Source organism: Antennarius striatus, chromosome 16, assembly GCF_040054535.1.
Source record: "Antennarius striatus isolate MH-2024 chromosome 16, ASM4005453v1, whole genome shotgun sequence".
NCBI lineage: Eukaryota > Metazoa > Chordata > Actinopteri > Lophiiformes > Antennariidae > Antennarius > Antennarius striatus.
Window position 1 is genome coordinate 11481020 of NC_090791.1, and position 61807 is coordinate 11542826.

General features: G+C 40.6%; 1 protein-coding gene across 2 annotated transcripts; it reads left to right on the plus strand.

Annotated features, from left to right (window-relative positions):
- Positions 1-29063: 29063 nt before the first annotated feature.
- Positions 29064-59023, plus strand: fam20ca (FAM20C golgi associated secretory pathway kinase a). Of its 2 annotated transcripts, XM_068336508.1 has the most exons (10): positions 29068-30419; positions 30831-31012; positions 34360-34438; positions 53299-53391; positions 55357-55472; positions 56050-56230; positions 56420-56529; positions 56617-56698; positions 56791-56850; positions 57286-59023. In XM_068336508.1, the coding sequence occupies exons 1-10, from the start codon at positions 29869-29871 to the stop codon at positions 57542-57544; spliced, it is 1713 nt and encodes a 570-aa protein (XP_068192609.1). In that variant the 5' UTR covers positions 29068-29868; the 3' UTR covers positions 57545-59023. The 2 variants fall into 2 exon arrangements, with proteins under 2 accessions (XP_068192610.1, XP_068192609.1); XM_068336509.1 differs by lacking the exon at positions 56791-56850 and having other exon boundaries at positions 29064-30419.
- Positions 59024-61807: the final 2784 nt, after the last annotated feature.

Sequence of the window (61807 nt, forward strand, 5' to 3'; positions counted from 1 at the left end):
GTGTTTCTCTGGAGTATCTCACCATAAAAAGCAGTAAAATAATGCATCTTAGTGAGCATCTTAACAAAACCCATATTTATTCATATTTATGTTGCGGTCTCACGCTGTTATAATCATGGACAAGGATCTTTGGGGATGTTGTACAAACCTGACCATTCACGACATTCAACATGTTCGTCTTCAACAAATTTCTTTCCCAAACCAGAACAGGTCTTGTGGGTCATTTTACATAAACTAAAACACATGCTTGGATCAAGTCTTATTTTGAAATTACGAATCACTTTTGTTAATTTGTTCAGATTTTAAGGATGTCAACCACCTTGGTTCTGTAGTTAATTGTAAATTTTCTCACTCTGAGGGCACTTCACCATCTATAAGCTGGTATTTATCTCAATGAGGAAAATCCTCCACAGGCTGAGATTCTCTTTAGAATCCCTGTGATTTAATCCCCTTGAGGGTTTGTGTTACCTGTGATGGACCCTTTTGATTTACAGTTTTATGTTGAATCATCTCTTCTTCATGGCTGTCAAGAACCACTCTGCTATGACAACACATTGTCAGAGAATGTCCTATTGATTGTTTCAGGCCTCTTAAATCTTGTACCTATTCAGAAAATTCATATTAGAGGCTCTGCTGTGCGACAAACTAATTTGATTAATGCAAATGGAAATAGTGCCAGGTATCTCATCCTGGTATTATGACATGCTGACTTTTAACCATGAAGTGTGAAACACACATTTTGCGTGAAACAATAGTTTGGTTCAGTTTAGGCTATAAAATTGTGAGGTACATCCTAGAAAAAGTCCTGTTTCCCTGATTCCACAAGGAATTACCAAAGTCACTATCAAACCCGTAATGTTGATACTCTCATTTTCTAAAATGTGCTGTATCATGCAATAGCTTTATTTTTCACTTTCCGATGTGGATATCTTTTCCACTGGAGGGAAAATTAATGGTTGATATCATCCGGACGCAAAAAATACTTCCTGCAACTGAGCAATGTTCCAAATACAAAAGTATTTCATGTAGTGGGAAGGTGATTTGTTTTTGTCAATTATAAGAATCAAGTAAGAATTGGGCTTTAAACAAAAGGATAACTTATCACTAACGTGTCTTGTAACTGATAATCAGACTGGTTCTGACTAACGTATGGTGTTGGTGTGTATACCACTGGTATCTTCCCAGTGAACCTAGCTGGACAATGACCCAATAGCCTCTGTGACCTGTAGACGTAAAGATGGAGACGACTAGCAAGTTAGCATACTAGTGAACTACTGTATAATATATGCCTTACTGTAGAATGTATATGCTGCAATGTATTATATTTATAATAAATATAATTTTATATGGATTAACTGCAGCACATTTTCTACATTAACTGGAAAACTGATCTTATTTTCTAACACCGACTGTGAAGGAATGCTGTTGCACTCCACAAACCCCTGTTAAAAAGTCTGGGAAAACCAGCAATCACAATTTCTCTCTCATGTCATTAATCAGAGACCATGTGATCAATCACTTGTCAATCACACCTGAGCGGGTATAACCTCATTGGATCATCTATCACATGTAACATCTTGCTGTGTTCGTACACTGCAGTCCATGAATAATCCCAACCCCCCCCCAAAAAACTCCTCAAGATAGGAAACAGAATGACGAAACTGTTAAATCAGTATTCCTAAAAGAGGTACCGTGGGGAATGATAGACACCTTTGAAAGTAGCAATGATGACAAAAGAATTGTGTTCATGTTCTAAGCCTGCAACCTACTCCTCGAAAGGAAAATACTCAGAGGCTGAGGGCAGAAAACACAAAATACAAAGTAATCAAAAAACAGGGATGAGATACAGTGGAGGAAGTGGTGGTTTGGGTTAAACTTGTGCATATAGTCACACTGAGAGTGGGAGGACTCATTTTCTTTGTAGAGGCTCATAAAGTGTGGGATCATTAGTGTTAATCATGCCATGCTGTCACCTAAGCAGCCGTGATTATCTGACTTATATTGTTGCCACTACTGTTGTCCTGCTAGAGAGAGGTGTTGGTGTGCATGTGTGCGCACGTGTTTGTCTGTGTGTCTCCATGTGGCTCCTTGGTGCACTGGTGTCACGCCTGGAGTGTACCCTGCCTTAGCACCCCTCCCCCCAGTCGGATGGGATAGGCTCCAGCATTCTGCGACCCACGAGAAATGGGTTACAACTTGTTTGACTTATGAGCTCAGTCATGGAACAGATTAAACTCCCATGTCAAGATACTACTACTGATACTAAAGTATAAAATATAGTATAAGAATAATTTAGGACTCAACAAGAAAAAACAATAAACTGACATCTGGAAGGTGCTACAGATATTAGTATGCAATCTAATAGCCTAGATTCCCTCTGGAAAACACACCTAAATTTCAAATATCTGCTCAGCTGCAGCATCATGGTGGTTCCCTCTGTTGCTCTCCTCCAGTGTAACAATAGGTTTAATGGGATTATAAAGGGCATCAGAGGAGTTTCCATGGATCACCAAACTCACAATACATGTGGAGAGTGAGCACCAAACCAGACAGTCAACATGGTGAGATAGGCCTTTGCTTCCTGTAACAATATGCTGACTGTCAATCTCATTTGCTTGGAGTAAGCAGCCGAGGGACCTGGAGACCTGCATGGAGGGTCAGGAAGAGGGTCTGCATCGATGTTCAGGGGCCCTGAACTGAAAACCCAATTATCACAGCATTGCAGGGCTAGCTTAATTGGGCTTGTCTGATGTGCAAAGCATTCATTACATTTCTAATTAAGTCCCTATCAGCCCCAAAGTAATAATGGATTTATGATACATCAAAACCAAGCTACACTACACAGACATGATTGCAAAACTATCCTCTGGCAATCCTCCTGTGTGGGTGGTCGCACTGAGGCTGCTTCTGTTAATATTGTTAGCTACTGGAAACTAAAGCAGGTCATAAATGTCTCCATTTATAATCAAGAGAAATTGAGTGAAGACATTTTAAAACAGCCGTCTATTTTGATTTCTTTACAATGACTTAAAACACACATTATAATATGTCAGTGTGGCTTACAGTCTGTGGAGTGTACGCTATATTTCCGTCCTTGGACTCTCAGTTCAACTGAGAATCCCCTAAAAAAAATAAACATTCAACAGTAAAAAGAAGAAAACATCTGATGAAAAGAAAATAGCTTCTTTAACCAACAAGCGTTGGATTTCCCACGTGAAGAATAGACCCTCAAAAATAAATCTTTTGGCTTCTTCAAACACAAAAGGAGTCATGTTGGAAAATGTACAATTTTGCTCTTAAATCTTGATATCAAATGTGTGGCACAGGCAACACTGAATCCAAACATCCTTCAAGGCCAAAAAAATGAAGGGATTTTGACCTTGTTAAAAAAGATTTCCAACTTTTTGTTATTCAGCTCAAAACATAGTTTTATTCATGTGCATTCACACACAAATGCTCTTAAGCCACAATGGGAGCTGCAGCTTGGTAAAGATGTAAAGAAAACTGGTAAACACACACTGCAAAATATGTCATAACCACTCAGAAAAAAGCGACATAACTTGTGGGGCTTTTGGCCTTCATCTTTCTTCATGGATTCATGCGCCATTCAGGAGGTAACAAAAACAGTTCTTTGATTTTGTTGAAAGCTAAAACACAAATTCTAGATAGCTGCTAACTGATGATGATTTAAATATCTCAGAGGATGAGACTTACAGTCCAGAGAGAAGACAGGGGTGAAGTTGATTTAACATGTGGAAAACATTTGGACTGCAAACACAGGGATGCACAATTTAAGCTCACAAACATCCCATCTGAAAAGTTAAAAAATAGCAGAAGCGTCTACTGTCTAGATTAAACTACAGAGGAAGGACAACTAATTTAAAAAAATTTAATTAAAATATTAGATTAAAAAGAGCTCATGATTCCAGGTGTTGAATTTGTTTAGTGTATGTTAAAAATAAACGGCTCTTACCAAATGTAATAAAGGAGGCATCAGTGAGAGAACCGACACGTTATGGTTGCAGAGACATTTCACTGCAACTCTAAATGATAAACATTTGTTTCAGTGCCAATGCAGCTTTTCAAGTGTTTCAATGCCATGTTTTGTAATCAATGCCAAATGTGTACTGATAATGCCAAACGTTACTGTCAGGGTTCCAGCTGCATAATAATCACACGCTTCAGTTTTCTTAATGGAAAACGGCACTAGGTGTCTCACACTATCCTGCCACGCACATGCTTAGTCTTAATTACTTACTTCCATTTCTCTGTAGTTGCCAACTGAGGCATCCAATAGTCACGTTAATTATCCAATGTCACTGTGACTTCTGCTCATGTCTTTTAATGCACCATTCTTGAACTTAAAGTGCTCAATTTGGGTTGGTTCAATATAAACACATAGCTTCTCATATACCCATTGTCATATACCCATTGCTACATGGCTTCTTGGGATCGCTTTAGCAACTTAAACTTCATTTAAATTTGCTCACATTAAATGTATGTGCACACAATATTGTATGCATGTCTAACACATATATGTACTGTATGTATATGTATCGTACAGTCTGAGTGTAAAGATAATCTCCCTGTTAGGGACAATAAAGTGGAGTTTCTTCTTTCTTTCTCCTTCTAAAATTACCAGTGCCATCTGAATGAGAATCAGAATCAAGTTTGTCGTGGAGGTTGGGGACAAGACACCTGAAGACTTAAAGAAAAGTCCCTGATGTTAGTAACTCTGATCCCTTCCAATTCCAGAGTGTCAGAGAAGTCACTGGGTCAGTGCTTTAACCATAGAACTTTGTGCCGCTCATGTTGTTTCTTAAAACTCTTTCACTTTAAAAGGAAACAACAGAAGCAGATGTGACCGCCCATGACCCACATCCACTCATGGCCTGGGGTCCTGTGTTTTTTTGGGTAGATTGCTTTGGAGTCACCCAATGTGCCAAAACGAAATCAAAATCAATATGTCTCTCCAATGTTTGATAAATTGATTTTGATTTATCTCTCCAATGTTTGATAAGGCTTTTCCTTCATCAATAGGATATCAATATCACATAGTTGTGACAGAAGTCAAGTTTTTAATAAGCAGTGGATATCAAGGTATAAACCTTTCAATCATATGATTATCAATCTGATGCAAATGTATGAAATGATTTTCTTCATAGCATCAGTTTCCCATCATTAATCGTTTTATTGGCTCAGTCCTTAAATAGCTATCCGTGAGGGCTGCCAGAGGGATTGCATGCCACTGTTTATGTGACACTTAATTTATATTTATGGATGGCTACAAAAAGAGTTCCGGATAAAAATACAATCAGGCTGCAGTAAAATATTTTCAGTATGGTCTGTCATGATTGACAGGGTCTGTCACACGTAAAGGCATTAGATCATTCAAGAATCCTACTTTGCATTCTGTTAGAAAAGCCCCGCGTCTTTAATTGTAAATCCTTCTTGCAAAGCACTTAACACGTTTGATCAGTCTGTGTGAACTCTCTCTCTCTCTCTCTCTCTCTCTCTCTCTCTCTCTCTCTCTCTCTCTCTCTCTCTCTCTCTCTCTCTCTCTCTCTCTCTCTCTCTCTCTCTCTCTCTTCTCTCTCTCTCTCTCTCTCTCTCTCTCTCTCTCTCTCTGTCTATATGTGTGTGTTTATGTGTGTGTAGCTTTTGGGATTTATTTTATTGTCCAGTGGAGCAGAGATATGGGAGTCAGTTGGTGAGCAGTGGGAGACATTCCAAGGAAGTGTACTGGTTTCCTGCTGGGGGTGATAGGCAGCAAAAAGCAGGTTATTGTTTGTCACCCCTAAACTCTACTTTGTTTGCCCCATTCAGATGATGCTTGCTTCCTTTTCAGTCTAAACTAATTTTGGGCAATATGGGATGTGGTGAATTGGAACATCATGTCAACAAAAACAGCAAATATCAGGAGACTGCCCTCATGGTAAACCTGCTTAGAAGAGTGGACATCAATGTCAGAACAATGGCTTTGTGGAGTTTGTTGAGGTTGAAGCTGGAGCTTTCAATGCCACAAAGAGGGTTCTTGAGGAGGTCTCAAAATGAACTAATGCTTCATGCCTACGGTGGTCTGGAGGAGTGTTGCAGGAGAACGTGGCTATAAATAAGTTGTACTTTCACTCATTCTTTCACTGGCAATATTTACTATGAGTAAGATGGACTCCAAGCTGATGATATATATTATATCAACGATTTGGCCAACAAATAAAAAGATATCCAGTAGGTCAGGGTAAAATTTTTAATTCAGATGTGTTGCAGGATGTTGCAGTCTGTGACTGCCTTGGTTCTAGTTCCAGATTAGAATTGCTTTAATTTGATGCAAAACTCTGCATTACCCTAGAGCATAAAAAAGATCAGACAGTTTAGGAAAATTAACAAAATAATAAAGTAAAACTGTATTTACATTTTGCCTCACGTTTTCTTTATTTCAGGACATAAGCGAAAGAACTGAATGTAAATAATACAGCAAAAATGAAATGGCTATCAGTCAACCATTATCTGTAAACAAAAAGCAAAAATAAATGAAGATTTGATTCTCTTTGCAGGATGCCAAATGTCAGTGACAGAAACAGCACGAGTCTCTCCATGTAAGGACATACATTTTTAATGATCAGCTAATCCTTGTGATTTTCAGATCCTAATGATGCAATGATGCTTCTATAGCTATAAACATATATTAGATATGGAAGGCTGTAAAAAAAGAGGTTGTTAATCATTTTTAGTCACCATATACATCATCTACATCCCAAAGCTTAAAAAAAAAGGTCATGCATCATACATAAACATATGTAGCACAGCTGGTTTTAAGATTTGAGATCTCTGGGGATGGAAAAAAAACATGTTCAACAGCAGCACATGATGGTTTTTCTCCTCCCAAAGAGAAAAATGAAAGAGTATTTTTATTGCTATATCCAGGTTGAAATTTACAGTTTTACCATGGTTATGCTTCGAGGTGGAGAGCGTGGTCATTTCTTTTCAGAATGTCACCAGGCCACATTGGCAATTTGTTGCAACCTTTAACTCATGTGTAAGAAATTTCATCTCAGAAAGCATGAAGGTATTTTCTCATATTTGGTTCACAGAAACCTGTCAAGAAAGCTTCTGACATGTAGAGAAAAGAGTCACATCTTCAGGGTGACCGCCCCATATTTTGCCCAAAAATTCAACAAATGACTAATACATTGGCCTCTGAAAGTGGACTTTGCCACGTTTTGGCTTTTCTATAGGAGCAATCTCACATTTCAGCCTTGCCACACTGTTGATTCTTGCTATGTTCAGAAGGAAGAAAAAGTTTTTATTTCTTTGGAAATCCTGAAATATTGAATGACCTTCATCTTTTGGAAAGATCTCTAAGTAAATGTGCAGAGCGTTAAAAGATTCAAAAGCCTCAAAAAAAAATTTTTAAGACTAGATGCATTTCACACAGACTAACTGAAAGTGATTTAACCATTCTGTAATAAATGCACTTGCTTCAGTGCTTTCCTAATTTTATTGACAACTGAAAACACTTTGCGCCAGAAGCCAGCATGCACTCAATCATTCATACACTAATGATAGAGACAGGGTAACTCCTGGTAACAGGGAGCCATTCACACGTATGTTAACACACTGACGTAACAATCACTGTGGCGACTGAAAGTTCCGTATCTTGCCTAAAGACAGTCAGAGAGATACAGTCTGGGCCAAGGAATGAACCAACTCACATTCTTCAGCCATCTCTTGCTACGAGCTACCTTTACAAAATATTTTAAAATAAGTAAATAAATAAATAAATGTCCATTTCCTTTTACAGCTCATATACTAAGCTAAGCAGGTAATCCAGTATTGCCTGGTGGCACAGGACTAGCAGGCTTCTGAAGCCAGCCGCTTCTTGTGGTGACGTAACAAGTGATTCACACTCCAAAGGTCAGGTGCTTTCAGTGATTGAATACTAACATGTGTTGAACAAATGAAATCAATTACCTTCACGCTTGATGGAGAGAGGATGAGAATAAGGACAGGGAAAAAGGAAACAAGTAAAACCTGATGATAAGAGACAGCTGAGGAAATTTAAGTAGAGCAGCAACTCCAGCTTGAAAAATCAAAGCCTCGTCTTTTGATTTTGTTACGTCCAACGATGTCATGCTTCTACCTATTAGCTGACCTCATTACACACAAAAATAAGAGCATGAAAAGGTTACATTGTGTGTCACATTGGCCTTTTGTCTTGTGAACAAGGCTGGCATGTACCCCCCTCTCCAGCTTTCACTGTGCGGCTATTAGCAGGGGGAGGCCTTCATGGATCTCAACTTGGAGGGATCGTTTTCCACTGTTTGACTGATTGTTTTATGCACTTACATCAATCATTGTGTAGACGGCAGGAGGAGGGTTTTGTAGCTGGTCCTGCTTGAGTTGACATGCAGCTTTGTCCTCTCATCATGGCAAGTGCATTATCCTACGAGCTGTGATTGATCGCTGTGACCTGCATGTATCAAAAATGATTACTGTAACTGTAAAACTTTATATTTTGTGATTTAATTGAGCTACATCAACTGCAAACCTTCTTATTTTGACACCACTGGAAGTGAAAGAATTTCTGAATTAAGGTCTCCAATCCAGGCTCAACAGGAAATTGTATGACGATTCCGTCTGGTGTCTACATTGTTTAAGTTCCCAAGTGTTGTGCCCCTTGGCTCGTCTGGATGAAAATATTAACAAGTGTTTTTTTGGTTTTGTCATCAAGAGGAGAGCATTTGAACCTTTTACTAATAGAGGTTATAACATCACCTTCTATCAAATTTTGGTCTTAAATGAGGTTCTCTATTGATATCTGTAGCAGTATTTGTTATTGCTTCCCAAGAATAAAGAGGGAGTGTAATATGGAGATGTTTGTTATGGATGACATTCTCACTCACCAGTAACAGTTGGGTTTTTCACACTTCAGTGGAGATGTAAACAATCATTTTTATGCTCATACAATGAAACCAGAACACAAATTGGTCAGAACAAACCAACAAAATGTAATGTTTGCGACACGGCGTTCACTCATAACTATTCCATGACCTGTCAGTCACTCCAGGTCCACATGCAGCACCTGTAGACTCACATGGTGTACAGCATGTTGTCAGTCACCAGCACTAACTAGTGCTTTGAAGATCAATCCCTTTACCAATTATTTTCACAAGTAATCTTTCATTCAATTTAATTTAATCAAAATAAAGCTAAAATCAACCTGTGAAACAATAAATAATGGCAAGAGTCCGAGAAAATGTGTCAGTATACCTCTGTATACCGGTAAAAGATGTAGGTTTGTTACAAGCCTGTTTAATTTGTCCATTGCAGCCATAGTAACAGACGAATTATTGCAGTTTCAGTAGCAAAACTCTTCAGAAAATATCAGCAAATTTTCTGTATTTTCACATTTTTTCCAGTATTTCTAGTAATCCATTACGTTTTACTTTGAAATGTGAGTAACTGTTGTGAAAAACAAAAACATGTAAGTTCTAGAACACAGACACTCCAGAAACCTTTCTGACATGTGATTTATCTCCTGTTGTGAGTGATGTCTGCACTACCTTGTCATCTCCCTGAACTTCTATCAACCCAGCTTGTAATTGTGGTGTTCACTCCGTGAAGCAGAAGACATTCAAAATTTCACACACAGACAGCTCTAATGTATATGATTAGATATTTGTTTTTGTTTTGTTTTTTCAAAATGGAGCAAAGGGTGGAAAAGAACTCATGATAAACACATATTAGAGGGTGAAATGCAATTCCCTGCATTTGGTTTTATCAAGGCCCATTTATGTCATGTCTACATATGTCAATGGATTCTTCCATCGCTATATGATCTAACAGTCTGTCTGTACAATTTCCATACATTCTTTACATCAGAATCGACACAACTGCAGGAAGACAGTGACAATTCAAAACATGGTCTTGTAGGTCGTACAAGTGACACAGTGACTTGCCAGTGGTAAATGCAAAGCAGCAAAAGCAGAGGTAACCATGTCCATGAGGGTGGTCTGTGAGGCCATTTGGTGCATGGAGACATAGATTTCCTGTGAGCCTGAATGCTGAGATTGTGAGCCAAACCCAGATCGTGGATGCTGTGTGGCCAACCGAACCTGATCCAGCCCCCAGGTCTGTTGATGAAAGCCTAACTTTTAATCTGTACAAGTTATGTGTAACAGAGTGTAAAGTAAGTTAAATGATGTACCAGATGTGTTATTTACATGTTTAGGTGGTTGTACTCAGATTATTTGCTCATCAAAGAAGCTACAATGAGTTTCAGGAGAACAAAATATAGCCATCATATGAGCTACATCCCTTCCATCTCCACCTGACACTTATAAAGTCAAGGAAGACCAAAACATTCATTCACTGGATGTAATATAAAACTTGCAATTACATATAATCTGCATTAACCGAGGTAAAATTGGTTCATTGTCTCTATTTACCTGCTGGGGAAGGTGATGTGGTAAGAGCGCACAGTTTTACAGATCTCATTTGTCAAGCCATTAACCAGGGTATGTGCAGCAGTGGCTTTTCTAAGCATCTTAGCCTGTGGAAATGAACACGCATTAACCCCTATTTGCCTCAGCCCACAGTGTTTCTGTCATTTAACACATTCTGGAAGCATGTCTGCTCGAGTTGCAAAGGCGTGTTGGATGGAGGAAGAACGATTGTCGAGGGTCAGTGGTGACGAGTCATTGTCAAAGAGTACAAAACACTGGAGCTGTGATAAAACCATTGCTGTCTCCAATATAGTGGAAAGATAATATGGAAGGTGTGAGCCACAGTACGGAATGAAGAGTATTTCCATTGTAACTAATGAACTCAATCCTGTTACACTGACTCATCCATAAACTAAATAGCATAAAGTAACACATATTAGATTCAACTAATGTTTCCCCTCCTGACAACTATTTCATTTCTAAAATAATGACAAGAGTGCATCTTGCTGACATGAGTCATTGCTCTCTTTCAACTTTGAGCTCTAGTGAAACAGAAAAAAAGGGGTTAAATATAGCAGCGTTTGTTCTCCATGATTTTGATGACTGAAAAACCACAACTTATACAGTATATGATATATGTCTGCACAGCTTAGCTGTGTTAGCAAGGAAAAAACTGGTTTGAGAGAATCTAAATACTCTTGTGTGCTGAGATCCAAATAAGCATGGAAAAATTAGATAAAGAACACGATGCATTATTTTTTGTCATAATAAAAGTTTGTGCCGCGTTGCACACAAGTGACCTGTGTGCCTCATGTCTGTGTGCATGCATGCGTGAATATAACTCTGGTGCACGCGCTGGTGTTATTTAAGAGTAATGAGGGCCTTGGAAGGCAGTGTGGGTGGCAGGAGGGTGCTGTTTGTGTCGGCATGCAGTCACAAATCTGTGATGATTTGATGTGTGTTTGAGGTCCCGCTGTGGAATTCAGACAAGTGGGCGTGTGTGGTCAGCTGTGGTGAATCCTGAATTCCCCCTGTATAGTTATGGCCAAACTGGGTTGCAGAAAAACCACTGTGACTGTTTTTGGACACTTGCCACTGTAAAGAAAAGGAAGAAAATCTCTTCTAGTACACAAGAAAGTTATTGTTTCCTTTGTTTTCCTGCACTGGGTGCATGAAAATGGAATTATAAATACTACATCACATTTCCTACAGTATGTTTGAGGAGCAAGTTGTGTTTTTGTAGGTAGGTAGCCGAAAACACCACTGAGATTATGACATAGAACTTGACTGATTGCTGACATTTCCACTACACATTCAGCAACTCTTCCCACTGAGTCAGCTGGGCCCGGGATTGCAGAACATGGAGGCTTAAATGCCGCAACGCCTTCCTCTCCACAAAGGTGAGACAACAGGGCATCCTAAGTGCTGGTGAACCCACTTGCATATCCAGCATCTAATGCTTTTATCACAGAAAGTGGATGAGAAAATTATATGAATTAAAGCATTTAAAATGTGAAATTCTGAAACAGTGACATACTCCATTAAAGTATTCTATTTCAAAATTAAGCAAGTTTCTCCTGTGATAAAATGAAGCTAAGTTCATTTCAGGTGTTTTGGGACAGGTTTCTCTCAGATATATTGGCGCTTTATAATCATAGTAATAATGAGGACGGCATACTGTATATAAAACAATCAATGTAGCATAAAGAAAAGTAGAAACAGAATATTAATTGTAAACATTTTAAAAGACAGTAGGAATTCAATAATATCTGGTAGGATGATAAAGGAGATATATTTGAGAAAACAGCCACAAAGGGCTTTGAAACTAACCTGTAAAGCAAAATCTATCTGAAAGCAATGTGGGAAACAGTATAAATGGGTTGGCAAGAGAGATGCCATCATGGTCCTCAGTTAAACTCCTGGCAACTGAGTTCTTGAGTCAATCAATGGATGCTTTTGTTAAGGTAGGTAAAAAGGATGCTACAGTAACCTAATATGGAAAACGGTCTCTACTTCTTTAAAAGATAGAATGGTTTTGAAATGTTCCCTGTTCCCCATTTTTCTGCTCCAAATTACAAGACACCACTGTGGATTTTTCCATCCTCATTTTTGATCTGGTACATGTTTCAAGTGTCATGCTGAATGTCCTTCCTGAAGCAACCCTCCTCCTTTTATCTTGGCTTGAGGCCGACATCAATGCACTGGCATTTGCACCCCTAGTGTCTGGGTTATTTTCGGCATGGTAAAAGAACATTGCAAAAAAAAAGTTGTAAAAATTAACAACTACCTACAGCCAACAGTTCTGGCTACCTGACTGAAGAGATACACCAAGGAGGTAGAGGCCAGTATCTACCACAGTAAATCTGATCCAAGATGCAGGCTATGTAAAGAAGCCCCAGAGATAGTCCAGTATGTGGTAGCAGGGTGTAAGATGCTCGCTGGCATGGAAAGGTACAACTAAGTAGCTGTGATAGTGTACAGGAATATCTTTACCCAGTATGGACTAGAAGTACCCAAATCCCAATGAGACATACCACCAAAGGTGGTTGAGAACAACAAGGCTAATATCCTGTGGGACTTCAGCTTCCAGACCAACAAACAGCTGCTGGCTAACAAACCGGACATAGTGGTGATGGACAAAGAGCAGACGAGAGCAGTGGTGATAGATGTGGCGATTCCAGCTGACGCCAACATCAGGAAGAAGGAACATGAAAAGTATCAAGGGTTGAAATAACAGCTGGAACATATGTGGAAGGTCAAAGCTAACGTGGTCCTTTTGGTAGTAGGAGCACTTGGAGCAGTGATCGTCAGACTGGAAGAGTGGCTCCAGCAGATTCCTGGAACAACATCTGAAGCCTCAGTCCAGAAGAGCACAGTCTAAGGAACAGCTAAGATACTGCGCAGAACCCTCAGACTCCCAGGCCTCTGGTAGAGGACCCGAGCTTGAGGATGACACACAGATACCACCCCACAAGGGTGAGTGGTTTCATTATTTTGGTATAGCCTCTTAACAATGACTGTTTGGATTACATCCTTCCAACACTTAAAAACACACAATCTAGTAAACAACTAAACCTTTTCATCAATCCCAGCCTGTCTTGGAGAGAATTACAGATGTATTTATTGGTGTTCCTGTGTGTGAGAGATGGAACAAATAAAGGCTGGACAGTGGAGGGAATCTGTCAGTCAATTGAAAACCACAAATGAGACAGAGGAAATTGTTGGGTTAATGCTAACAAAGAGGGTGTGGAAAATGAGAGTGAGGGAGCTGATGAGCCAGATAGAGAAAATAAAACACCGTCCATAGAGAAGAGACAGACCGAGTGGTATAGGAGAGCAGATGGTAGGGTAATACTGCTCTACTCTCATTACTTCTCTTTCCTCGACATTATTGTTTGGGAAATGGATATTACAGCGGACATAATAGCCTTTATTGTCCATTTTCCATGTATAATTCCCTTGGTTGTGCTTCTTCAGAGACAGATGAAAAGCTTATCGGATGAGGGTAGCGTCAGTGGTGTAAAGGAGAGGCATTCTCCAATAGCACGAATAGCACGCAGTTTATTTCAGCTAGCTGTGGTGCAATGCATACAAAATCAATAAAGCAGTCTAAAAATCCATGAGGGGTAAAACGCCTCCAATAAGCTCCCATCTGGCTGTATTCTTTACCAGGCTATTCAGTGTCATAAATATAAATCCTTCAGCACTCCAGAAGCCATCAGTCATGGCAGTGTTTTTCATTTAGGAGCAAAGGAAGCAATATCTTCATTCTGTACCTGGCTCACAGAACTCTTTCTTAAATGCATCGTGGATCATCTGTAACCCATTTATAGTTGTCTTTACGCACACAGGTGGATGGATGCTGTGAAAAGTATAGTGGCCACTGAAGGTTGCTCTATAAACAATTATTCTATTGACAAAAGACCTTCTCATACTCATTTGTACAATGACAAACTAGACTTCTCCCTAAACAATCCAATGAATATGTATAATGTACAACTGCAATGGGTTTATGAGGCAGGATGATAGACTTGATAAGTTCTTTCATCAGCAGATTGGTAAAACCAGAATGGTGCTGCAGGCCTAGTTGGAATAATTTAACTTCTTACTTTGAAGTGTAAAATACATGTGCGAAAATGGGGTGCTTAAAAGGTCAATGCTGGAGGCAGTATGCTGTGCTGCTTTGAGCTGCAGATTGGCATGTAGAGATGATATCATTGTTTGGATTTCACTTTGATTACCAATGCAGGAAAAATGTTGTCCGTTTGACCTCTATGGACTGAGCTGAGAAACAAATCTGTGAGGTTTATAAAGCAAGAATACATGATGCTTTTATACTCTAGAGCTCAGTACAAATCTTAGAGTCTAACACTCTATGTAACATTAACAGAACTGAGCTAACTCAAGACAATTTTACAATATTAGCACCCATTTACTGCCATAGGTATTTTTCATCACTGGTTATCACACTATTTTCTATTTCCATTCCATTGACAGAGAAACTTCCCACAGCAGTGTGGAATTTAAATTAGCTACAGAATATTTTGGAACCACAATTTTTTTTACCACCCTGTTGAGTTACTCAGGTAGCCATCACTGTCACAGGAGGCTACCCACAGTAACGCTGACAGTCCAAGGGATCAATTGATCAGGAAAAGTTTGTGAGTTTCCAAATGTTTTTAATGGCTGCTCATTCTTTGTTTCTTTGTGGGATGAAGGGAATGTAAGCATCAGTTGTGTGAAAATGGGGAAGATTATTTATTCATGATTCATGAGTTATGTTGGAGAGAACCATCCTGATATGAGCTATTATGTGCACAAATTACTTTAGTGATGAAGAACTTGAAAAACAAGACTGAGTCACATTTTCTACCAATGCAGGAAACAATAATAATGATGATACTTAATAAGTCATTGAACCATAAAAAAGTTAATTTACACATATGCTCAGAAATGCATTCATTTATCTACAAATGAATGGTCTCATTTAGAAAGTGATTTGTTCATCTTAATGAGGAATAAGAGGAATTACAGAAAAATGTGCAAGTGTAATGTAAATCCATCAGTAAAATGGAGAAAATACTTAAAGGTTTTTCCAAAAGCCATCAGATATCTACATATTCATCATTAAAACATAAATAAACAATGACGTTTAGAAATGCATTTTAAAAGGGGAATGATTGACTGCATTCACAAGTTTATACATTCATAAAATTGTATATTTCGATCACAAACTTTCCTTTATCTTTTACATATGTAGTAAAAGCTGCTTTTCGTTTTCAAATTAGCTTTTCAATTTGCTTTTCCGTTCAGCCTCTCCATTTAGCCTTCCATGACACTTTGGGTGATGAATGAATGGCTTCATTACAAGGTCTTTCCACACCTGTGATCCCCCACAATGCCTATTTACTGAATGTGACAAAAATAAATTAACATTATCAGAACATAAATTTGCCAGTTAATGATGAAACACAGGTTATAAACCCCCTGTTTGCATCTTGCTCTTGACTGTCCTGTATTGTTTCTTGTTTTGATAAACCTTTTTACTGCTCAGACAATGACAAAACTTGTTTTTAGCTTGATTAAACAAAGTAATGTGTTGTCTTAGAATAATACATTCTGCAAAATATTCAATTCGTTCTTTACAGCACATTTAGATTCCAAATTTTAGTTGCGCTTGCCACTCCTCCGGCTTGTTTGTAAGAGGGGGATATTGTCAGGCATGTCAGCAGATACTTTCTCATTTGTATTCTTGCAAAGTTCTCTACTGCAGCCTTGAGATGTTGGAATTACACAAGATTTCAGCAGAACACGATTGAGCGTATCAAAAATGTTGTGTGAGAAATAAATGATATCCCAAATATATAATGTAGAAATCTTAAAAGTGAGGTTGTAAATCAATTTACCATACACATTGTGCTTCACTGCAGTAAAGATATACAGAACATACATCTTCCACTTATGATGCGTTGAAAATATTGTCCTGTTGACATCTGATTTAAATAAAATATATGGTACATCTGGGATTCAGCTTCAGGCAGCACACAGACTGACCGTACAGAAGCAGACAAGAGTCATAAAACCAAATTCCAGTATTTAGCCTCATCCCACTGTCTGTCTTCCTTCAGATGCCAGCTGTTTTATCTATCTGGCATTTGTGATGACTTTTAGCTTGAAATGTCGTCTGATGCTTAATGGCTGAAAAATAACTGCAGATTTTACTGAAATTAGCTCGTCTGTAAATGTTTATCATTCAAGGAATCTGTCTGCATTGAGTAATGACTAGTTTCTTCTCTTTTAAGGCCAAATTTGTCTTCTAAGACCAGCAAAGGCAAAAACCAATTATCTCTATTGTGAAACAGATATCATGAACCAGATTGTAAGTTATGAAGGTAAGACTACCACTGATGTATTCTTAGAATATCTTTGCAAGCTTTAACAAAGGGAAAAATAGAATACAGGAGAGCAATTTCATTAATTTGTCCATCCACCATGACCTCAGGGTCCATATTTTGTGTCTGTATCGACCCTCACAAAAAGTTATCTTTGACATCAGTCTTTGCTACACCAATTTGCTTCCTTTTTTTCTTTCTTTGCTTCCCCCTCAGTTTCATCAGCAGGTCTGTCAGTCATGTATCTGTTCAATAATTCAGAACAATATTTTCTTCATCTGATAGAGAATCCACAGCCTATTGCAGAAACCGCGTGGACATGAGACTGGGCTGTGAAATTGGAGTGCCAGGTGTGCATTAACGTAGCTGAGTATGTACATATTAATATGCTCATTATCTGCAGTGAGGAGGGACAACGTGGTCCGTGGCACGCCGGTGACATTCAAGACGATGCAACACACAAAGTGGTTTGTGTTTTGATTGGAGAAATGTGCATGTACAATCACACAACGGGAATCTGCACAAACCTCTTCATCTTTAACAAAAAGCACACATGACCTAGTCTGTGCTCATTTCCATAGTTTTTCTGTTAATTCCCTAAACAGAAGGTGTAGGACAGCATTATTAATCATGTGCAGCTTCAACACACACACACACACACACACACACACACACACACAAACAAACAAAAGAGTCAGCCAAAACAACCCCAGGAAGGAAACTGCAACTTGTTTACTCAGAAAATTAATTTTTTGTCATGCACATCTTGTTCAAGAATTAAAGAAATTAGCCTGGGGTGAAGACATATTCATGGTGCGTGCATGACCTTGTTCTCCGGCTGGCTGTACAGGCCTTTATTGGGCCGTCAACAAAATGAGTGTTTAGTTTCACCAAAGCATGGGGGATTTCTTTTTACACAGTGCTGAGTGTAGAGGGTTACATGAGACAATAACGAACAATGAACACAACAGCTGCTTTATTCATCTTTATTTAAGAAGCTGCTTTTAATCAGCTTGTGTTTTTTCTACTGCCTGAAACATGAATTTATATTTGCTTAGTAGGATTACCTTATCTTGCTTATGCATAACACCTGACTCATCAGAAATGACCACAACCAGTTGCGCGTTACCTGTTGTTTGGAACCCCATATAATGAATCAGGTGAGATTTATAATTAAAGAGCATTTAGATTGCTTGTGTTTTATTCCTCTATCTTGAAACGCCATTTATTGTGTGACACCATTATATAAGGACACACTAAAGGCTCTTAGATTAGCATAAAGACCAGCTGCAGATTCTAAAAGCTGTAATCAAGTTCGTAAAATGAAACTATAAATGCTAATTAGACTCATCGAAGGATGTATTTAGTAAAGAAAAACAAGTTTTAATGTGCCTTCCAGCTCACTTTAAGTGTACAGTGAGCTGAACAAATGAATTCAAGAAGGCCAAACACTTAATTATATTGCATTCACATCTTTATCAAGAAAACCATTACTCTGCAAAATGCTCTTCCACTGCTTTGGAGCAGACCAGTCTCTTTTACACTTCTGGGGCAGTCCATAATTCAGAGCAGACATAAAAACATTTTCTTACAGCTGACTCACTGTACTGTCTATGGACTTCAGCCCCAACGGACTAGAGAAACATTGGTGCAGCTCACTTATCTTTGAACCAGATACTGACAGAATGGGATGGATGGCACACAAAGCATATGCACAGACTGGTAAATGGATTTTTAGGTATTTCTTTCTTCATACTTTTTATTTCAAGATAAACACATTAAGGCTATTTTCATGCAGGACACTTGGAGGTGGGTGGAGGGCATTTTCCACTTCGTCTGTAAGTCACATAAAGCTAATTTTAAGGTACTCCACATTATGCTGCATTAGTAAATGTACATGAAATATTAATGATGCACAGTAATGGATGCAGTATTAAATATGCACATTATGAATAGCTTATATATCATGTCAAAATAATATGGTGCAGTGGGTGATGGCATTGTTTGCTGCACTGTTGGCTTTGAGCCACTGCTACAATCATAGTTTGGCCTTTAGTTACACAGACAACAGGCTGGAATACATACAGTACATTTTATATCCCCCTTAGGAGGTCAGTCTGGTGTGTATGTCTGTGTTTCTGTCTGTCAACAGGAGTAGACAAAAGCTCAGGCTTTCATGAAACTTGTGAGGTGCAGGCCTGTCAATCCAGATCCAAGTTTGTTTGTTATTCTTTTAAACATGTTCCTCCATTGCACATTAAATACCTGATTGATTTTGATGAAACCTAAAGCTGGAGAATGTAGCAAGAGAGATCCCAGCATATTTTTGAGTGGATCCAGATAAAGGGGAAGAAAATTTTAGGATTTTGTTTACCACTTTTTACATATACCATTATTACCATTATTATACATATAAATGATATAGAGATGGATAAACGCTAAAAAAAATAAAAAAAAGTCCCATTCTAGTCTGTTTCTAAAACCCAAAAGACAGAAAGGTGGCAGTTAAAGAATGATAGAGATCTCATTAACTAAGAACATAAGTAAAACATTAGTAAAAAAAATAAAATACTGTAAAATAAAGTAAAACAAAGGAGACAACAAGGAAGTTGAGCTAATTACATATTTATCAGTGAGGTCATTCAGTCATAGTAGCGTAATGCATGTAGTTAGTTGTATATGTTGAAAAAAACTGTTTTACACTTACTACTACAGCCACAAACTGTCCTTATGTGCTAAGTAGGAACTTTTTTAATTTTTTTGAAATAATCTATAAAAAGAAGTTTTTAATAAGGTTAAATGTTCATTTTCTGAAAATGCCATCTATGTAATTTTAACTGGTTCATTACAAATGAGTTGCAGAAATGAGCTACAAAAAGTCCATCGTTTGTGCCAGTTAGCTCCAGGAACATAAAATGGGATGGAACCTCACCTCAGTGGATTGTCACATATACTGACAATTACAGTCAGATAGATTAGTTAAGTGAATATTATCATCAATCGAAAATATTAGAGGAAAAGAAAGAAAGAAAACTAAAAGTTTGGACACGTCACTCCTCATCATCTTCATTTAGTTATATAAGTGTATCTTTAAAAGTATATGTCGTAATTTTGTCATGTTTTAAACAGATTTTATATTATCTGAAATAATTGCATCTGTCTGAGGACACCCATTATGCAAATAAGCTTGTCCTATTATAAGTCGTTCAGTTGGCAGTGTCACACTTAAGCTGATTATATCAAAATCATTCTGTCTGTTTGCATTTCGTTTTACTTTAGTGGCCCAAGCGCTGTCACCATTGTGATACTCCAGCATGAATATGCAAGCAGCAGGTTTAATGCAGTAATTTCTTCTGACGTTGAGCTAATGCATGTCATTGAAGATGTTTGGAAATGATATTGATGAAATGTGTTTAAACAGCCCTTGTACCTCCAGCACACACAGGCCTGAAGATTACATCCAGTAATGAACATCCCATCCCAGCACACAACAGTCACATTCATCCCCAGCTTAGACAGGAAGCAGTCAACATTCTTCTAAAATGCTTCAGGAGACAGCATGCTAAGGGCCCATCCATAGTTGGCACAGCACGCACACACACACGCACACAAGCCTGTTCAAACATTCGTCCTTGTGTTAGCTGCCCTGAGTCGCTCACTGACTAAAACCATTTGTTGACTCAGTGATCCCATGTTGGCTTGAAGAACACAGTGACCTAGGAGTGGGGTAACTTCCTGTGACCTTGCCTGCTTCGTAGCCACAGTCTCTGGCTGAAGATCAAGGTTGTCTGGGTTCGCTTGAAACACATCCAACAAGAGACGATGGCCCAGATGCTGTGGCAGGACGGCAGTGAAACTAAATATGAGTGAACGCACAAATCATATTTAAATGCGTTCTGATCTGAAAGCTCCTAGAAAATGTCAATGCATCAGTCTACTTTTGAGCAATTATATTCTATTGTTATTTACCAGTGCTCCATAATATTATCTTTGAAGAGATATCATGTGTAGTTTTTTCCTGTGTCCAACTTCTATTGTGTTTTATTTTATTACGCTTGAGGTAAGTGGGGGGGTGATTCAGGTGTTCAGTGCAAAACTGATTAGATGTGGGATGATAAATATTGCTAGCAACACCAGCGTCAGCACAACACATAAATAGTATGAGTTAGCACAAGGTTTTGTTTGTGTTTCAGGGGAGGAAGGTGGAAGATCGATGGACTGATGGTGGAAGGGCAACTGCAGCGCTCGCCCTGACATCACAGCCTCAAATACCTATTGACAGTTGCCAAAGGTAACCCAAAAGGTCACCAGGATACCTATTGATCATACTGAAACTTAAGTCTAATTGGTTGGTACTGAAAAACCTGGAAGAGGTTTACATCAGGCATGGAAAGGAATTGTAGGGGGCAGCTGGAAAATTGCTATGCAAGAAGGATTTATTCTGTTAGTCAGTGAGGAGCAGGCTTCCAATATCCACAGATACAAAATGACTGTATTCAGTCACACGGACAATCTGCAGATAAATTCGAGGAAATTCAGTTTTTGTGAAAATGAAGTTGTTATGATGTTGTACTATTAAATGTCACACATCTGAGAACATTGCAGTGTTAATAGGTTTCATACATGACCAACTGTGGCTTTTCCATCAGACACAGGGTTCACCTCCGCCATCAATAGACAATTATTCTAATGCAATTAAACATGACTCGTCTCCTCCTCTTGGAATCAATACCAATCATTTCCTTTAATCACAGGAAATGTGCCATTGAGGTCCTCTGAGTGTGTCACTCCATCATGCCTGTGAGACCCACGGCACAAACAGGCAGCTCGCTCCCACTCTTTAACCTCATCCTTCCTTGGCAGCATCTAGTTTCCGTCTAATTATGGGCTTCCTGGATGAAAAGTTAAAGCCAAACACAACATATACAAGCAGGACAGTCTTTCTCTCCCTCACACACACACACACAAACACACACACATAAACGCGCACACACACACACACACACACACACACACACACACACACACACACACACACACACAAACACACACACACAGGCATTGTAATGAGAAGATAAATGTCTGTCTGTTGCTTATTTGAGAAGTCAAGCCCAGCTTGTGTGCGTTCGTGTCTGCTATGGCTTTTCTTTTTTTGTCTGGATGTTTGGAAGCTTGGCCGACGCCCTGCAATGACCTATGTGTCAACAAGTCAGTGGGAGCAGAGCGCTAACAGGATGTGGCCCTCGAGGGACGCAGCAGCAGGACTGGGGTAACAAACAACCTGTTCAATAAGCCGGAACCAAGAGGAGGAATCATTGACCTGCAGCTACTGTGTCGCAAAAGTGTTTCATGTACAGTCAAATCAATACAGAGGATTGCCTCATCATCATAGCAGTAGATTTTAAGCATGGCCTTCATGGTGTCAAAAAACATGTCATGGTAACTTCCACTGCAGGTTAAGTCATCGACGGATTATCCCATCCTGACAGACACTGGACCACAGACTATTGTACGTGTTTTAGTTTTCACAACAGAGGAAGGTGCTCATTGGTTTATCATGATGTGATAAGAACCCAAAGACATGCCATGGAAACACTTGTAAAAAGTTTTGTTAAATTTAATCACCAATTTTACTAAATAATGGAGTCATAATTATATGAACATGCCAAAGATGACTTGAAACAAGAAACTGGGACCAGGAACTGAAAGTATTGTAGACCTGTTGAAGTTTAAAATCCAGTTAGAAGTCAAGTTACAGTCTTGTCTCCTTGCAATCAAGGGATTCAATTTTCTTTCACTGTCTACATTTAATAGATTTGAATTATACAAATTTTAGACTTCAATACAAGAAAATGAGGATCATAACATTTAGAGGAACAGACTGAAACAATTGAGTACTGGCAAGACATTCCTTTACAAAATACTTTTTTTTTAAATTAAAAATTAAATCAACTTTTATGCTGCGATAATGCTAAAACTTATCTAAGGCCACAATAAGAACATTTTACTTGGATATGTTTATGGAATGAATGTGGTCATGGATAAAAGAAATTCATGCTCACTGTTGAAAGAAGTATTCAACTGCAGTCAGCCGTGTGAAAGTCCAACATTTTTAACCCATCCATCCGTCTTCATCTCCTCTTCGAACAGACTTGTCACTCTACAATATTGGACAAACACAACATTTATAGGGTTGTGACACTTAAATGAAAACTGTAGCAATTTGGGACAGTCCCTGAATCAGCATGGAGTAGAGTTTCCTGGAGACAGCAGCAAAATATACAAAGAACTGCAGTATGTCAGTCCTTCTGACCCAATGCCATGAAATGAGACAGCCACCTTATGTATATGACCTCGTTGATTAGACTATACCCACATTCCCTGGAATTGCACACTGCATACCACATTGATCCATTAATTACGGCTATCCCAAACTCATTCAGCAATAATTTGCTTATTGGCCATTCTACAAGATTTTATATCTGTGGATTCTAAAACCAAGGCAGAAATACTGACACTGATACTTTTGTATAGCAAGCTAGAGGCAGTTTCCAAAACATGTATTATTGGAAGTGACACCTCACTAACAATATCATCATTATTCACTCATACGTATTACTTTTGTTTGGTTGAGCAGTTTTCCAGCTTCAGCTCTGCTGGAGGAGATACAGCCCATGATTTCCCTCTGAGGCATCGCATTCTGACATCCAGGGAGTTAATATGACAGCATATTACCACTGCAGCCCAGCTTACCAATAACCTTGCTGAAAATATATGACTCTGCTCCGCTACAGTGAGTGGTCACAGGGATGTCCTCCCTGTTACACAGGGTATTGTAGTCTCAGCTTTGGACATGGTGTTAATTTCGCCCTCCGAGTCACTTAACATGATCTTCAGCATTGGGTTTGTGTTAGCAAAATGAATTGAGAATGAGGTTGAGCCATAATAAATCACATTTTGTCCTCAAGTTCAAAGTCATTAAGAAGGCTTCTGCGCCGAGCATAATGACCAATAAGTCAAATGGAAATTTAAAAAAATTGTTCCTGAACTTACCAACCCATTTAGAACACCACTAAACACACACATACTGTACCGCCACCCATACCCATTATAACATTCAGGTTTGAAGAAGCAGAGGAGATAAAAATCTGACCTCTGACAGGCATCTGAGTGGATTGATGCCAGCTCGCATCTGGCTACCAGGCTCTCTACTGGAACAAATTTATCCTGTTAAACCAGTTAGAGGATTCATGGCTCATTCTGCTCCACTTCCAGGTGCATTAGCATCTTATGTCAGAGGAAAGATGGTTTTACTTGGTAATAAGTCAGTTATTAAGACTGTTAAGTCAATTATTATAATGACAATCATTTGGGGGCATGAGAAACAAAAGAAACAATGATCATGTCAGCATTAGAAATAAGCAGCAGCTCAGAGGTCGTCAAGCAGGTTCGAGAGCAGACAGACGTCAACATCAAACGTTCAGCTATCGTTTGTGTGAAAGCTCCAGCTGGGCACAGTCAGTAGGATCCTGACTGAGGATTGCACCTACTTCAAAAATTTAGCTTGTGTGAAATGTTGTGGGCAATAATCTTAGTAAGCTACTTTCACAGCAAGACATAAAAAGGTCAGTGATGAAGCCCTCTGTAGAGCTTCTGGTTTTTCTTTGTCATAGTTGCTTCACTTTCTTTGCTCTCAAGCGATCAGGCCATGCACACATGACTACACTTGACTTATGTTGAGCTAAATCATTTCTACTTCACCATTTGGGGAGCCAGTAAGTGATATGTTATATCCAGCACAGAGATACGAAATCCCCTAGCACAACACATGGATGATTCATTAACTCTTGAATTTTCACCATTGTAACACCTTAGCTCTCCTGAATGGTGATCCTTCATACTGCGGATGGAAAACAACTAAATTCCAAAACAATAGGAAAGTTGTTCTTTTCGTCATGTCTTGCATGTAAAATGGCAAAATTTTCATCATCCATCAACCTGGAATCTAAGCTCATTTGCAAGAGAAAAAAAGGAATCTGCAGACACCTGTCACCTGCGGCCTTTTGATGGCAGTACGAAGTGGGACCTTGGATGATAACAAGGTGTCAGCTCCTTTGTCAGCAGATGATGAACAGAAGAGAGTTCACCCCCCTGATGACAGATTGTCCAGTTGCTGCTGTAACTCTTCCACGTCTCTGTTAGCAATGGACCTTTTATACACACACATACCAATTCACACAAATCAAATATGACCATCCCTTCTGTGCCTCTTCATTCAAGGTCACACCTTACCATCACCTAATTTAAAATTCCCTGGCTCAATTTGAGTCTTTGAGTCTTTGTGATAAGGAGACCAGCACAGCAGGTCCACCGGACTCACCCGTGTGGGGGCCGGTTGTCTCATTACCACATTTCTGAGCCGCGCTGTGATTGGCACAAAGTCCAAATGAGAGACTAATAAAGAATATGGACCCCAGCGATGATTTACATCTTAATTCCTATCACACAATACAAAGATTATGTCCCGTATTGTTAATGCATTTATCGTTTTTCATTTGAACCTAAGTAATTGAAACTGAAACCATGTCACAGTGTCACGTTTCAAGTCGCAAATGAACTCTTGCAGAGATTTTTCCACATGAAGAGAAATGACCTAAATCTCGAGTCAGTGGCAGGTTTTTTCTACCTTTCTTGAATGCCTGAGCCCACCGCCTAGCCATTTGTCAAATCAATATTTCTGACACTATTAGTAAGCCACATTATTCTCCAATTTTAACTTCTATACTTGTGACACTTGCGCAGCCATTTATCCCTCAGCTTGAAATAAGCTGTTAACAAATCAGCAGGCTCATAAAACTGCCAAACAGAGCGTAATATAACTGAGCGCAGGACCTTTTAAGTGATAAAAATGAATAGCTCTATTTTTTAATCATTCTCCTGAGAGAGGCTTTACTAATGGGGTGGCCGTGGCTTAGGTGGTGCCAGAGTGGCCTGTGTGTCAGAAGGTTGGTAGTTGGAGCCCCTGCTACCATTACTGTATATACTGAAGCATCCTTGAACAGCAAACGCAGAGAATGAAATTTACAAAGTTATACTACATATAATCAAATATTTATTTTTTGAATTCAAGCATAGATGTTTCCCGAACTAGGTTTTGAATTTTTTTATATGTCTATTTTTTTATAACACCCAGAGAAACTTTAACTCCAGTGTGACTTTGATGAGGACTAAAAGGTCAAGATGAATTTCTGAAGCTGTGCCTCCTGTTGGAGGAACAAAGACAAAGAAAGAATATTCCTTTTAAGATTCAAACAGTCCAAGTTATACTGCAGTCTAGAGTTTTGATTTTTTTTTTTTAATCCAAAACATTTATTTTAAGCCATGATTTTTTTAACCTGTTGTGCCTTCTCATATTATTCTAAACAGAACCTGACTCAAACTTCAATAATTTAGCTGATCCAGAGTGCAGACGGCTTAGGATTTATAACCTTACGGCACTAGTGGGATGTAATTTACTTCTCTTGGGGTTGAAAATATTGCATTTTAAAAGTAAATTCTTCTTTGATCTTAATTATTAAACATAAGAATGATAAAAATTGAAACATTCTCGAATTTTCATCACAACTTAGTCCTTGTATTCTTTTAATCAGTACCTTGGTTTGCTGTCATTATCTTGTGATTTCATGGACAGATTCATTAAAAGCAGAAGAAGGTGTGTTTTTACTTTTGAAGCTAAACTACATTGACATACTCGAAATGTTGACCAGCACATTTTCAAATTGCTCCAGCACTGATTAAACAGTTGACGTTGAATAAAACAAAAGAAAAAAACAAACATTTTTCAAACAGAGCCTTGCTTAGTTTTCCTGAAAAAGACCAACTTGTTATTTTCATTTCTTTGCTGGAGTTTTAAAAACCATTAAAATAGTTAAGGCTCATCCAGGTTTAACATCACATTAATTTTCTTTTGTGGCATTGATGCAGTTGAAAAAAACAAGTACTGTACTGTAATCTCTCGTTTTATTGTCACATTTATAGAAAATTAATTTTCATTGTGTAAAATTGGTTGTTTCCATTTAAAAATTAAAACTTCACATTAGTTTCAAAGAAAATAGGACACAGTCTAATCTTCCTGATTTCCCTTTACTCAATTGCTTTGTTGATAAAAGTGTGAATTATATTTTCTTTATTGTTGTTTTTTATCACTATATTTGTGTAATTTCTATAGAATAGAATTGTATTTTTATGTCATTGTTGCTTACCAATGAAAAGTTGACAGCTGACAAACATACAGACGAATATGCATCTTCAGCTGATGCAGGTTGTCTGTGAAACACACGTGGATGTAGTGTGCCAAAAGCCACAAGCTCAGACTGCTCCAACCAAATAAAATGTCTTATATGCACCCTTTGAGCTAAATTACATGATTAGAGTACTTCTTTAGTATCAGTGGATTCTAACATGTTTGCTTGTGTCAGTTTGTTCTGTCTGGAACACGAGATGACACGAGACGGCAGGCACACATTTAGGAGAACAATTTGTCTGCTTGTTAGCTTTAAGATCCTGTTTTATTTAGATGCACAAATCAACCAGTGGCATGAGCTCCAGCTTGGTTCCACTGGAAGGAGGGGCAGGAGACAAGTGAGGCTCTTCTACGACACGCATGCGAGCCAAAATAATATGCATAGTTCGTTCATTTAATTACTTTGCTATTGCTCCTCTGTCAGCACATCTTGCCTCCCGTCTAACATGGTGCCATCTGCTTTGTGACAAAATGGTAAAATAGATTTCCTGTGTGTCTGTACTTTTGTCTGGCAGTTTAAAGGCCTGCGTTTGGCAGTTTGAATGAACTGTGACACTTGAAATGATATCCATTTAATCCTGAAGTCTGAGAGGAATGCATTCCTGCCTGCTGCATTCATTTACCCCCTGTGGTTTGATATAAAAGGTGTTTTGCTTTATCCAAAAATAAACAAGTAGCCTCTGAAGGTCTATTTTCACTGTGAGACATCCATGAGAAAGGATTAGTTGAGGATGATAAAACCCTGATTAGAAACTCTTTGATTACAATTACATTAATAATGTTTTGATATAATCAGATTTATATTATAGATCAGTGCCCTCTTGCATTTTTAACCTTTCCTGATTCTAACAGGTGATCAAAAGTCTGAACAAAATGTGAAATTAACTTAAGAGCTAAAGCCACTCACATAATGTTGTTCATATATACTGTATGTTTTATTATGTTTCGACAGCCTCAAGATAAAACTGTACACTGAATTTATGGCAGCGTGTAGATACAGGCCAACTATATACCTGGTGAGAACAGCAGAGCATCTATTATGCAGGCTGAAGACTTGAGCTGGTTGAGCCTGAACCAGAGCAAGAAGACAACATTAGAAGCATACCTGTCTTATAGTAAGGTGTCTACCAGCATTTTATAAAAGCTTTAAAGACAGGCGAGTTCATACACACCTTTGGTCAATATTTCAACATATCAACACCAGAACTCCTGGTGGGAACACTCGCAGATTCAGAAAATACACGGAAACTTCAAACTTCCAAAACCTGCTTTCTGTAGGATTACATAAGATAACTAAACTGACAAATGCGTGTATCAATACCCTTCTTTCTGTTATCATGCAAAGTGTCAAACACTTTAATTATTTCAACTGGCTTTATATTATGCTAAATTAAGTAAGCCCATTTAGGGATAATGATCCTTTTAAGGGGCGGCAGTGGCTCAGTGGTGGAGAGGGCGGTAGAGTGGGTCATACAGTGTCGTTGTCCGCCCCCTTGTCAAAAAAAATCCCCACTATCCTCACCGAGAGCCCCCTTTTTACCATCCAGCGACTTATTATGGACTTTGAAGAGTAGTATTCCTACATACTGTCCTTCTGGTCAGGGCTTTGAACAAGTCCATGGAACAAAAATGAAAACCAGAGTTCCCCGGCTTTGAAACATTGAAATTTTCAAACTTCATTGCATTATTTTTTTATTTTTTTTTTGGTGAATACCGGTTCAAGGAACGTCAATTCTCGGGTAGAAAGTAAACCCGAAAACATTGTACTGTAATACTGTTTCTGGAAAAGAATTGTGTCAAAGCGCTGCTCGTCACACGGCCGGGACAGCGCCCTCTGGCTGCGGACAGCGGAGGCGCAGACTCTCGGGGGTTCCGTCCGTTGCTTTTCTCTCGCCTGTCATGTCGCTGGTGCTATTTGTGCACGAAGACGCAGCCAATCTCTTCTCTCATGACGCCACCGAGGCTGGACTCAGACGGCTCGGATCGCGATATTTAACACACCCACCCAGGATGAACACTTGGAAGGAAGACAGTCAACGGGACGAAATGAACCCAGGATCCCTGCACCTGCCGGTCAGTCGCTGATTTCACTTCCAGGAGAGCTTCCAGGAGACGCGGCACGACATCCAAGTATCTCAGCGGACCACCTGATATTGCCGCTATTTTCAAGTTTTTATTCATTATTATTATTAATCATCACTAATACTACAAAGAACATTCCTATTGTGGACTACATCAGTGTATCCTGTTACTTTTTCTCCCCTGAAGTCAGTAACGATTCATTTTTGACATCTCACTCTGTGCTGGCCCCGATACAAGGAAGCAGGTTTAAGGAAGACTATTTTAACAAGACCCACGGTCCTCGTGTTACATCTTGTTAACAATTTCGCCCGACTTAACATCCTGACACTATCCTGTTCAACAAGGCAGTGAATGAAAAGCCCTCAAAGCTGTGAGCTATTCAGTCACTACAATGTCGATACGTACACCTGTCTACAAAAGAAGAATTTGGACCATTGTAGAAATCTAAAGACTGATCTCATGATGGAGGTGCTCATATAGGCTATTATGTGTGCCACGATCTGTTTGGTCTCAGTTAATCTCCAGACCTTCGCTGCTTTGTTTTCGCTCCAACACTCCAACGCTGTCGGACATCCATGTCGGCGCCCTGAGTTGGGCTGCGCTTAAAGCTGATCCTCCTCTGTCAGGAACAGACACAGTGATAAAGATGATATTATTTCGTAAATTCAGAGTGTTGATACTCATGGTGTTTTTGGTTGCCTGCACCATGCACATCATGATAGGTTTATTACCGAAGCTGGAGAAGCGTGGTGCGGACGGCGGGGACGGCGGGTGCCAGTGCGCGCACCACGCGGCCAGGGAGTCTCAGGGCTGGGGCAAACAGCGCGCCAGGGCGGCGGCGGCCGAAGCGGGCTGGCCTGACAAGCACACGCTGAGAATCCTACAGGATTTCAGTAACGAGCCGAGCTCCAACCTCACATCGCACTCCCTGGAAAAGATCACCGCTGCTGCCGCGGACAGAACCGAGTCCTTCCGGCGGACGAGACTGTCAGCCGGGAAGGTGGAGGGACACAAGCCGCTCATCGGAGAAGCGAGCGGTGGTCGCACCGTCCCTGCCCGCGGCATCTCCCGCCTGTCTGCCCTGTTTGAGCATCCTTTGTACACGGTTGACCTTCCTCCTCTCACGGACGATGACACTTTGTTTAACGTCAACAGTAACATTAAATCTTATCCCAGCGCTGCAGAGAGCCAAGGATGGTAAGAAGTAAAGAAGTGTTACAAATCTATCTCTGTTTTTCCATCAATTCATTTATCATCCATCCATCTATCTACTGCCATCTATCCCTTCCAGTTTCCATCTTTTCTCTCCACAGCATCTTTTTGTTCTTAGTGTGCCCACAGTAAGAGCTTCCATCGGATAGATTATGGGTCTTTGACGGGACCAGTAAAGCTGCATCTTAACCTCATAATAGTAATAAACCCACGCATTCTATGGAGTGTGTTGTGTTCTAGTTCCTTAAGCTTCTGTTTGTCTCTTACACTTATACCAAGAGGCCACAACAACTTCTCTATTGATCGATTGCATAAATTAACCATCACATTAACAGGAATCTGCTTGCTTCATAACTTCTTGTGACTCTCTTTCCCACTCTTCTTCACGTTTTCCAGGCACCATGAGGAGGGGAATGGAGAGGACGTGTTCTCTCCAAATGGGGAAGTAACAGCAGAGCCGTATCCCAACTGGTTACGTTTCCATATCGGCATCAACCGCTACGAGCTGTATTCACGACACAATCCTGCCCTGGATGGCCTGCTGAAGGACCTGGTCACACAGAAGGTCACCAGCGTGGGTGAGTCAATCAGGGTGTGTGTATGTGTGTGTGTGTGTGTGAGAGAGAGAGAGAGAGAAAGAGAACTAAATATTGTAAATGTATTGGTTCCATACTGATCATTCGTTATCTATCATGTTGTCCTCCAACATTATAAAGAAGCTTAATTTCCTTTCCTGGACTCTGCACAGGAAATGTTCTTTTTTAATCATAGGACTAGTTTAATGGGGCTTGAACTAGAACTGGTAGTCTGTCTATAAATCCTGTTATTATAGTATGTTTCTTCATCCTTCCACTCTGGCAAGATTGAAATTCTGTTGGCTTAACACAATAAAAAACGTCTTGGGAGTCCTATTAGCTTTGACAACCCCGAGCTGTGTGAACAGGATAAAAAGTGTATGTCGGACCTGTCTGAGTATACATTGAATTGCAATTTGTGGGTTTTCTTTTGTTCAGTTTGACAGTGTTTGCACTTGTGTGTGAAGCAGCCCACAATTACACACAGACGGCCCATTATCTTTATATGTCTATGTGCAAAATCTGTGTTCCGGTGCCTTTTTTTCCCCAGGAGCCTGATCTATTCCAATAATCTCTCTTTATCAAGGGGGAGCTAGTGTGTTCTCACCAGAGCATCCGTCAGTATGTGTGTTTTATGGCTGCTTAATGACCTTATCATTAATATACTCCCGACGGGTGCCAATACAAGACATGCAGCTCCTTTTACCTGACAAACTTTGAATGAGTAGAATTGCAGTGCTAGCATGCTGGAAGTATGTATTGGGAAAAAAACAGAACACACATGCTGTAATGACTCAAACAGCTGTTAAACATATTCCTAAAATCTTAATCAGGAGGAAAATGGACGAGTCCAGTAGAATCCAGTAGAATTTTTGAATTACTTTTGTTGCTAAGCTTATGTTTTGAAAATACTTCTATTTTAAACTAGATGATGTCATTTTTTGAAAAAGAAGCTGAACATCAAGATATCGACCCTGTCGCTGATTTGCGAAACCCTATTCCTAAAAGTGAGATTATCAAAAATGCATCAAGGTGCAAAAGTGCCACAGAGAGCAAGATGTTTCTAGAATTTTTCAGACACTTCTCTGCTATAAATCTGTTTTTGCTTCAAATAATGCAGTATAAATGTAGTTTTGATAAATACAAATGAGATATGTTTCCCAGCATGTCGTTGTAATGATGTCGTCTTAGCCGAAGAAACGGAGTGTTTTCAGTTATCAGAATATATGGGAAATAACCTGAGGATAATCACAATCACAATGTGAAGCAAATGTTTTGAGTGAAAAACTGAATACCAAATACCAAAAAAAATCCCCCACTGCTGTTTGGTTCGTGTCTTTGTGTGCCCGAACAGAATCATTGTGCTTATTGACTCTGTCGCCACCGTCTCATTGTCATTAGTCCCTCCATCTCTCACACGCAACTCACAATCGTCATGTTTTTGGCCAGCACCTGATAGTTTGCAGCACAAATACTCAGACAATGTGTGTGTGTGTGTGTGTGTGTGTGTGTGTGTGTGTGTGTGTGTGTGTGTGTGTGTGTGTGTGTGTGTGTGTGTGTGTGTGTGTGTGTGTGTGTGTGTGTGTGCCTACGAGCATGTATTACACTCACCACTGATCTGTCTCACTAAAATTGTAATACAGACACCATTAAGAAACTTTCCCTGTTCAGCATTTTCACTGTAATAGTTCCTCTTGCTTGTGTGTCTGTCTCTCGGTGGCCTATTGTTCATTCTTTAGCCAGACTCATAAATCATCTGCGCAGCAGTGTGCAGCAACACAGGTGCGAGTAGGGCGGATTTATCATCTCAATTTATGGAAAGGAAGCAGGATCTGATGACAGCGGTGGGTAAGGCCTGCAGGTTGCAGAATGACCAGAGAACACGGCTGTGTAGAGATAAGGACAGGCCCGGCCACTCGTATGTAGATGCTTACAGAAGAGTAAGACATATAGATGGTTACATCAGCATTTATGTTCACAGACGAATAGTAAGACAGATGGCAAAAAAACAAAAACAGTGTCATTGAGGTTCAAGTTTTGTTTGATTACATGTCCAAATTCAGGGAACAGGCAGCTGAGCTTTTTTTTTTCTAGGGGATTTTCACAAGGGATTACCTTTTGTAGTTTTCGATTAGGTACAAAAAAATTTCTAAACATCGAGCACTGAGCAAAGATTTGAGGTCAATCCCTCGAGGATTGTGGCTTATAGGTTCAATGTTGCAGTCATTTGCAATCTTGCTGTATCCTACCAAGTTTTAAAGATTACTCTGGGCACCATCCACTTGACCTGGCTGCAAATCTGGCAATTGTGTGGGCCAAAGGCTTTTAAATGCATCCGTTGGTTTGTCTTCACTCTGCATCCGTCTTCGGTTGTAAAAAGAAAAGATGCTGGCCTGCGGTTGTGTAGGTAGTGCTTTACAAGATGGTGAACGTAAATTGCTCTTTGAATATGAGTCATGGTAAACAGGGATGCTGGTCAGCGTTCAGAAAGCATAACAGAGAGAATGGAAGGATGACAGAGGAGGAAACAGAGACGCAGCAAGAGAGTCAAGAAACATAAAAGACAGTCTTGAGCTGGGGGAAGAGTGCAGCTGGGGGGGGTTGGCTTTTGTTAATATTGGGTTTAGACGGAAGCGTTGTGTTGTGTAATATGCTCAAGTTAATGCGATGTAATAAATGGGCAAATCCCCTGAAAGCCTGTCCATTATAACAGAAACACAAGGCATTTAGACAGGCCTGGGGTCCCTCTGTTGGAATAGGACTCAAACAAGAAACTTGCAGGGAGGCTCCATCAACCTCTGGGAGGCCACATAGACCTGACTGACCCCCCCTGGCTCCTCTATCAGTGTGCAAGAGGTCATCTTGGATGGATTAAGGGACGCTGTGGTTGATGTGCAGTGGTTGACAAAACATGTAATCCAAGGGAATCAGGTGTTGTGTGCAGCACAGATACATGCAGATGTGTGGAAACATTAAGTGTCAAATCCAAACAGTAATAACCTGTCAAAAACACAACTTGCAGTAGATGCAGTCACTCTGTTTCCCTCAAATTGTCTCTTTCATGCTCCATCAAACCAAGAACTCTTGGAAGTCATCAGCAGATGCTGCTCATTGCTCTCAGTCGCACCCGCCTCCTAACAACCACAACTGCGCTTTGATTGGACAGGGAGGGTCCAGCAAAGTGGTCAGCAGATGTGACAATCCTATTACACATTCATGCAAAATTACTTCCTCTAAATTGTCAAATAATGAACCAGCTGTGCATAGGGGCAAGTACATTTCTGATGTGTTTATGTTTAGCGGTTTGTGCTTCGTATACTGATCTAACGTATTGATCGTTTTCCTGTCAGGCATGAAATCAGGAGGCACCCAGCTGAAGCTGATCATGACTTTACAGAACTACGGACAGGCGCTCTTCAAGCCCATGAAGTAAGTAGCTTTCAAGTGACATGCATGAGAGCAGAGCTACATATTTGCAGATGCCACATGACATACAACTACCGTTAGCAACAGAGAAGCATTATTAAGTCTTCTTGGATATCAGCAAAATTCCATTTTTCCTTTGAAAGAAAACACCTCATGGATCGGAAATCTTGTAACACGTGTTTAAAGAGGCCGACAAGAAATTTCATCTGAATAAGTGCCAGGCACTGCAGCAGCATCTTCCAGCACATTCAGATAAACAACTATCTGCTCTGTGTGATCTTTTCCTGTCAGCTTTTTAATTAACATCAACCGGCTTATGTGTTAATTAAAATGAGCATTGAACCAGCATAAAGGCGTCTTTGGGGAGGCATATATGCTGGCGAAGGTGGATTGAACATGAAAAAAGAAATGCCCTCCTTCTCATCTGCCTGAGATTTGCCCAATGAATTCCCAGGCCGTCGGGGATAAACAGTGTCCAGGCCAACTGGGCTGCGATCAGAAAGTAATTGCTCAGGAGCCTGGTGTGATTGCTATGAAAAGCAGAATGGTTTTCTACAAGAGAGCCCCGATGGAGAGTATTAGGTTGTTGAAGAGAGACGTGAACGCTGAGGAAGAGAAGAGGCAGAGAAAGACACAGAGGATGCTAGCTTGTGATGTGTTAGCAGACACGGTGTTGTAATTCTAACAAACTGCACATGTGAAGATCAAGAAGATGTTGAAATCAAAATCACATCGGAGGAAAGATAATTTCAACATCATTAATGCAATGTGACTAAATTTATTTTTCATTAGGGCTCGATTTATAGTTAAAGTATAGTTGATTCACCGGATGTTTAGTGGTCACATCCTGTAGTCAGCTCCAGTTTTACTTAAAACAGTGAAACTGTATCCTTTCGTAAAAATAAAATGTCAAAAAGTAGGGGAAAGCTCAGAGTTGCACATGATTGTATCAATCATTTTCCTGCATTCTAACATACATCTCATTCCAAAGTCAATCGGAGGACGAAGTTTAGAACGCGAGGCGCTGTTTACCGAAGCAGCTTCAGAGGTTATAGTCAAAACAATGACAATCGTAGCGTCTGTTGTAGCTTTCAGACACACAGGCCTCTAAAGCCGTCACCAGCCCCCAGGAGGCATCGGTGACACAGTCACAGTCTGACGAGAAATGAGATCACTCTGAGTCTTTGTGAGTAACCAAAGACTCAGTATGTGCCCTTGCACAGGAAGTACACTGTATGCATTAGTGTGATTGTGATAGTAGCATGGGTCAATGAGGTCACATGGAGAGGGTAATGCATTCTCATCATACGTATAGTGTGTGGTTCTTCCAGTTTAGTCGGAGTGAAATCAATGTCTGTATGGCACAATGCATGAAAAATGATTACATTTTACATTCTTATGAGGAAACTCATAAGAGTTTCATAACTGTGGTTCATAACACTCCGCAAAGTCTAAAATGAAATGGTTCAAACGGTGATTTCATACCAGTTTCAGATTATTATATGCAACAGATTCCGGCGGCTTTTTATTTAGCCCGTCATGTTTTATTCAGTCCCTGATTCGACTGTCACAGACTGTCTGCAGCGTTTACGGATTACACTAAAAACAACCTAGAGCGGAAATACAAAAATATCAGAGCGACGATGTATAAAAATAACCTTCGTACATTCTTATTCAATCACATTGTGAGGATTTGTTGTTTGGGTCATAATTTTGATGCGTCCCACTTTTATTTTTGGAACTGTGGTGCATTGTGGGTACTGTAGTTGGGGGGAAATGTGCAGCATTTTACTTCACCTGTCTCATTGTGCAGCATCAAGTGGTGCTTCAAAGATGCTTTGACGTGTCAGACCTACTTTGAACCCAATGCAAATCTGACACTGGTGTGAGGCAGGAGACTACACAGGCTGACAGCTTTCCAGACACCTCCACTGTTTTTCCTCTGCTGCTCTGGCAACTAAAAATGTATGGAGTTTCTTTTTATCTGTCAGACTACCTCTACATTTGTCTGTGTGATTTACAGTGAGATTCTACTATGGGATGTAAGAATCTTGTTTGAATGTTGAAGTTTCACCAGCTTAGTGGATGTCGACAGCTATTGAGTGCAGTTTCTGTCCATCATGTTTTCCTTTCAGAGCACAAGTCAAATATTGATCAAAACATTTTCTTTGTGCACACAGCATCCCAACACTGAAGTGGTGACTTTTGCTACTTGTGGGACTTTTATTGTTAGTATTTCTAAATAATTGCCAAATATTTCTTCAACAAAATTTTATGTACAAATCGCGCATCTACTTATACTTCGAAATCCTGTGCTTACCAAGGATTCCATTTTGTGAAATGCAATTGATTTCACAAAATGCAATTCACATTTTGTGAAATGCAGTTCTTGTCCTTGTACAATTTTTTTTTTTTCCCCAAGATGTTCAATTAGTTTACTGAAAGTATTGAGTGGAATCGTAAGGCCGTGGCTACAGGAATAAAACATGATTGAATTTTCTGGTGTGACCTTGAGACAAGCTGCTGGCCTTCACCCAACAAAGAAACCAGTCAATTTGGAGTAAACATGGAGCTGTATATCAATAAAGAGGCCACGTAGAATGAAAGGGTGGGGGAATAAAATGGCTTGTGTTTAGAGAGAGTTGGTACTGGAGGACAGATGAGAAGCAGAGACAGACCAGAGGCTTAGGGGAACAGTGATCTTTGCCAACCTGTCAAGAACTGGGACTTCCAGCTGGAGTGAACTTGCAGGCCGAGTGGAGCCCCCCCATGCCAGGCCCCCACGTCTGTCTGGACTTAGTCCCTGATGTGCATTCTACCCATAACCAGCCAAGATCTTGTTTGTGCTGTGTACAACGTTCATACCATGCTAATGGGATTTGTCAGATGGAGGGATGAGGCATTGAGATAGGAGGTGTAAGCTTCAGATATGCAAAGAAAGAATGAATTTCTCCATCTCATACTGTGTTACACCAACATGATTTCAGTATGCACTTTGATTTCGCCGATAGTCTCCCAGTTTAAAATGGTTTATGCATCACAAAAAAAGCCGAAACCACTTTGATCATTCTTGTTTATTTACGTTCACCAGTTGTACTGAGACCTGTTTTATCAGTGCAAGAGTTCCATTACATGTAAATGCGTGTGCTACAACAGATATAGGGCGCACATGCCCATCCTCAAGCACTACTGGGAACCAGGGTACATCTCCATCTACATGAACGCAATCACTTTTGACAGGCATGGACTCTTACTGCTCGTAAAGCCAGTAGGTTTGCCTGCAGAGCCTCGTAGCGTCAACACCCCAGAGGCTGTTATATCATCTACAGCCTGTCCATCTAAGGGCCTCATTAGGTCTGCTATGCCCTAACTGGGTTATGACTTACATTTCTCAATACATGCTCTATCTGCAGATGAGGAACAAAGTCATTTAATGAAAAATTAACCTCTCCCAGAAATGGCTATTGATCTATTGAGGATTATGAATGATCGATGATTTAATTACTGATGCTCTTGTATTCATGTAATGTACTCTGGAAGAAATTTGTTTATAAAATTTATTTTTTCAAAAATTTCCTGCAGATATTTTCTTCTTATATGAGAGCATTTTTATGTTTTTATTTGTTTATTTATTTTATAAAACTAACAGTCATTTCAAGTACTGGCATCCACAAAAATATATTTTAATCACTTGAAAAAAATAATAATTTCATCCGCTACTTCCTACCCCTTCCACTTTTGAAATAATGGTGGAAATCAATTGTGATTGATAATAGTCATATATAATCTATACGGTATGCATACTTCCCAGTGAAACCCACCCTATTTTGCTTATTTATTTAAGTTTAGCCTGTGACTTGGCTGATTGCAGCTCTTTTGTTGTAACATGTGTAAAGCTATGTCCAGCACCCAGCAGCAGAAATACCCTGCAGTTAGTGAACCATAACAAGTACAGATCTGCTTTGCACATAGGTGAGGAAATGGCCAACACAGACACCCTGAAGTCATGCCCCTGCTTCTGCACTGAGTAATGTTCGCTTGTTTATTCTACATTCCATATCAAGCATCTCCTAAATCAAAATTTATCTGGATTTTACTGGGCACTTTCTTTGGCCCCCAGATATTCACACGCTGAGTTTGAAGTAGATCAGATGAGTAATTGTAGAGGAAAGTGAATTTCTTGGATGGAGATGGAGTCATGCCAGAGACGTTACCTCGAACAGAAACCCAACTCAGATTCTGGTCTACCCATTTCATTAATACAGTAAATGTGGTATTATCACGCACACACAGTGCATGTATGCACGTAAAACATAGTGCATGTAAGTGTATCTGTGCACGGTACATGCAGTCTCCTGAATTAATTCTCATGGCTTGGCTGCCATATTTTCAATGTATTAAAATATTCTTTGCCACATATACCCTACACTTTCTTTTTTTCTTCTTTGTTCACAACTTGTATGACAGCAGTTCCCTAAAGAGCTCCCACGGGGGCCGTAGGAATCCTCGTGTAACTTGGACACGCTATTATAGATGAGAGTTCACACAGCTGCTTGATACATACACACACACAGATATACATATTCACAAAAGCAGCCTGTAGAACGATGCTGTGGGGTTTACAGAGTTTGTGCACCCTCCATCACCCAATGCATGGAATTGGAAAATCCTGCAGCAGAAAGTCACACCACAGCTGCAGCTGCTCAGTCAGAGCTGTGGATGCATGACACTGCAACACACACACACACACACACACACACACACACACACACACACACACACACACACACACACACACACATATACACGTGCACACACACACAATTGAAGACTAGCTTATTCACTGTAGAACACTGACCGTTTAACATCCCACAATAATTTTCACCACGTCAAATCAAATCGCGATGAAGAGATTTTAAAAATCTAAATCTTGCATTTTTCAAAAAGCTTCAGCTGACTCATCACATCCATCTTCTCACCTACTGTTGAGTTATGTGAATGTTTAACTGTATGACTTAATGGCCTCATTGACATTTGTGGTTGACCAGCCTTTAACGGACAAACAGCCTTCAGGTCATCAACAGCCTTTGTTCTGCTGCCAGGCATCAAAGTGACCTCTGGGTCATCCTGGTGATTGGACTCCTGTCACACAAGCAAACAATAGATCAGTCAGCTAGGAGAGTGTTGAGGTGTTTTTGGATGCCTGGCAATTTTTTGACCTGGCTGCTGAAATCAATGACCATCTGTTGAGAGCGAGTGTGGATTGGTCACAGGTGGGCAGAGACCAAGGAGACCTTGATTTCGTTTCAGATGTCGGTTCCTTGGGTTCATTGAGATTCAGTGATCTTATCTCTGTCTGTGGTAGACCATTCATTTCCATATTTGCAATGAGATACAAAAAAAGAATAGAACTAGTAGAATGGTGTAAGATTTGCAGTTTAAATGTTGCTTAACAGTGTTTTGCAATGAAAAGCACAAAATACTTGAGTGTTGTGACATACTTTCCTTTTTCAGATTTTATCCACAGTTCAGAACGTTATATTTTAAGCAAAATTAGTTTGTTTTTAATGCAGTTTAAAAAAACGAAGCATGCTTTTTCAGTCGATGTTTGGGTAGGGCTTTTGCTGAGACAAATTTTGAATTTAATTAAAAAAACACTTTCCAGTTTTTCAAATCTAATGAGAAAAAGGATTTGAGCAACTTTATTCTGAAGTTCTGTATTTAGAAGTTTAGTTCTAAACTATAGGTATAGCAAAATTTGTACCTTTTATATTCGAATCATGCTCTATCTCTCTCTCTGTCTCTCTCTCTCTCTCTCTCTCTCTCTCTCTCTCTCTCTCTCTCTCTCTTCTCTCTCTGTCTCTCGCACACACAGACACACACACAGAGTGAGTGTTGGGATGTTACAACATCTCTTCCCCGGCCAAGAAGAGGCTGAGCCCCGCAGCTCTCCTTTAAGCACCAGTGGCTCCCCTCTGCAGCTCTTTAAGATGAATTTGGATTTTAAGCTGCTCTAATGTGGCTGAGCATTGCTCACTTTACACAGCCCTATTCCTCTTCCGTCCAATCCGTGCTCCTCTTTCATCCTCTGTTGACCTCTCTCCGCTTTCTCCTTTATTCCATCTGCCAAAGAGCCTTGTGTCCGCTGACCTCAGGCTGATACTGTTGTCTCCGTATTTACATTTCTACCATTAGCATATTTCTGTTCCATTTGTCCTTGTTTAGTCATGGTTTATTTACAGTTTGTCTTTTTAAGGTACAGTATGTATGTGGAAAAAAATCCATTTTAGTCAAATTCTCGATTGCTTCCTTTCACACGGGTGTGCTGCTCAGTAAATCTTATGGGTGGTTTACACGTGATTGAACTGTTAGAGATAGATAATCGTGTGTGTTTGTGTGTGTGTGTGTGTGTGTGTGTGTGTGTGTGTGTGTGTGTGTGTGTGTGTGTGTGTGTGTGTGTGTGTGTGTGTGTGTGTGTGCGGCGCGTGTGTGTTTGCATGTGTGATTGTGTGATTTTTTGACCTACCTAATTCTGTTAGATGTGCTGGTGAACTACAAGAAAGCTTTAACAGTTGTGTAACTGGGTGTAGTCAGCAGTGTGTCATCTGTATACACACACACACACACACACATAATTGAGTTTGTGTGCCAATCATCTATAAGTGTTATTATTATCTAAATATGTCTGTGTCTGTCATGATTACCACAGAGTCACTAAATTTCCATTTGCTGATGCTCTCAGAATAAGTTGCATCATTTCTTGCCCCCGTTTCCTCTCTGTCTCGTCTCTCAGTTTGTCGAAGTCTCAGTTCAGTCTATTCTTGTGTCTTGATTCGAGAGGTCGGCAGGGGAGCATCTGGCACCAAACATGTTTTGCTTATCATCTTCGATCTCAAACAACTTTTTTTTTTTATTTTGGCACACATTTCCAGTACAGACCCTGAAACACAGAGGGACTGTCTTATTTTAGACTCTCAGCTCCCCACACCCTTTCCTCTCTCCCACTTCTCACATAAAGACATCTCTCATGAATGTTTTACTAGGTCAGCTCCTGAGGAAGTGGCATTTTTCATCATCATTCCTCCCTTCCTCGCACTCTTTGCCCATTACTCTGTCTTTCTCCACCTCCTGTCCCTGCTACTTTTTTGGACTTGTTTGTTTGATTCACTGAGGCGGTGCTAATCCTTGGCTTGTCCCTTGCCTCTGTTCAGAGCCACTCTGTATTTTTAGATTCTCTCCATCTTCTTTGTCCACCTATAAACAACGTGATTGAACTGTTAGAGATAGAGTTTATATACTCTATCTCTAGAGTATATAAACTCTGGGATAATTGTATCTCAGCTGCAATGTGATTACAGCTGAGATACTATTATAAGTGGTGTGTCCATTCATTGTTGTCATATACCGTATTGGCCCGAATATAAGACAGTGTTTTTTGCATTGCCTGCCGCCTGACATATGGTAATACAAATACTGAGTAAAGGTCTAAATATGTCTGTATTTCATGTGGAACTCTTGGTGGGTCACCTGGTAGCAATAAATGTACATAACATGAGAATTTTGGAGTTATAGTCACCCTGTAATAAATCATAGATAAATGTTTTGAGAAGATACGATAAACGAGTCTGCCAACTTTTCAAATCAACAGATTTGGTCCTAGTATTTAAATCACAGACAAGCATGTGTGTATTTTTTGTGAGCATGTCTGCTGCCGTGTGCTTTGTGTTGCAACGCATCCAAGTGCATTCCATCTCTGCAACTGTGCAGGTTGTTGTGGTTCTTGACCCCCGTTTCTGGAACTGCTTTGAGCAGTTATACTGCTCAGCCAGGCAACCAGCTAACATATCATTACAGCCCAAAATACTCTATGGGGAGATTCCTAAGCTTCCCACTAGGAATGTCGCTACCGCATCTGTCTGGAATGCTGAAAATTCATTTCCCTCCAGGAGGCGGATTCTAGACAAACGAGCATTTCTTTTTATGAGCAGGCCAGACCTTAGCTCAAGGTGGGGATTTGTATTTTCAGCTATCCCAATAACTGGGGGTATTAATCATAAAATAGAACTCTTAAATGCTGGTCTAAATAAAAGGAAATTCTTGAATGCCAATTTCTGGTATGCGCTGTGAACAGCAACCTGTTGTGTGACCTGAAATGCTGTTAATGGTCCTGAAGTTTTCAGTTTTTGTCTGACTCAGTTTTAATGAGCTTTTTTTTTTTCATCACATTGGTCAGCACTTCAAAATGTGTCATTGTTGTTATTTTATCACTAAACCAAACTCAACTTCTTCCTCTTACATGGGAACACAGACACATTTCAGTACACCTTATAACTGAGCTCCATCTTTAACTAACAACCTTTCCCAGGTAGATCTATCACCATCTGTCTGAATGTCTCTGAGCCGAATGAATGAAACAACAGTTCTTCAACATACAGAAAGAGAGAGTGCATTGTGGCACTGTAACTTGGCCCATGGTGAAAGCATGCACAGAGGTTAATACTGCCATTGTGGGCCAGGCCTGTGCTTGCATCAGCCTGTCCCACGGAAGGTGGCAAATAGGGTGTGTATGACTCCCCGATCCCCCTAACAGAATCCATGGGAGAGGGAGGAGAATGCAATCATTGTCTACCAATTTAACCAGGGGACGGTTATACCTGGTTCTGCCCATTGTCAGGGAAGGATACAGGAGGGGTTGCGGTGGCCGAAGCAGGAAGGAACCTGATCCAGCTCCTTGCCCAGGTCAGCGTCCCTCCCACCTTTTTCCAGCTCTGTGCAGCAGTGATGGAGACAGAGGAGTCTCTGTGCAGGAGGTGCAGTTGGAGCTGCTGCTCCTGGGAAGATTATTCATTATAAGAGCATCTGAGTTCAGATTGGTGTGCGTGTGTGTTGTTTGTGTTACCTCGACTTATATTATTACTTATCGAAAAGAATAGCAATCACAACAGTAGTTCTGCTTCTTGAGGGCCATGACACTCTGTACACCGACAGAAGCACACAGACCACTTCCTGTAACAGCTGTCCTCCCAGTGGGCCAGTCAACATGTAAGCACATTACTCAGGCAGCAAAGGGGATAAAATGAGATGATGACCTTGACCTTGAGAAAGCTTGGTCAGGGTCAAATTTCAACTTTGTACACTCAGGAACTGGATAAAATACTAAGACGAGGGAGAAGGTGAGTGTGAGTAAGACCTTAGATCAAAGCACTAGATTTGATCTATAGTCAAAGCTAGTGCTAGATCAAAGCAATAGCTGTGCTATTATTTCACCTGTTGTTTTTTATTGGACCCACCCGTAATTATATCTGAGAAAAGCTCAGCTCATATGAGAAAATTTGACAACCCCAAAGCAGAAAAAGCAACTCTGAACCCCCACGTTGCTGGATCCCCGGTTGTTTGCACCAAAAAATGCGTGATCATGTATGTTTAGAACAATGTCCCTTTCAAAGATGCAGGGAATGTGTTAGACACACAATCTGGTTCAAGTGTGAAGACATCCAAAGTCTTTGTCCCATTCCTTTCACACACTTATATAACTTCAGTCATTCTCAAGCTAAATGTAATCGTTTCCTCCCACTTAGCTCCACAGAAGGATAAATACAACCCTTAGAGCTGTTTTTTCAGTCATTTCACCACTTCCTCCTCACCACCATCACCCACTCATGACCACAATGACATCTCTTAGCCACCACTTAGCCGCTGATAGATGGTTTCTATTTAGGAAACTGCATCTGACCGCAAACCGCCAATCACAACAAGACTGGTGACATGTCCAAATAGAAAAGTTCAGCTGAAGGAGAAATGAAACACAAACTCATGCCTCGAACTTGGGCCTTCTCTGCAAAATAGCTTTCTGCAAAGTCTCTTTCAATTTCTTTTGTTGTTGGTTGAGGTATCAGAGTTTGGAGTTTTGTGTGTTTTCAATCCTGTTTGGAATGGTAAGGAAATGTGGCGATGAAAATAATACTAAAAATGAGCTGCTCAGTCTCTGCGTTTGAACTTGGTGAAGGGTGAACTGCAAGGATCGTAACTTTTAACAGAATAGAAGCGGTTGTTTGGACTTCACTGATGGTTCTGCAATAATTGGTTAATACACTCACCTAGGCAGCTAAGGACAATTACCATTAATCACCATTATTCTGTCCCCAATCAGGCGCCACTGAAATACTTCTTTTGAACAAGTCTCTATCTGTTTGTGTGTGTAAACACAGATGGGATAGGGAATAACCAGCTAGCGGCCGTAGTGTCCTTCACGAAAAGGAAATCAGATGGGGTGTGTGTGTGTGTGTGTGTGTGTGTGTGTGTGTGTGTGTGTGTGTGTGTGTGTGTGTGTGTGTGTATGAAGATAATGGTTTTGCTTTGTTTTGCATGAAACACCTCAAGATAGTCCTCCCACAGATGGACAAAGATAACGGATGTCCAAAATGTTTTATTACTCACAATCCAATTAACTTCCCTTGGCTCAAACCATACAGACCCACATCATGAGTGTGTGTTGGGGTTAGATTAAAGGTTCCCAGGATTTAACATAATTTGATCTAATTGGTGCTCGATGTTCTAACTAATTAGCAATAATCAAGTAAATACCACAGGCTGTTTCAGAGGAGGGCCCTTTATGCAGAGCTTTTCAATGAAGATTTCTCATTTAAACGGTTTGCTAGGTGTTTCAGTCTCTCCTTCTCTAACTGGCAAAACTGCTTTGAATTTTTTACAAAGAAGACTGATTGCATTTTCAACCCTGGTTGGAGACTTGTTGCATCCTTTTATGACATTAAATTTATTTGTTTGTTTGTTTGTTTGTTTGTGAAGTGGATGCTTTTCATTTTGTGGTATATTTTTGAGTTTGAGTCTAGCCTTTGGTTCTTTGAAGCAATGGCTGTTCAAGAGTCATGAGGGACAGAGACAACTGGACAAGGCTTCTTAGAGCCATATTCTGCTGGAGTAGATAGTGGACCAGGTGGTTAAAACTACTGTTCAAGTTGCAACATGAGTTTTTATGGAGTAAAAAAGCTGCACATGAAGTGTGACCATTATGGTCAGCATTACCAACGTTTTGCATGGTGACATCTAAACATCGCTGACCTGAGGGTACCCTTTATGCTTGTGAGTTTTGTGTAATTTATAGTACATATTCTGTACTATAGGCCTGTCATGAATCACAAAACCTGCAAAGGATTGTCTTGTGCTTAAAAGCAGCTAATCCTCTGTGGATGTACATGAAAGTAAGATAAAGTGGCGCTGGAAGCCTCCTGATTGCTGGGGATAAACAGATGTGTGTTTTGTTTGTTGTGGGTGATGGTGTAGGAGAAAAGGAGAGTGACAGACTAAAGGGTAACTGTAAGCATAAATGCTTGTGTCATTCTTCAAATACATAAGAACACATAATCCTCTGAGTGCACACAATGTACAATTCATATATGGAACAGCTGTGTTATTTCAGCGTATAAATGGATATTACTACAATGAATTGTCAAAATCCAAACTTTGTTTAATCCCTTTTGTTCCATGTCCTCTCCTGGACTCGATGCATCCAAAAGGAGTTTGTTTGTTTCATCAATAATAGTTGTTCTCAATAGAATAACAACGACTTGGAAGCTTAGATCCAGTATGACAAAGAAGGGAAGGGAAAATAAATATAAAAGATTCAGTTTGAAATAACTTTAAAATACTCTTTCTATTATGTAAAAACTACTAAAAGTAACTTTTTCAAACAAAGAGATGATCCAACTGAATTTTTTTCATTTTTTTGATATATAATCCTGCTGATACAAAGCCATTGTAATGTCATAAAAACAAACTGAGGGTTCTATTCTGAATATCCTGCATTAATTGCACTTTGAAAAGCAGCTGAGGCTGCAAACATTTAGTCTATTGATATCGGAAAGCTGACACTGCGTCTCAATGAAAGCCACCACTGAATGCACTTAGTGAGTAAAAAGGATGCCAGAAAGAATAGTGGCTTTGAAAATGTATAGTGTGCTGGGACACTAATAAGAGTTTCACCTTTTTTTTTAATACCCAATCACTATTAAGATGATTATGAGTACATGATGCCAATAGCAGATATGAGGCTGCAGCTGTACATCAGGTCTGAATGCCTCACTACAGAGCGACGTGACGGGGTGAACACAGCTGAATGTGACATGTTACTCAGATAGATTCAACAAAATAAAAATAACTACAGTATAAGAAAATCTTTATTATGATTGTTAGAAAAGAGTGAAGTTACAGCAACACAGCTCCAACATGGAGGGATTATAATCATAGGTAACCAGTCATAAATTATATTTTTTAATTTATTGTAATTTTTTCTTACTGTAAACTGAAGAAAAATGTGTGCTTGTTTTTTCCACACTACAATAAGAAGAGAGGGCTGATGTGCAGAGACTGTAATAAAACTCATTCTATATATGAGACTACTGCGTTGGTGAGGGTTATGTGTCTGTTACTGTATGTGCATCAATCCCCCTCAGCATATTAGATGGTTTTCACGGACAGTTGGGTATTGATGAGAGCTTTTATTGTTCTTATTTTTCTTCTGAGGGTGAGATTCTGTTCCTCGACCCCAAACCACCCACTGTGTAGCCTTCCTTGTTAAACTACATAGACTGAGGGTAGTTAGAGAGCAGCAGGGCTTTGCAGACCAATAAGCCTTGGCCTCATCCCTGACATACACGGACAGGGACTACCAGCCATCTGGCCAGATGAGACAGCATGGTGCATACACACACATACACACACAGACACACTTTACAGTGATTCTTCTGGTGTCTGTCATCTATTTCAAAGGTGGCAGGAAGAGCTCTGGCGGTCACAGATAATGACCTATAGTCCACAGCTCTACAGCTTTGCTCAAAGCCACACATTTAGATCCCAAAATCAGTCTTTGCCTGCCAGTTTTCATGTGGGCAGAAGGTCAAGAAAGAGAGCAAGAAGTGGAGAAACTTGTGAAAGTATGATCATGGGAGGAAACCAACTGAGATAATTGGACAATAGAGAGCAGAACACATTTGGCATTTCATGAGAAAGCTTGGCACAATGATAGTTTGTTAGAGATAATGCAGGTTTATCACTGAAATACAGTTCATGTGTCTGCAAAGGTACTATACGGAGTTGTAAAAGAGAGCCTGATATGTCATAATGAGCCTGATATGTTATAGTGAAAATCATATACTGTATGATATAAATTACTGATGAATATGATTCCGAATGCTATGAGTAGGTTTTCAGGGTCAGCAAATTAATTAGTGATGCTTAATCTGACATAAAGCATCACCATAGTGAGCGCTCTACCCGCGTTGCTACGATACACTTTCTGATCTCCTCACACAGTGAAATTCATGCATTTTTTTCACCGTTGTGAGCACATCCATCATCAGAGGTCTGAATGTTGATGAAAATTGCCAAAAGGGTTTTTACAGGAGAAAACTATTTTTGATTGTTCAAGCTTTGGGGGGGGGGGGTTTGCTTTTGTTGTTTTTATTTTACATCGACTGAGGTATGTGCTCTCCGAGATCTTTCTCACTGCCTAATGCAAAGAATGGTAATGCATTTTTAGAATAGAATATATCTCCGTCCTGCTGCACAATATTAAAATATCTCCCCATTGGAGATAAGTCACATCTCTCCTTTGCCCTGCAGCTGTCCCATTTGGTGGCACCTATTCATGTCCCCTTTTCTCTCATCCTATCATCAGTTGATGTCTTTGCCTTCTGGCACTCTAATTTAGATTTGTAAAAATGAATAAAATAGAATAAATGTATAGGTATAAGTGTTAAAAATCAATTGAAATGTGAAATCCAGCAGTAATGAAAATTCTCAGTGTTCTGAAGTTTGTCATACAGAAAGGACAAATCTCTATTTCTCTTGTTTTAACCTTTCATGTCTTAAGTGCGGTTCTTTAATGAAACCAGGGCAACATGTTCTGATCAGTCAATATATAATTACTCCACAGAAGAACCACAAAGAAGGCTGATCACTGATTATCGCCGCCTTCGTGTTCTCTCCCACCTCATGAGTGTCTAATAACTGAAACTAAGTGCTGACTTTCTCCAGCATTCTTCACCCCCACCGCTTCCCACACAGGCAGGCAACTTGATTTTCCCTCCTGGTGGGGGCCCTACCTTGTCTGTTCAAAATAGCTGAGGCTGGAACATGGCTTGTGTAACATTGATTTGAAATTCAATCTAGACAGCTACCTCAGGGCCCTGGGCCAATTCTCAGATCCCTATCCTATATTGATGCTAGAAGAGGTGGGGGGAAGCAGCATGCATTGAGAAGAACAAAGAGAATGGGGAAAAATAGACCCAGAAATACATTCAAAATCTATATAAGTAGATACACACACAGTATGCTGCTGTTCGTCGATGTAAACACAAGTACGTACTAGACAGTCTTTCCCTGATACTTCTGTGTGTAGTGTTGCTGACAAGTGTCCTCAAACACAAATTATCAGGCTTATCTCTCAATCTTTTGCCCAGATCTCGATCCTTTCACCTGTCTGTCACCTTGAGAGACATTTTGAGTCATGCACAAGATGCTCCTTACCCTGGAGAGTCTCAAATATAGTCCAATTCCACTAATCGTTTGCTTCTCTCTTAAATCTTCAATTAAAAACAAGTGCTCAGCTGATTGTTCAGCAGTGGGTGAGTTATACCCTAGTGCAACATTGGAAATAAATCACTGTCACAGTGTTACTTTGTTAAATTTCACCATGGAAAACTAAAACACCAATGCACTGGTAGCAGAGGAAAAGGTAGCGATAACAAATCACAAGGATGGGAGTTGTGCGTGGGCATTGGTGCAGGAAAAGAATAAGCCAAGACAAATGGAGAGGGGTGGAGGACAGAAGCTGCTGAATGCTTGATCATTGGTGTTAAGTAGGGTCAGGCTGGCGAGAGGGAATTTCATTTGGCTGCACGGTAACCAAACGAAATTGGTGAATTAAAATTTTTTTGAAAAAAAAGCAAGCATTAATATTTCTGAACCTCCCATCTACCTTAAAAACATTTTGGCCACTGCTGTCTTACATCTTTTTTAAAGCAGCAGTCTAGGACGCTTATTTGAATTTTTCTTTTTTCTTTTTTTTTTATTGATTATTAGTCTAAAGAGGTTATATTTTGAAAAGCGACTTCTGTGTGGAATGACGCACAGATGAACGCCTGCGTCTGTGCCTCTTGACAGGTCTCGGTCACGTGATACGTTACTAACCGTTAACCCCAAAATTAAGCGCACAAGCGAAATTGAGTAAAAGAACATCTTTGGGGAGATTCTTTTTGAAAAGGCCCAATGAGGAGACAGAAGAGCCTACAACTTCTGAGAACACAAAATCTGCATTTAGAAGACAACAAAAGTCCTACTTAAATACGGGTTCATCCCTACAGGAGAATCTCCTGCGCTGAGCCCGCTGTGTGGAATATGTGGCAAATGAGTCAATGAAGCCTTCAAATTGTTTAAGCCCCTGGAGATCAAAGCATCAAAGTGTTAAAGACAAAGGTTTGAAGTTTTTTCAAAGAAAAAAACCTAAAACATGAAGGGCAGAAGCCATTACTGATGGCCGGCACCTCAACAAATGTGAGCAAACTGAGAGCGTCATAGTGGCTAATCATATCGCTATGGTGAAGAAACCTTTAACTGTTGGTGAAGAATTGATGCCGTCCGCCGCTAATGACATTTGCCCTGAACTTATAATTGAACACTAATTTTCTTTGGTTTTATTAGTTGATTGACTTGTTCAACCTTTTATGAAGGAATAATCAGTATTTGTCCAATGTTGGATGAACTGATTGTATCTGTAGTATCTGTTTTCCAGAATAAACCTCATCAGCGTAGTCACTTGAATCAAGTTTTTTTTTTACAATCATTTCTCATTAGAAAGGATTTTCGTTCTAAAACGAATATTGATGTCTGCATTTGACATAAGACCACTACAGATGATTTATTTTTAGACTACAGTCGTCCTGGTGTCATTAACGATTATCGAGCAAATGAAGGCCGGTCCGTGAAAATATTGTCTTAGATGAAACCGGTCCGTGGCGCAAAAAGTGTTGAGGAGCGCTGCTTTAAAGGATGCAGTAAACATTTCCTTCCACGTGTCTGAATATGTGAGCCCCAGAGGACGCTTTAGAACAGACAGCCGGCCGTCTTGTGAGACGCATACACTCACTTGTTTAATGGGGATCGATGGAAGGTCTGCGGCTCATTGTGGTCGACTAGATGAGAGCGCAGGGGTCACGTTGGTGTGTTTGTGGCAACGGCAAACAAAACAAGAAAAAATGTGACGCACATTCTAAAACTGAATGATACCGATCAAAAGCAGAACGTTTCCTTTAATGTCACACTTGGCGGGTTTTTGTTTTTATGTGGTCATGGATCAGAAAACATGAAGCAACACAAATATTGTGACAAAGATAAATCAGTAACAACATAAAATATCTCTGCATGCTGGTTGTTAGAGGTTACAAGACACCTGTCAGTGGGAGGAGCTGAAATCTGTTGTGGATTACCAATAGATTGTCTTTATCTTTCCCTCTGCATTGGATCAGCAGTCAGACGCTGCTGGATCTTGTCTTCTCAGTTTTGGTTGAGGAGGTGATGCGGCGGTGGTCAGAACATTGTCTCTGCTGCCCTCTGTCTGTCAGCAATATGTAGCATTAGAGAGAGAACGAGAGAAGAGAAAAAGAACTTCTTGAGTCCAAATCACAAAAAGTGCCATCGCTTTTCCAGAAGAACTTGTCGAGACCGACTCTTTATTCTTTATTGTATAGAGAGCCAACAATCTCACAAGAGCACTTAGTGACAGTGGTGAGTAAAAACTGCCTTTTAACAGGCAGAAACCTGCTGTGAGCATTGTGGTGATTATTAGACAGAAAAAAGATCAGGAAGATGGATAAAGGGGGGGGAAGGTGCAAGAAAGGGGAGCTGATGTGTAACTACAGTAGAAGCAAGAACGTCTATTATGTAACAACGTGGATAAAAGTCATGATAAGAATAGTAACGTCGAAAGAAGGAACGAATACAATACGTTGAGATGAGACGGGGGCTTTCCAGACAGTGAGATCAGTTTATCCAGGCACAGTCATGGCCACCCCCCCTGCTCCTGAGAGATGGGCCATTTGTTAATAAAGAATCTAATTATAAAAGATATGTGTGTATCCTGATTGTAGGGAACAGCTGTTGCGTTTACCTTAATCCCTGTCCCTGGTGTAACCCCCCACCCCCGCTGTGCAGGAAGAAGATCCGGAACGATCATTAAAACTGCCCAGTCAGCAGTATCTACATAGAGACAAGCAACCCAACTCTCCATCTCGTCACACACACATACACACACACACACTCACACACACACACACACACACACACACACACACACACACACACACACACACACACACACAAACACACAGATTTGGCTGGAAAAAAAATATGTGTTTCAATTTTATTTATTTTTTTACATCACAAACCAACTTTTGCATAAATTCTAAATTCTCAGCTCTCACCTCCCTGACAGGAAATTGCATCTTACATTTTTAGTTACCATGGCAACCAAATCCTGCAATGACTCACTGGGGTTTAGTGTGTCACATTTTAAAATGTGAAATCAGGCATGGGGGAAGTATGGTATAGAAGGAAAGAAGATGTGTGTTTGAACAGCTGACTGACGACAAACCTTTCATCCTGAGAGGAACATCCTTCGGATCTCTCTCTCTGTCTCAGGAACTGTTTTATCGTGTAAAATTCAGGCAAAAATTGTAAAGAAAAGTAAATCTTTTACACATCTCAGCAGTCAGCTTCTTTTTTTGTGCCACTTGGCCTTTTTTATCCCATTACTATTTACACATGATACGGCACTGTTAATAATGGCATATCTGAACGATAACTAGGCGTGGCGAGCGCGTCGACTCGTGAGGTCACCTTTATAAGTCGGCTACCTTTTATTCTGCCTCACTCCTTTATTCCCAACAATACAGGCAAACCCAGTCAGCTCTGTCATTCTGTTTGGTAAAGGCACAATAGCAGCAATTGATTTATGGGTAAATCGCTGCTTCCCTGACATGTCAATGAATAGGAGGACAGGTTATTTTCTGTTGTCAGTGGTCTGGCTTGTCAAGAAAATTGGGAGAGAAGGGTTGGAAGGTGAGGGTAAAATGGAGTGGAGGAGGCAGTAAGAAAACAAAGGAGGGTGTGTGTGTGTGTGTGTGTGCGTGCATGTGTGCGTGCGTGCGTGCGTGCGTGCGTGCGTGTGTGTGTGTGTGTGTGTGTGTGTGTGTGTGTGGTGGCATGGGATTGGGGGGTAGCTGTAGAAAGATATCTTGCCTTTCAGACAAGTGAGTAGACACAAGGAAAGAGGCTTCAAGCAGTTCCTGATTCAGATGCATGCCTTGGTTGGCAGGGAGTCACATCTCTTGGATGGCTGTGCGTGTGTGTGTGTGTGTGTCTGTGTGCGTGCGTGTGTGTGTGTGCTCCATGCGGCTCTGGCCTCATGCGTCAACCTCAGTCCTAAAAAGGGATCCAGGTGATCTGAGATAATTTCTGAATCCACAGGAAATAAATCTCTGGTGAAAGCTGAGGACATAGACAGGAAACTCTCTAATCAAATGATGACATGCTCGAATCACTGCAGGTCATTAAAGTTATATTGCTCTTAATTACCTCAGTTGCGTATATTTTTATACCACCACTGCATTGAGGAACTCTCAAGAGAGGTAATATAGAAGGAAAGATCTCAGAGTGAAGTCACAAATTTTTACAAATTATTTGAATTCACTCTGAATGGACATTAAAATAAATGTGTACAGCTTCCTGCAATGAGAAATGACTGAAATGACTCCTCTGACTCGTATACTTTCCTCACCGCCATCTCTCAGGCAGACGCGGGAGCAGGAAACCCCTCCAGATTTCTTCTACTTCTCAGACTTCGAGAGGCACAACGCTGAGATTGCTGCATTTCACTTGGACAGGTGAGTGTTTTCAAGTCCCCCACCTGTCAAGTCAATTTTGTTTGTGTTGTACTGTACCACCGCAAAAGATACCTCAAAGCCCTTTTGAGAAAGAGAGTGTCCAGAGCCAGACTCGTCTGAAGATTTTTCACCATCAGCCTTTGGAAGAATGACGGGTCAAAGGTCAATAACTCCCACATGGACTCCTCAACCCATTTAGAAACTGAGGGTGTCTAATGGACTAAAGCTGTGAAAATGGGAATTTTGGGGGATTACATAGCACTCAGATCATCTCCTTTACTTGCTGCTGACCGTTATTGATTCCCACATGAGCCTCTTCTTCTGTAGGCTTCAGCTGACAAGTAAAAAAATGAAACTTCTCAACGGAGTAATACTGAGAAAAAGTCTCATGATATTTAGGGATTCTGGAGGAGGACGATTAATGTGCAGCTTCTCTGCTGAGGGCATGATAATTGCAACATATATGCACACACACACACATACACACACACTGGATGAGATGAGGTCAGTCAGTAGCATGTGTTTGCGTGGGCATGGAGATGGAATCAGAGATTTGGCATCACCGCTGGCACGCAGCTTTAGAGCGGGGTAGGGCAGTTAGAAACAGCAGACGAGCAATTTGTTTTTCTCCTTCCTGAATTACCTATAAATCACAGCCGGCTGCCAACCACAGCGGTCTCTGGATACCAGTAGGAGCCATTACCAGTTTATGACTTCATTTTGACTCAGAATTTAGAGTGGGCGTATGCTCTGACCAGCAAAACCTTTTGTTAATTTGATTTCTAATTCCAGACGGTTATTATGAAATGTACTAAAATGTCCTAAAGAGCATTTTTTCAGTAATTACAGGTTGTGGATTTTTTTTCCTGGTATGCTAATGCCACCATCTGCTTATGCACTAGACACAAATACACATGCACACACAAAGAGATGCACACGCACACACACACGCACACACACACACACACACACACACACACACACACACACAGATGGTCCTTTGACACAGAGTCTAACATGACGGTGCAGTTTGCAGCTGAATGACACCCTCTGTAAGATAAAGTTTCACCAACTCTGTTCCACTTGGTCAGTTTGTGTGTGTGTGTGTGTGTGTGTGTGTGTGTGTGTGTGTGTGTGTGTGTGTGTGTGTGTGTGTGTGTGTGTGTGTGTGTGTGTGTGCGTGCACGCGTGCTCTCCCAGGAGACTTAGCTCGAGTCTCAAGTGGTTCAGGGTCATTTCGACACCAAACGTCTAGTAAGGCAGGCTAAACAGGAGCTGAATGGATTCAGTGTTCAGGCGTAGGAGCAAAAGAAAGAACGAATGTGGGAGACAGGAAAGGAGCATGAGAACCAAAATTAGCTTCATTGTCTGAATGGATAAAAGGTTTGCATTTGTCTGCTTTTGGGTGTGTGTTGGTAGGACAGGTGGGAGGAAGGCAAACACACACACACACACACACCTTTCCTTTCCTTTTTGTTTGGAAGCAGATGTAGGGTGATAGTGAATGCTGCTGACTACAAAAGCAGACAGAGATATTATCAGCATCATGTATGCTGAGACAACACACATCAGGTCCTGTGTGGACAAGCTTCAACATTGTCATCCTGCAAAGACAAACCGTTCTGATGTCCTTCTTTATGTTTGGGCCGTATTTATTCAGAGCACAGTGTTTCATACATAAAGATGTTTGTCTTGTCATGTGCAATAAAGAAGAGGAAAGAAGAGCAAGCAAGAGGACTAGGTTAGAGCACTTCAGAATGTTAAGGAGAAGGTTCAGCGATCATAGGTGCTCTGGAAATCTGCACCATCTGTGATATAATGGGAGAAAAAGTTTGGTTGTAGCAGAATTTCTGGTCAAAGTTGCATTATATGAACACATTTCTGACTGTCTAAGTATGCCACATGTCAACCTTGATGCCACTGGCCATTTGTCAGTTTGTCTTCATCTCTCTTTCCCATTTCCAGGATCCTTGACTTCCGGAGAGTGCCCCCGGTGGCGGGACGGCTCATCAACATGACGAGAGAAATTAGAGACGTGACTCGTGATAGGACGCTGTGGAAGACCTTCTTCATCTCACCAGGTAGAAAATGGGTTCATCCAGCTTGGACAGGATGTGTTTCTGTTGTTGAGGGTTTTCAGAGTTTGTGTGTCCTTGTCTGCTCTTCAAGGCAGCACAAAAAGCCAAGAATGTGTTCAGTGTGGTGATGAATAAGGCAATAGCTTAACGTCACCACTAGGGGGCGTTGTACGACAACTCATTCTCAAGGACGAACGTTTGTCCATTCAGTGAAGCCAAAGTAAAAAATAACATTTAGTTTTCTCACTGACAACAAAGTTATCATTTTCATATTTTTTATGTGTGCATGTATAATGTAAAAAAATTACGCTGACCTCAGCAGCTGCTGAAATAAGCCTGTAGACATTTCTGAAGGAGCAGATGGAGGAATAAATCATCAGTTATTTGAAGGTTTTAGAACAGTTTACTTAAAAATATTTTTTTAATTGTAATTTAGTGATTCTTGGTATTTTGAGCAGCCAGTTTAATCTAAATCCCAGCAGGAAGACATTTCAAACAATAATCAGCTTCTCTTTGATTATGACGTCAATAGAAAACCTCCACTATCTTGACACAAGTGTGTTCTCTGTTTTCTCCACAGCCAACAACATTTGCTTCTATGGTGAATGCTCGTACTACTGCTCCACTGAGCACGCTGTGTGCGGTAAACCGGACCAGATCGAGGGCTCACTAGCAGCCTTCCTGCCGGACCAGAACCTGGCCAAACGCACGACCTGGAGAAGCCCCTGGAGACGGTCGTACCACAAACGCAAGAAAGCAGAGTAAGCTAACAACAACTACGCACCACAGAGTCAGTGTTGAATATTGAACATGCAAAGTAACTAAAGTGTGTGTGTGTGTGTGTGTGTGTGTGTGTGTGTGTGTGTGTGTGTGTGTGTGTGTGTGTGTGTGTGTGTGTGTGTGTGTGTGTGTGTGTGTGTGTGTGTGTGTGTGTGTGTGTGTGTTCGCAGGTGGGAGGTGGACCCAGATTACTGTGACAAGGTCAAGCAGACTCCTCCGTATGACCGAGGCACTCGTCTGCTGGACATTATGGACATGACCATCTTTGACTTCCTCATGGGTAAGAGTGGATGTAAAATGACACTGAGAAATATTCTACCTCACTTGCTTTCACGTGTTCTCACCACTTCGCTCTCTCCTTGCTCAGGAAACATGGATCGGCATCATTATGAAACTTTTGAGAAATTTGGAAACGACACCTTCATGATTCACCTTGACAACGGAAGAGGGTACGGATGCTTCCCCACATTTAAAGTGTTTTATAATCCATTAAATTTGTGAGGGAACTGCGCTTTATATTTTTATCTGCCCGCTCTCGCAGGTTTGGGAAACACTCTCACGATGAGCTGTCCATCCTGGTGCCTCTTAGCCAGTGCTGCAGGTCAGACTAATGACTAGTGTGTCTGTGTCCTACTCAGGGACACATTCTAAAGAATGTTATTCAATTCCAAAACTTTATCCGCATCAGAAAGGAATGGCCTTCCATTTAGCTCATTATTCATTTCACGATCGGTCCTCAAACTCCAAACAGAAGTCCAGTTGCTTCAGATTCGACCTTTGATAGGAACTTATGAAGGGATCCTCCTCAAACTCCCAGCCTTTTCATCTTCAATCATCAGCGAGGGATGAAATGTCATAAAACAATATGACCCTTTACTGAGTCATTATTGAGTGAATTTATGAAGCATCTTAGATACTTTTCCTCATGTAATTAAGTAAATAAAGTTAACGCTGTGTGTCAGCTATGTGAATCAGAGGCTTTCCTCATGAACTTTCCTGTAAAGAAATATCGATTGCTTTTATTCTTTGTTTTCAGATTGAAAAAGTCCACCCACCTACGTCTCCAGCTGCTGGCTACAGAGGAATACCGGCTGAGTGCCCTGATGGAGGAGTCCCTTCTCCACGACAGACTGTCTCCCGTCCTCATCCATCCTCACCTCCAGGCCTTGGACCGCAGGCTCAAGTTGGTGCTGCAGGTCTTGGCGGGCTGCATAGAGAAAGAAGGCTACGTTAATGTCGTGGAGGAAGATCTAGTCAGGGACACGACCACCCACAGAATGCAAGGTCACAGGTAGTGAGGACGAGACCGGAGCGTCTGTGACCACTGGAAAAATGGACCAGGTCTTGCCGCTGTCTGGCCAATGGGATCGCAAAAAAACGTCCCACAATTCTGATACCAAGCTGAATTCAGTGAATTCCAGGACTTGCCATTATTGCCTCTGTGGGTCCTGGTTAACGTGTTTTTAAATAGAAGAGACTGATCGTGGACTCCATGTAGGTTCAGGGCACACAGATAGGCTTTATACTCATTAGATACAGATGTCTTTGTTTGGTTTTTGTCAGATGTTGTAGAAGACATAAAGGAACAAATTTTGTCCTGTTTGTTTTGAACACAGAGGGCCAGTTTTCTGTGTTTTTATTATAGTAGTAATGTTCCAAATGAGAACTGACACTGACTGTGACACCATAGGGTCAAAAAAAAAAAGCTTTACGGTACAGTGTGAAAGTATATGGAAGTTTGCTTCTTCAGTTTTCACCGTCTACAACCGACACATCAGCAGAGAAAATCACAAAAAGCCTGGAACCGACAACCCACGACCAGTAGAAAATTTCCAAATGGCGTTCTCTCTGTGTTTAATGGCTTTGTGTGTCTGATTGAGGAGACAAAGAGGGAATGCATTCTTCCCAGATCTGTGCGCAAAACGTGTCTGAAACTACCGTCCTGTCATTTTGCCTTATTCTGATTATTTCTCTCATTTTTCAACTTTCCTATCACTTACAAGTCCTGCTTGTCGGTCAAAACTAAAACAATGTTTTCCAAACCAAAAAAGCCTCTGGCTGCACAGACCGGTGTGCAGGATAGTGTTCATTAAATGGCATGTCTGTTCATTCTGGCACTTCCATGCTGGAAATGCAGATTTGATATATTTATATTATGTCAAGAATGACTTGATTTTTATAATTTATTCAATGCAAAACATTAGTTTATTGATTAATTTATGAGATGTCATATCCAAATGGCTATTTATTGGTGTGGTACAAAGAATGAGTGGGTTGAATATCTTCTATTTTCAGCTTTATGTTGCTCTATATGATGGGAAACAATTAGCTTAATATTGCATTTTGATATTATTTAAATTGACATTGTTTGGGTACCATTGTTTAGATGATAGATAAATAATTTTAGATATTAAGTTGTGCCATGTGATGTTCACTGTCCTCCTAAGAGTCCTGTGCACTGGCTGACCCGGTACCTGTGCAATGACAGAAATACAGTACTTGAATGTTTTTGGGTCGGCAGGATAGACAGGATTCATCGAGCTAAAGATGTCTGGACTGGATGTCTGGTGGAAATGCCTCATCCCACTACAGGGATAACTTTGGGCACTGCCCTTTTTTTTCTCCTTTTTTTTATTTTCTCAATGTAAATATCTATAAATACTTTGAAGACTTAACAAACTTCACCACAAGTGAGTCACTTCTGTTTTCTGCGATTTTATTGTTACTGTGAAGATCTGTTTACTAAATGATTAAAGTGTACAATAAAAAGAAATGATAACCATCTCATTTTGTGGGTTTGTTGGGGACACGTGACGCTTCTCTTCCTTGATTCTATATAAGGGCTTTTCTGGGGGGGGGGGGTTCAGGGATGAGGATCAACAACAAAAGAAAAGTTCAAGGTGACTAAATAACATTCAGAAAACTCACTCACAGCTCACATCAGAGCGCATGAGTGGATTAGTTTGTTACCTTTATTGCGTCAGGATTTGATTGTTGTTTATTTGTTGTGCATACTTACCCCTGTTCATTCAGACCCACCCTGCCTGCATACTGTCATTGCCAAGCATGTGCTAACTCCCTACCCAACATCACTGGTCTAATTAGGGAGGTCTTATTAGCAGGAATATGTAGATTGGTTCATTAGTGCATGTAAAACTAGTTTTGTTAACATTAATGCCCTTTTTAAAAAAAACATTTGTTGAAGAAATTGTCTCATATATGAGTCCAGCATATTGTTTCTGTGCCATCTGTAAGCATTAATCCATGACTTTAGAAGTAAAAATTATGTAATCACCCCAGATAATGACCAGGTTACAACTCTCTACCCTAATAAAAAATTTACAAATTAAACCTAACTGGAATAAAGCTACAAGCACAGAAGTACCACCCAGACAAACCCAGGACACCAGTCAACAGGAACAAGTAGAGGTAGGACCATCCTGTCAGCCTCAGATGGACTGCTGCAGCCAAGGTCAGGGGGTGGGAGACAGGCGGCCAGGTTCCCTGTCCTCTTTTATTGGTTTCCCCTCCATCAGTTCAGATCGCTTCCACCTGAGGAGAGGATGAGTCATCAAAACATGGACACCCCCCTCACCAACAGGGGGAGAGCCTTCGTTACACAAGAACCACATCCAGCTCAGGCGCTGACTGCAGCGTGGAGGGAACCAGCGTTCATCTCTAGAGGAGGAAAGGAACACATGGCTCAAGTTTCAGAGGATAAAATGTAACTTATCTATTTATTTTATTTTATTTTATTTATTTTATTTTATTTTTATCTATCTATCTATCTATCTATCGAATTTATCAATCAAGCCATCCACCCATCCATCCATCTATCTCTATTTATTGATGTGTTCACTTTTTTAAAAATAGATAAACAAGTTATCAATAGGAGACAGGGATGTTTAACAGGTCTGCCTGAAGCTGATCTTCCCGCATGACTAAACATGTCTCCGGTGCCGATGGATCCGTCTCTGTCCGCGGTGCTGAACAGACCCAATGTGGCGTCAGGACCAGGGACAGAGGCCAGACGGATGTCCATGGCGTCAGAAGCAGTCGGCGTTGGGAAGGAAAGGGGGGGGGGGGGGGTGAGGAAGATTAGAGCGTGATGTAAACTGTGAGTTTCACTTTTTTTGTGTTGTTTTTTTTTTTACTTTTTTTTTTTTTTTTTTTACTTTCTCATTATTTTCACATTTTTCGTTACCATTCCTGAGCGGTTTGGTTCATAAACATGACAGGTGACAGACATTTTTTTTTTTTTTAAAAGATACAACGTTTTTCCACAGCGGGATATGATCACGGCCAGCTGTCGGCCGCCACACAATCCCCGATTCACCAACGATATCGTGTATCGATTATTCACCAGGAGATGGCGCGAACGCGCCGTGACTCCATCCGTGGACGACAAAGAGTTCCGCAAAATTCACCCGAGCGTCACGGTCGCGTTTGACGGGGTTTCGTCTTCAGATGACGCCCCCTGCCGCCCTAGATCAAGGTTGGATCCTGTTAATGATTTCTTTCCACGGTGTGAGCAGCTTTTTAAGCGTGATTTCCCTTTATATCACAACTTCAGACCGCACACACACACACACACACACACACACACACACACAGAGATGCACACACACACACAGCTACAGAACGAGGTGAAAATTGGGGTGATGTCGATGCCCATAAATCAATGGCCCCCGGGCTGTGAACCATCACCGAACAACACTAAAGGTGATGTTTCTGGGGAGTTGGTCGAAATTGGGGAGCGGTGACGCGGTGGAGAGCGACGCTACCTCCCGGGCGCGTCCCCGTGTGTGTGTGTGTGGGGGGGGGGGGCTCTTTCCAGGGTTCTCTGGCTTCCCCCCACCTCCAAAAACATAGTTTAGGTGGATTGTTCGCAACAAATGTGGGGGTGGGTGATTGTTCGACTTTCCTGTGGCCCTGTTATGAGTTGGTGTTTTACCCAGAGTTTAACCATAACCCTAATCCCAATCCTAACCCGTGGCCAAATGGGTCAGACTGGGCGGTGGGCATATTTATAAAGCTTCCTCCGGTTTATTTGCTATTTCCAGCTGTTATATTTAACCTCCCGTGGATCATTTTGTTACAGTTAACCTGTCAAAGTAGAGATGGAGTACAGCTTAATTCTTAATTCCTGATTGCTCCCTGGTATGTTGTCCCCTCCGCAGCAACCCCCCCCCACACACACACACACACACACACATCCCCTCATCCTTCCTCCCTCTATAGTAACAGTATCTATCGCCACTGTCCTCCCGTCTCTATGGTAACAGATGTAACTCCCTTCCTGCCCTGCCTCCCATTGATCCAAGGTGTGTGTGGCTGAGTCCTACACGACCCTGACACACACACACACACACACACGCACACACACACACACACACACACACACACACACACACCTCCCCCCATCAGTGAACTTTCCTTCCAATCATAGTTGCAGTAGATCAGTAGATCTTATCGCAAAGATACTTAAAATATTTGGAACACATCACGGTGAAAAAGTTGTAAAAATCACAGGTTATCATAGTAACGTGACTGTGACG

Coding starts and splice junctions, on each gene's coding strand:
- fam20ca (XM_068336508.1), top strand. CDS start 29,869: ATGATATTATTTCGTAAATTCAGAGTGTTGATACTCATGGTGTTTTTG. Junction 56,231..56,419: donor CACAAACGCAAGAAAGCAGA/GTAAGCTAACAA, acceptor GTGTGTTCGCAG/GTGGGAGGTGGACCCAGATT. Junction 56,530..56,616: donor CATCTTTGACTTCCTCATGG/GTAAGAGTGGAT, acceptor CTCCTTGCTCAG/GAAACATGGATCGGCATCAT.